The sequence below is a fragment of the Haliotis rubra genome, unplaced genomic scaffold (genome assembly GCF_003918875.1).
Source record: "Haliotis rubra isolate DU_JTF1 unplaced genomic scaffold, ASM391887v1 Scf95, whole genome shotgun sequence".
Lineage (NCBI taxonomy): Eukaryota > Metazoa > Mollusca > Gastropoda > Lepetellida > Haliotidae > Haliotis > Haliotis rubra.
In genome coordinates, this window is record NW_025767690.1 from 2,170,560 (window position 1) to 2,242,648 (window position 72,089).

At 41.5% G+C, this 72,089-nt stretch overlaps 2 protein-coding genes across 2 annotated transcripts; one reads left to right on the top strand and one right to left on the bottom strand.

Annotated features, from left to right (window-relative positions):
* Positions 1-6,252: 6,252 nt before the first annotated feature.
* On the bottom strand, positions 6,253-22,505 carry LOC124264899 (solute carrier family 28 member 3-like). The gene is made up of 12 exons (XM_046699681.1): positions 22,325-22,505; positions 18,055-18,306; positions 17,679-17,846; positions 16,362-16,506; positions 15,005-15,196; positions 14,420-14,581; positions 12,605-12,730; positions 11,940-12,070; positions 9,414-9,582; positions 8,285-8,542; positions 7,282-7,462; positions 6,253-6,563 (listed from the first exon to the last, which is right to left on the bottom strand). Exons 2-12 carry the CDS (start codon positions 18,288-18,290, stop codon positions 6,532-6,534), a joined length of 1,800 nt encoding a protein of 599 aa, XP_046555637.1. The 5' UTR covers positions 18,291-18,306; positions 22,325-22,505; the 3' UTR covers positions 6,253-6,531.
* Positions 22,506-27,029: 4,524 nt separating this feature from the next.
* LOC124264928 (G-protein coupled receptor 54-like) lies at positions 27,030-45,541 on the top strand. Its single transcript, XM_046699709.1, has 5 exons — positions 27,030-27,377; positions 28,834-28,969; positions 32,775-33,007; positions 40,136-40,609; positions 44,801-45,541. Exons 1-5 carry the CDS (start codon positions 27,030-27,032, stop codon positions 45,221-45,223), a joined length of 1,614 nt encoding a protein of 537 aa, XP_046555665.1. The 3' UTR covers positions 45,224-45,541.
* The last annotated feature ends 26,548 nt before the right edge of the window (positions 45,542-72,089 follow it).

A 72,089-nucleotide genomic window follows, 5' to 3' on the forward strand; every position in this document is an offset into this window, starting at 1 on the left:
TGTGGGGAATCGAACCCGGGGTCTTTGGCGTAACGAGTTAACACTTTAATCACTAGGCTATAACAGCGACCTATCCCCAGAAGTGCTTCATGAGCGGTAAAGAAACCCTGCATTACTCCCAGTTCCTACTGCATCCAGGTGTTATCGTGTGGTGGTTGCACGTCCTTACCGGGGTGCTCAGTGCATGCTTCTTTAGGGGCCGGAGGGGAGGGATGCAGGCGAGGGTCACCGAAATTATCTCAGGGGGAATAATGATACATAATGCACATATTGGAGATGGTCTTGGATTGAACGTATGTGAGGTGAGGTGCAATTTAGTTTAACGTCGTGCTTGAGGTCATTGTTGTCAATACATTAGAGCATCGAACACTCCAGCAGCAGCAGCAGCACCACCACCATCGCCAACACGAACCATCACCAGCACCCCACCGCAACACCACCAGCATCACCACTACCACCAAGACCAACACCAACAACACCGACTCCATCCACAACACCAACAACACTAACTCCATGGATGCCAACACCAACAACTCTTACTCCAACACCAACACCAACTCCATCAACTCCACCCATGCCAACATCACCAACTCTTATTCCAACACCAACACCAACTCCATCAACTCCACCCATGCCAACATCACCAACTCTTATTCCAACACCAACACCAACTCCATCAACTCCACCCATGCAAACATCACCAACTCTTACTCCAACAACAACAACACCAACAACACCTACACCAACAGTAGTATAGTACGGGTCCCCAGAGCCTGGATTTGGTTGAGGGAGGTTGAGGGAAGGTTAAGGGAAATTCATTGGCTGATCCAAGTCACGTGGTCATAGCTGATGCACAGGTAAATGTAGGCAGGACGTCACAGGTCAGGACAGGTCAATGAAAGCTGTGTGTGTTTTAATGCAATCTTGTAGAAAACCCTTTTTGACACGAAACAAAAGCAAAGTGTCATAAATAGAGCTAAGTATAGCGTGCTGCCCTGAATAGACAGACAGTACCTGTCAGCCCAGTTTGAATTGAGCGCGCTTGACAACTCACGTGACCCTATATTCAAATAGCCCGCGCTAGGCAGAGCGTGCTACCTGTTTTGATGAATACAGGGTGTGTGTTGAAAGTACATCATACCACAATAGAGACGGGTTTTATCAACATTATATATGCCGGGTAAGGTAGGAAAAATGTACGTCTAGCTGGATCAAATCCATCCTGTACGGTCTACAAGTTGTACACCAAGAAAGTTAGACAAGCTGTTTGGAGAGAGATAGAAGACATGTAGAGGCAAGCGACGTATGTCATGTTTACGATCTTCATCCTAATTGCAGAGATAGCAATATTAACGTGGACATTTTAAAGGCGAGGAAAATGTTTCACTGGAAAAATATGTCGAAGTAGGTTTATTCATATCTAGTGTGTAGCAGATAGACTAAGCGACCGGCCATAACAATGTCAACATACCGGCCTAACAATGTCAACATACCGACCTCGCCTACCGGTAAAGCTTCCCATTCATAAATTGTGTGACCAGTGTACAATATTTATTATAGGTTAGGGAAGATGTGTTCTACATTACTATTTTTAAAGGGAGTTATTTCAGAGAGGTCATGGGTATTCCCCTCACTAAACCTTTGTTTTGTTGTGTGTGTGTGTGCGTGTGTGTGTATATATATATTAAATGTAACCGGTATTTAATACATTTGAATGAATTGTGGTATTGTAGGAATGTATGTGCGTGTAGAGTTTATACATATATCTGAACATGAATGTATGACACCTTTCAATAGATCAATTACGGTTCTAACCACGACATGAAACATTACTATGAGTGTGGCTAGAAGTTCTTATTTATAAACACATCATAAGTAACAGATTTCTGATGAATGAACTCGCCCGCACACATGTCTAGGATCAACATATCTCTGGGTATTTTCAGACTATCGAAATGTAAACAGTTACACATTGATAACAGGAGGGTGTAGCGTTTGTGCGGAATGCACCCATCCTTGTAAAGGTAAATCCATGTAAAATACGCGTTTAAACTCACAATTTAAATGATGGCATTACTGTTTAGATGTATTGGTATGAATGGGGAGGTTCGTAGATCGGTGAAGTGTGTATCGATGTCTGTCTAGGGACTACACATATTATCATCGAGGTATATAAAGATTAAATTCTATGCAAAAAACAACAAAACAAGAAATTCATTCATATCATTTATTGATTCAACTCAATCGGTTCAATACAAAGCTGCGATATACAAACGGACAATAGGATTCACTCATGCTTTTTATCATGCACCGTTAACATTATTTAAAACAGAAATGGCGTCTAATTCTGGAAGCAGTAGACGCCTTTTGTCTGGCATCAGACATGTATGTTAATGTAATTTCTTTTGGTGCTTCCTGTAGGTTACTGAGAGAGGTATCAAGGTCATAGAGGAACCTGGATGTTATTCCTCTTGCCTGAGTGTGAATCAGCTTGGCCAGACATTAAAGCGAAGAATTGTTTGAATACACAATGCTATTTAGAAAGTGCTCAAAGCAAACACATGTTTTTTAGGGATTACACTTAACATACTCTATTACTTTCTTAGGGTGTGGGGGCGGTGGGGTAGTCTAGTGGTTAAAGCGTTGGCTCGTCACGCCGAAGACCCGGGTTCGAATCCCCACATGGGTAATATGAGTGAAGCCAAATTTCTGGTGTCCCCCGCCGTGATATTGCTGGAATATTGGTAAAAGCGGCGTAAAACCAAACTCAGTCAGTCTTAGGGTGTGGGTTCGAATGCCGGATGGGACTCAACTCAAAGTGTAATCCCAAATATAACATTCTAAATGACATTGTGTATTCATACCCGTACCAATTTACACTTATCAGAGGGGTACACAAAGTCCGTGATCTAGACTGCCAGTTGTCCGACTTACATTTTTGTCGAAGCCACGATGGCTGAGCGGGTGAGACGGCTGACTTTGTGTGCTGACGATTGGGCGTCTCACTAAGGGTGTGGGTTCGAATCCCGGATGAATCTGTACTTTACTGAGAAAGTGTAATCCCAAATAGAGCATGTGTTACATTGATCACTTTCTAAATGGCATTGTGTATTTAAACAATTCTTGGCTTTAATGTTGCGTGTGTTGCAAGAATTGTTTGGCGGACATTTTCAAACAAATAACTGGCCTTCATCAACCAATGCTTGTCGTAGAGGCGACTAACGGGGATTGGTTGATTGGGGTTGGCAACGTGGTTGACACATGTCATCGTATCCCAGTTGCGTTGATACATGTCCATCCTGTTGATCACTGGATCTCGGGATAAGCGCACACACACACACCTCATGAGAGGAGTTTATTGTCAAGATGTGTATGTAACGTGACGGGTATTATCGTCATAACATACATGCACACATGACTTGATGTGAGTTAACGGTCGGGATAAGACCTTACGAAACAGATGTTACCGTCTGGATTAACGAGACAGGTGTTTGAAATAAATGCATATCTCACTGGTAGTATGTGCAAGTACGCTTTAAGGCAAACATTATACAGTTGCTGTGGTTATAGCATGGTTGGTTGGTTGGTTGGTTGTTTAACGCCGCACTCGGCAATATTCCAGCTTACCACACGCATGGGTTACTGAAGATCAATTCTGACCCGGATCTTCATGGGTAGGTAATACATATATAATGCAGTCACATTACCAAATCATTGAAATAAATACTAATTTCAGTCAGTATGGTAATCATGCATTTACCTATGATCGACCACTGAGGAAAGTATGATAATTCTAAACCCGATCATGCAGGATTTCAAGAATATTTAAACCCGTGCCATCAATTACAACAGTTACAAGTAATTCAGACGTTATAAATATATAAAAATTATGGTTATCTTTCCACACCTTCTTCATGTTTGTTCATAGTCTCCCGAAAGGGTCTTTTATTTCATGACATGTGAAAGAAAGGCAAATTTGGCGGCCAAACTACACGTACATTTCAAACGATGGTCATATGGTCCTCAGATGATGCATTCATTTCCTCAGGTGGTTAAAGTTTGGAAATAATGTTCTTTCGTGTGGTGAGCGTCCGCCAGGAACGTGTAGAAGATTTTCTGCAACCAGTGAACCGTACGCCATGCCATCAAATTTCGGTTTTCTCCGACCCTGTCACTCTCTACCCAGAGTTCCATGCGGCCAGCCACCATAGAACCTCTGCCACAGACCAGAAAGATGTGACAGTTTGTCACATCTTACACAGTCCATTCAATATAATGTACATATTTCTTAACTCTTATATGTTTGATGAGTCTACACATCTAATTAAACATCTTTGTTACAATGGTTTGGTTTCACTGAGAAAATATCCTTAAACTAACACTATCTCGATTGGCGTAGCGATCCTTTGTTTACATGGGTTGTACGGTAACCACGTGCTGTCATCGGATCCGACGGAGAGCAAACGATCCAGCCCCTTTGATATATAAATATGTATTGTCATATACCTGACTATCGTAGAAGATTATTTATGTAACAACGTAAAACATTATAAAGACGGCGCCGAATGGCTTGCGTTGGGCCAGTCTCTTCTTATTTACGAATATGCGCGTTTGTTTACAAGATAAAAAGTACCGTCGTGTGATATGCAAATTAGCCCGTGGCAGTGATAATAAGCTAAGTCATCACTGGGCCGGAGTGTTCGACCCTGTACCACACCAGATGTTCCTTCCTGTTCCTCTCTGTGAGGAAGGAATGTCGGAACGGACGATGAGCCTTGAACAGAGCATCAGCCCGCAGCCTCTTTCTAATATTACTGATCAAGACTCAGGCACTAACCCTCCATTGCCGGAGCAGTATAAGGACGCAGTCATCATGGTCATTGGTCTTCCTCGGTCTTCCATGTCTTGGACGATCCTTTTTTTCTAGGTGGCCACGTGCTTGATCAGAAGTCGAGCAGTACTTCGGCATCGGTCATCTTGCGAAGCGAATAAGGACTCAGTCATCATGGTCATTGGCCTTCTTCGATTTTCGCTGTCTTAGACGATCCGTTTCCTCACGGGTGGCCACGTGCTTCATCCCCTACAATGTGTGACGCCCATTTCTGGTGATATTGCTGAAATATTGCTAAAAGCGGTGTTAAATCATACTCACTCACTCAGTTCTGGAGATAACAAAATGTCGACTTAAGTACTCATGGGAACCATCTGGATTTGGGGAGCGTTGCAAACACCCAGTCGCTTGCTAGCAATGTACAGTGATTCGCCTTACAACAACTTCAGCCCCTCACCGTTGCACCAGTCTCCGGTGGCTTCGTTTTCAAACCACGAAAATTTGAGTTTGTCAGTGGAACAAAAACTTCATGACTGGATAAGCAGGAAAGTGGGCAAAGGCAACTTTCATCCCAGCATCCTCAATCAATTTAAGATCTTCATAGGGGGCGGTGGGGTAGCCTAGTGGTTAAAGCGTTCGCTCGTCACGCCGAAGGCCCAGTTCGATTCTCCACATGGGTACAATGTGTGAAGCCCATTTCTGGTGTCCCCCGCCGTGATATTGCTGGAATATTGCTAAAAGCGGCGTAAAACTATACTCACTCAGTCTTCAGAGACGTCATCAACAGGAAAACATTGATCGGCTCGTCATCGCGCCACCATTTTGCATGAGTTACAAAGCGTTTCAAACTGCACGGGATGAGCGCTTGCTTGAGGCACGCAACGCACCACCAGTTTGTTAGTATCGATACTTATAGATATTATATAAAAATATAATTAATATAAAAATGGTGACCTTGCACTTTTGAAATAAAGTATTATTATTAATTAAAAAATACTTTATTTCAAAAGTGCAAGGTCAAACTGTGCAGTTACGGACAACGGGCGTTTTCCCATTCAGCAGCTTATCAGTGGAACATTCTGCCTCAAGAATTACGAACTTCTGCAACCTATTCTTCCTTCCGGACATCTCTCAAGACTGACTTGTTCCGTCAAGCATTTGCCTGAACACTCCTTTTCCTTCTTAGCGCTGTGAGCAAGATATTCATCCTGGAATGGCGCTATATAAGTGGACTATTATTATTATTATTATTTTTAATATTGATGATAGCAAAAGTAAGTATACAGAAGACTAAAACAACAATCGTTTACAAGGGTGAAAATATTCGCCGAAACCAATCTTAAGGTTCAAAACACAAGATTGGTACCTTTTAAATACATCACCATGGAATAACCATTCTAAGCACCATCAAACATGTGTACATTCCTTCTTGTAGCCGGCAGTTTCTTATTTGAACATACATAAAAAAGCATATAACCTGTCATAATAAATTGTAGTTTGGCAGTCAATGGGTTGTCTGGTCAAAGTCCTGGAGTGCGTCGTTAAACAACAAATATTGACGCACAATGATATGACAACGCCGTAACAAGATACCACTCGCCCATAAACGAAAACACCCTAGACTGCCAAGAATGACGTTACCGTTAAAGTGAGCATAGTGAATGAGAGAGGAAAAGGATGGATGGTCATTGCATCAAAGGTCACTGCTGATTCTGCCCGGTGTACATCAAACCTGGATCGAAAATGATGGTCAAATTAAAGATATGTTACTGAAAAACGTGTTTACATTATCAAAGCAGCAAAATGACACCATGAGCAACACATTTCTCTTAATGTCATAACTATTTAAGAAGCTGTTGGTCCCTGCCTGGCGCTCGGCATTAATGGGTACAACAAGGACTGGTCGGCTTGGAGTCAGTATAATGTGTCTAAGTGGGGTATTCATGCTTCACTGCGGCATGGTATCTCAGTTGTCTAGCACTATAAAACCAGTTTAAGTCTGGGCTAGTACAAGCAGCGGCACATACATATACACACGCATGCACGTTGTCATATGAGCGAAATATTCTCAAGCACGACGTTAAACCCAATTTCACCTCACCTCAACCCACTTAAGAAGCTGCGCGTAAAGATCTGGGTTAGAATTGATCTTCAGTAACCCATGCTTGTCGTAAGAGGCGACTAACGGGATCGGGTGGTCAGGCTGACTTGGTTGACACATGTCATCGGTTCCCATATAACTGGCACATTGCTAACAAACATACAAATGTTACAGATGTGTTGTTTGTACGAATCGTTATGCCCTGGCCTAAACAATCAGATGGACGTTAACGATTTTTTCAAAAGTACTGCAATTATATAGCAACGTGTACACGTTGTATCTATGTATGTATATAAATAAAGAAAGTTCTAAAGTCGTTTTGGTTTGTGAAAAAGATTACCATACAAACCTGCAATTGAGCCGGTCATGAACGAGGCTAGGTTTCCAGCGATAAGAGCTCGAATGACGAGTCTTACGATATCCTGTTTCCTTTCTGGTGCCATAGGAACCAGTGTCCCCAATGTAATACCAATAGCGGTGACGGTGGAGAACCCACAGAGAGCGTAGGTGGCTATAACTTCAGTTCGCTCCTGGAGAGAAAGTTATCTTTTTCAAAAATACTTTTAAAAAAGTTATCTTTTTTTCAAAAGATACTTTAACAGAAAGTGTTAGCCGTCAAAAGTTCCAGACTGACACTTCATCCATAAATGGAACAAAAACCAGTTATTACAGTTAATGAAGATCAAGCTGACAATTCACGCATGACAGTTCACCCATAAGTGGAGCTCTTACTCTTTTCACAACAACCAGTTATTACAGCCAAGGGAGATCAAGCTTGCAATTCACCCATGACAGTTCATCCATAAAAGGAACTAAACTTATCCAGAAATGGATAAGAAACATGTTCCATACCTTATTTTAATGCCAATATCGGAACCGGGCTATCATTTGATTTCACTTTGATTCAACAAAACTAGCAAATCCATGGGCACTCGAGAGGATTGAGATGTTCGCATATCCTAAACGGCAAGAGTGCGACACTATCTGAGAACATGTGTTCGTATATGAAACGTGTTATATGTTGGATTACGTACTCCCAGTAAAATACGGGTTCTAGTGCACTCTCCGACTCAGGCACCTAGTTGTCCGAATACAATATGAGCGATCTAACCCACTCAGCCACCGTGACTTCCGCAAACTGGAAGAGTGGCAACTGGTTGTCTAGAAACGTACACACTGACAACATATGACAGATCTCTCTCTCTCTCTCTCTCTCTCTCTCTCTCTCTCTCTCTCTCTCTCTCTCTCTCTCTCTCTCTCTCTCTCTCTCTCTCTCTCTCTCTCTCTCTCTCTCTCTCTCTCTCTCTCTCTCTCTCTCTCTTCACACATACACACACAAACATTTTACTAACTTCCAAGACGCCACCAAGGAGCGTCTGATTGGTCGCCTCGAGTATGACATCGCCACCCTGCCAGTGCCAAGTATCGTTATGTGTGCCCACATAGTCAAGAAGCTGGAGACGGTTGCCTCTCAGTATCCCGAGTTCAGCGAAACTGATGGTACTGGTGCCAAAAATCTTCATACCCAACAGTTCCCCCATCTTCCCACAATCTTGGCTGGCCAGGCCCATCATGTAGGTGATGGGGTAGAATGCATAGGAACAAACTAGCTGAAATGATATTATTTATAAAGCTGAAATGTAATCCATATTGTTGAGTAATTTCACAAGCGAGAAAACCTTTTCCTTCATCATTAAAAATGTCACAGTAGTATCTATTGTACAAATGCTCAAAACCAACATTGACCCAAGAACTGAAGGTGTTTCACCAGTGTGCAGAACTAATGACAAATCATGATGATTCAAACGCTGATGACATTGTCATTGCAAGCAAACGTGGTGGCCGGTTTGGACGTCGAGGTCGGAGACATCAAAGACACAACCGCCTCTTTATGTGGCCAATCAGATCGCCGGAAGAAATAAAGTCCGGCGCTGACGACCTAGTTCTGTATACTTCCGGCAAAGCAACTCAGTCTTTGGCGATTTACAAAAAACCCAAATACATCCCCACGGAAAGCGTAAGTATATGCTTCCTACACCCATCGGAATATGGACAAAAGGTTTTGATACCCGTGAAACCTTAAATGCAACATTTTCCTTGATGTCTGCGTATAGTCCGGTTTTCGACCCGCAGGGGCCTATGATTATATCGGATAGTAGAACAAAGTCACATGTAAATAAAGATTATGCAAAGCTATGTCTTTTTATGAATACAAATCGTTCAACTATACCATTAAAAAGAAGGGTATATTGGATTTACAAGACTGATAAAATGCAAATGATGAAACCAAGGAGGAAACAGATGATGATGAAGAGAAATTCAGGGAAAATATGACAATTTATTCCATTCCTTTGGAAATGTTTCATCTGTATGGATATATATTACTTTTTCTCATATGCATTGGCATTGGCTAGTGGTATGCTCGAAAAATGGAATATCCCCTACTTTTTTTTTAATGGTACGTGTTAAATATATATTCACCCCAAACGTGAAGCCATGGACTCCAGCCTGGTTTCCGAACCACTCCAGGGTCTGGTCAACGAACTCCAGCACAGCGACGAAGGCAATCATGCTTGCGATGATGTTGGCGATGATTTTGACGGACTCGACGGCGCCGGCTGACAGTGCAGAGAGGACGTTGCGATGTTGCCTGGAAGGCAAGTTTTCACTTTTTAATGTCGATGTTAATAAACAAAAAAGTCTTTAATTGTTAAAAAACAGAATCCTATGTACGATTCCGAGTATATCATAATTAGAAAAAACACCATTTGTTTATGAGTGAGTGGGTATGGTTTTACGCCGCTTTTAGCAATATTCCAGTAATATCACGGCGGGAGACATCGGAAATGGGTTTCACACATTGTACCCACGTGAGGAATCGAGCCCGGGTCTTCGGCGTGACGAGCTGACGCTTTAACCACTAGGCTCCCCCACCGCCCCATTCGTTTATGAATCACTATCAAATTGTTTGTTTGTTTAACACCGTAGTGTATTCCAGCTAATGGCCACGGTCTGTATATACTCGAATCTGGACCAGACAATCCAGTGATAAAGATCACGACCATCAATTGAGATGGGATGACACGCGACATCCGGGTGACTAGCCGATCCCGTTAGTCACCTCGTATGACAAGTGTGGGCTACTGAAGACCAATTTTAATTCCGTTCTATCTTGATTATCTACAGCAACAGACTTTATTGTGTGTAAAGGCAAAATAGTGATGGAAATATGAATGGATGATTATCGAAGCATTTGTGAGAGCGGTATATCTGTCCACCCACCAGTTGCATTATAAACATATACCCCTTGCACAAACGACTCTGATTTTATCAGAGTAAGACAGATGTATTTTGTCGCATATATTTGTAAATAAACGTAAGTGGTAGGGGTGAATACATAGATGAGAGATGGTATCATTTCAAGAACCAGGTGATCATCAAAGGCTGCAGATGGAGCAAAGGCTTTAAAACCAGTACATTTGAAGTTCTATGAACGCTCTATACATGTATTAGTGTACCAGTGTACCTCAGTGTACCTCGCAGTCTAGGTATGCCATCGGCTGTAGCAATGCTTGCAGGGAGCAAATTAGGGCAAGGCGACAGACAAATATGCTTTTCCATTGGGTGAGTGAGTATGGTTTTACGCCGATTTTAGCAAAATTCTAGCAATATTGGGGGACACCAGAAATGGGTTTCACATATTGTACCCATGTGGGGAATCAAACCCGGGTCTTCGGCGTGGCGAGCGAACGCTTTAACCACAAGGCTACCCCACAGCCCCTACTTTCCATTGTGAAGACGTGGGGAAATTATAGTAAAACGATGGCATGGACAATCTGAATGAGGACAGCTCTCCCAGATATTCAGTTAAGCTTTAAGTGTGGGTATATAAGAGCATGTCAAGCAGCTCTGTTTATATTTATGTACATATAACTGGCAAATCTCACATTCAAAAGAGCATCAAACACAGGGTCAGTGAATGGGATCGAATGCACAAGGGATTGTGAGGCTAGTTTATGAGAGCCGTGTAAAGTATATTCTGCAAATATGACGTGCGTTAAGTGAATTACAAACAAGAAATATTGTCCTAACATCACAAACAAAACAAACATAAACCGGTAATGTTATCTGTGTGCACGAACGCAAACTTGACCAAACTATTTTTAGCCAGATCTCCTTTACTGAGCGACGTGTTGTGAAACGAATACGAGGTGGTCATACAATGCTGCCTTCAACGAGTCGCCCAGCTGATGAGGGCAGTAACAGTCTGACAAGGATGGCAGTTATGCATTCAATAACTAAGGCGGTTTTGTCCATTGCCATCTCACTTTGCACCACAAACTCTTAATTTTTTGAATGTCCTCGCTCATCCGACTGACACCAAAGCATTCACGTCCCAATTACTCAACCAATTCACTCAGGTATCGACTGTCTCAATCATTTAGCCATATTAGCCATATCCTAATTATCTCGATCAACTCACTCTGTCCCAAATGTCTCTGTCACTCAAGCAACTCACTCAGGTATCAACTGTCTCAAAGATTTAGCCATATTACCCATGTCCCAATTATCTCAACGACTCAATCAACTGTCCCAAATGTCTCTATCACTCTAGCAGCTCACTCAGGTATCAACTGCCTCAATTATTTAGCCATATTACCCATGTCCCAATTACCTCAATCAACTCACCCTGTCTAAAATATCTCTATCACACAAGCAACTCACTCAGGTATCAACTGTCTCATTCACTCAACCAACTTAATCAGGTTTCAGGTGTCTCAATCATTTAGCCATATCACCCATGTCCCTGTTAACTAAATGACTCAATCAACTCACTCTGTCCCAACTATCTCTATCATACAACCAACTCAATGAACTTTCAGGTGTCTCTACCACTCAAGTACTTGCCAGCTGTCTCTATCTTCCAACCAACTCAATCAGGTTCCAGGTGTCTCATTCACTCAAGTCCTAACTACGAAGTCCATATCAGTCAACATATAGACTCACTCTAGCCCTAGATCCATTTTCACTCCATCTCTGAAGTAGGACTTCTTGGTTTCTGGACACATGAGTTTGGTGATGGCGAGAGAAGCTGGTGCAGACATCACGGCAGCGGACAACAGATGGTTGGCGGGAACCTACATGAAGCAGACGTGCATTTACAAGACAAATATTTTTAGTCTTGCGACATTTATCGCTTTCCTCATTCACTGGTGTCTCTAGTAAACAAATGTAGCAACTAGATTCAATTTAATACAAGCTACAAAATGTTTTGCCTATTCATAAGGTAATCCCTTCTTAGTCCATTTTCCGAGTTTAATTGTATCAAAATAAGTTCACGAATCACTATCACTAAGCTGGTTGGTTTGTTGCATAGCGCCGCACTCAGGAATACTCATGCTAAATGGCAGCGAATATCACGAAGTGATGATTCAGGGTTTTCACAAAAGAAGAATGTATCCTATGTCATGGGTAGACTTCGAAATAAATACATGCAAAGGAAAGTCAAGTATCTATGTGAATAAATAGGTCTACGAGAAGTCAAAACACGGAATTGCAAAGTGGACATACTATCTTTCACAAATTCTGATATGGAAAGAAAAGACATGTCATATGGTACATACTATCGAAGACAAATAAAAGTGTTTTTCGTGAGATAAACTGATACTCACTCCGAGTGCGATGTATGATCCTAAGATCCCACCACTGACGCTGGCGAAACCACACGTCATGATGGCGTGAAGTTCTGATTCCGTTAGATGCTTCAAATATGGTCGGACCAAGAGAGGCACTTCAGCCTAAAAGGTACAGTTAGAATACAAAGACGTGAAATGTCAAAGTGAGGCATGAATATGTCCCTTGGAGTACTAGACAGGATACTATTCATGATTTCAACCTCCTTCAGAGCATGAAATGCTCTTTTGTTCCTTTTCCCTGGGTTTACGTAAATATTAATACAGTACTTCAGATTAAGTTGTTAAGGAGAATAGTCGTGCCATAGATGGACGCTTTTACACTGAAAGAAATATATGCTATGAATCACACGTTTTGTGCTACACACACACACACACACACACACACACACACATACATATATATATATATATATATACTGCATTGTGAACATTAAACTTGAACCAGAAAATATGCACATGACCATTAATGAAACACCACCTACCTTTATTATATGATAAATACAGAAACGCTACATATTAATGGATGTCTTTTGAAGAGAAAATTCCGCAAAATGGTAACTGTAACATATTTTACCCTGATTAAGACTGAATGTAAAATTTGGTAACAATTCCCTTCCACTCGGAGACGAGTACACAAAATTGTGGATCTTAACAGTGAGGGAGGGCAAGGTCACCATGACTGCGCCACCAATCTGATTGTCACACAGTTCTAAAATTATAGGGGGCGTTTGGGTAGCCTAATGGTTAAAGCGATCGCTCGTCACACCGAAGACCCGGGTTCGATTTCCCACATGGGTACATTGTGTCAAGTCCATTTCTGGTGTCCCCCGTCGAGATATTACTGGAATATTGCTAAAAGCGGCGTAAAACCATACTCACTCACTCACTCACTAAAGTTATAATTATTGTTGTGATTGTATGACCCATCACTGGCGACCACTTCAATAGCTGGTGTAGCCACCCCTTGCACGGAGAACATCTTCAGGTCCATTCTTCATAATCAAGCATTGAATTCTCAGCATCAGAAACCTTTACTCCTCATGGACAGCCAGCATCAGTTCCCGCAGATTTTGAAAAGGGGGATCTCTTGCTTGATGTTGGCGTCCAGGATAAAATGTTCGATGAGGTTCATATCAGGGTTGCTAGGGGACCATGGCAATGTTTCGATGGCGTTTGTTCTAGAAATATCCGATGACGGCTCGAGAACGTTTTCATCCAGTAATAATGGACGACTGGAAAGTTGTGAAAATGTCGCATGGGGACAGTAGCCTGTGCTTCAAGGTGTCCATTCGGTGTGCCAGGTAACAATGAGATCCAAATTTCAGCACACAGCATCACTGAGCCGCCACCAAAGGATTCAGCTGCATGTATCGTCTCCAGAGGATATGCTTGCTTCAACGTCAGACCCCACGCCAGGTCTTCTTAAGCGGGTTTCTCGGAGCCTGCACCACGCCAGGCGTGGTCGTCGGATCGGACGTCTACCCACAGACCAGCAATTCAGGTGGTGCTTAATTAATTCTCATGTGTACACATAAAGTGAGAGGGTTTTTTACGACTTTTAAAACAGTACTCCATTTGCATAAAAGCTTGAGCGATTAATGTATAGCAAATTTACATGCGATTCTTACAAGCTGAAAACTTTCGACATACGTTTGTTTTAAACGAAATTGGAATGAACGCTCACCTGGGATTCAAAACAATTAGCATGGGTCGCCAAATAGTAGATTTGGTTTGGTTCTATGACTGACTGCCTGTAAACTATACACGTAAGAAGTAATGCATTTCCCCTACCAGCCCTATGAAGATATTCGCAGAGGACACCACAGACTCGATTGGCCCACAGTCTAGACAGAAGGACAGGACCGATCCCAGTTTCTTCATGACCAGCTGGAGTACTCCTATGTGGTACAACACGTTTATCATGGCGTTGAAGAACAACACCCCTGGCATCACCTACAACAACAATATGGAGTTAAACGGCAGTATCACATGAAATATCAACACATATTTCACGGCGGTCTGTATAGTAATCTGTTCTCAACCAGACAATCGAATGATTACCATCATGAACAATTCGCAGTTTGGATACAATGAAAAGCATAGACCAAGTCAGCGAGCCTCTGACCATCAGATCCTATTAGTCGAGAAGCATTGCGGAACACTATTTGTAACTATTTCTGACTATTTCTCTTTTTTCATCATTGGAAATAATTTATCCACCAACATTCTTTTGAAACTCTCCTATTTCGACAATGGAGACTGTGGCCTGCATTAGTACATACTGTGTATATCCTACAGGTTTAATGTATGCAGTGTATGGACCTTGACGTTACAGAATATAGTATAGTGATGCAAAGGTGCGATTAGTCTACTCACAGCAAAAGCTATCCTGTGTTCCTCGAAGGACTTCCCGAACACAAACTGTGCTCCAGCGTCAGCGTGATCTATAAATTCCTCTACGCGTTCTCCAATCCACTCAAACACCCCATAACCCCAAGACGTCCGCAGAATTAGCAAGGCAAACACAAACTGCACCGCAATGCCCCAGAACACCGGGTGCCAGTTCACCTGAAAAGTTTACATTGACTTTGTTAACTAAAAATATGTTTTGTCCCTCTGAGGCGATTGTAGTTACAGAATAAAGCATGGGTTGATGTAGAGGGAACTGGTCATTATATGTTTAGAATTGTTACATTCAAATAGGTTTGCAAATGGTATCATCAAAACGTTTTCCATACATCTGGGAAATCTCTGCATGAAGCAGAGCTGATCGTATGATTACCACTGCATCTCCAGCAAGTGTTTATGAACCACTATAAACAATTACTAGTCTGCGTAATGGTGACTGCCCAGGCACGTCTATTGTCCACCCTCGAGAATAACAAGGGAGCAAATAGTCAAAATAGGGAAAAGCGGAGGACATAATTTGTTTAAATGGTGCTTGCGAGTTGGAAATATAAACTCGGGGGACCTAAAAGCAACGCAATAAGTATGCAACCACAGTTTCATCTCCCATCTACCACCGTTTAAGATGAGACAGTGTAACCAGCCAACAAATATCAAGTAGTAGGCATGATATGGTTTGGGATCTTACAAGGACAGTTGCTTATCGTCTTCCTAACTCAATGTCATTTTGAGTTTATTGTAATAAATTGGTCAAAGCAAACGACCACGTATGCCGCCATTATGCACAACGCTGACTTGCACAAGACGCTAACTGATTGAGCTGTGTTGTTGAGTAACATGAATCAAGATTTCCACCATTACCAAATATTTATAGGACTTAGTCATCTGGGCGAATCTAATTTTCAACAGAGGCATCAAGGAACAAATCGATGTGTCTTCTGTACAGTCTTGAAATAGGCTTGTTTGAAGGTATGCTCATGGAAAGAGTAACATGTAGCTCTGCCACAACCCCATTGAATATCAGCCAGATCTTTGAAACGTTCGAACATGAGCGCAACAGATTCCAAAGAAGAACCCGGATCAAGGGCGTTTCCACGTGGTGTGGAGCAGTTGTCTGGCTCCAGGTGGTCACATCCGTTAATAACATTCACATTAATTAACATTGGAGTAGATATAAGAGCAGGTGCTCTTAAAGGCAAATTATATGTAATTCAATCCCTATCTTCGTTTCTTCTCCTTAAGAAGAGTATTGCTCCGTTCATGTCACATCCATTGCTAAAGAACACATGGTAGGAACTACACCATGTTGTAGATCGTTACTACTTACCTTGGCCGGACTGGTAGAGAAGACAAATCCAAAAACCACGAGGACGCCCACCCCCAGTAGTGACTGGATATTTTGGGGGTTGTACCTGACCACGTCCAGGCCAATGTACAGAGCCACAGCGCCACTCACCAGTAGGTACAGGCTCCTATGAACGGAGTGAGAGCTTGGGGTTATGGCGTGTGCTGAGAGTAAAGGGACTTCTGTGAACTGATATGGCTAAAGATGCTGGATTTTACAGACATTCAAAAGGGTGCAAGAGGTTTGCTCGATTAGGGTCGACTATTTGTCTCACAAACAAGCAGACATTCTTGGAAAACAAGCAGACGTTCTTAGAAACAGACTGTGTTGAACCTGTGGACAGAAGTTGACCAATGTAATTTCTTGCATCAATAAATATGTTATATTTAAATATACACCCGTGCATTAATTAAGCACCACCCTATTTTGAAAATAAGATGTGACGCTACAGAAAAGTTAGGGTATAGCCATCAATTTAATCAACCTGTAGTTAAACAAGTTTTATCCACTGACAGTATTACAAATACCATAACCTTTTCTATTCTTTATGAAAGAATAAGTTGATGAAAATGTGATGGGACTGAATTTTTACCCAAAATAACTATTCCTCTCCTGCTCAAACTGTACAATTGAATTAAGTTTTGACTGAAAATAACAATTCTGTTATATACCAAGATGACATCTTCACATCAAGTAAGCTTTAATTATGCATAATCAGGACGAACCCGAATGTCTAAGATTTAGACCTTTTTCCAACCATTCAGATTGCTAATTGACAAAAACTGAAAAAGGCCACATTAATAAGATTTTGGAATAAATATTTTATGATTTTGAGTTTATTGTAATGAATAAACACTTCTCCTTGCCGGACACTGATAATTACAGCTAGAATATGTTTGTTTTGTTTGTAAAGCAACTTTTACTGCATTATTAAATTTTCCTTTCTTTTAGTTTGACTGTAACTTTTCCTAAATCTTAGTTTACAAACTTTCATCCCTTCACAATAAATAACGAATTTATAGGCCACACAACAATATATTATTACTTTCACTTTTCAAAATAAGGTAACTTGTTTTAGGACAGAAAAACACCTGTTTTAAATACAGGCAATTATCCTAATTAAAATACATGGTAATTTCAATTATGTTTTCGTTTTTGAAATGTTAAATGCTTGCTCTATCAAATTATAAATGTTGTTTTTTTGGAAAGAGTTTAGAATTTCATTTGAGTCAAATTAATTAGTAAAAATAATGGGTGGTGCTTATTTTATGCGAAGATGTATATATTTGATATTAATACCTTCTGATCCATCGTCGCACTGAGAGAGCCTTTTTACTCCCTCCCCAAACGGATGTGCATCTTTCAAGGCTTGGGAGCTTGCAGAAACGTTTGATTGTTCCGTTTAAAAGGTAGAGAACTGCAAATACTGTTCCAACGAGTAGGCGAATAGACCCCTCGTCTCCAAATCTGTGTTGTATCAACAACTGATTCAAGAATTCTGTGGAAATCTCAATGTACTTTTCATGTATTAGCAACAATATCCACCTAAAAACTCTACCTTTGTGTTTATACACTACCGGTTTGATTCATTTGAACCTGATCATTATGGTCCTTTGTTATTGGGTGGAATATTGTTAAGTGTTTGGAAACAAGAACGCAACAAACCAAAACTTACTTGTGGTACATACAATAACCGACGTAGGCCAGGTAAAGCAGAAACAGCAGACCCTTGACACCAGCGGCCACTTTAACCTTGTGCTGCTCATAGAATCCATTGACTGAATTCTGAAGACGCGTGATTGCAGAAGTCCAGCAGTTATCTTCGAAGTCCAGGTTGTCATCAGCTTCAGTTTTAATCTCAACATCCTTCACAGACGCGACGTCACTTTCGGGATCACGTGAGTCCGTCATGCTGGAAGGTGTGCACCTGAGTGAAATGCGTTACAGGGTGTGGTTTAATGCCGTGTGTACAGTATTTTTTATAATATATAAATACATAAAGTGGCAAATCATTTCAGTTTGTTTTACTGGAAGCTGAGACAACTGTACGATACTGTTTATATCATAAGTTTATATCAAATGGTCATGTTGATGTAGTCATTGAAGTAGACTAGGTAAATGCAAGTTTCGTCACTGATGCGTTAATTTTTTAAATGTCCTTCGTATGTCCAGCACATGATATTTTGAGGACCCGCCGAAGTCGCTGAATGTTGTTACCCCCAGCAACCAACGTTTGGGAACTGGAGGTGTATAGCCCCATTTATAGTTTCCATACAAAGAATATGTTCGATCGAAAACATGAAACTTTGTGAGTGAGTGAGTGAGTGAGTGAGTATGGATTAAGCCGCTGTTAGCAATATTCCAGCAATATCACGGCGGGGGACTCACATTGGGCTTCACACAGTGTACTCTTGTGGGGAATCGAACAGGGTCTTCGGCGTGACGAGCGGACGCTTTAACCACTAATCTACCCCACTGCCCAATAAAACTTTAGGAGTAATGGGAAAAAGATTGGGATGAGGGATGGGGGTTCACAGGCCCACTTATTCTTAGTCAGGTGGGTATTTTCTTTCATCTCCTGCGTGTCCTATTCCATGTTCCAGATGTATGTTATCAATGAGACCCGTGAAGATCCGGGGTAGTATAGGTCTTCAGCAACCCATGAGGAAGTCCAACATTTCACACTGTCTTAATACTGAGTGAGTGGTTTAGTTTTACGCCGCTTTTAGCAATATTCCAGCAATACCACGTCGGGGGTGCCCATGTGGGGAATAGAACCCGTGTCCTCGGCGTGAAGAGCGAAGGCCTTAACCACTAGGCTACCCCACCGCCCCTTTTGTCTTAATAGGTTCAGGTGCCTCCATTGTTTGTAACTGGACCTGAATCTCTGCAAATAGAGATGTAACTGTGTTTAGTCATAAATGAAACCATGGATAAAGTTTCTCTCGGGGGCTACTGGTGCACAAAGCTGACATGTTTTGTCTGTGTATCATCAATGCTGGTGGCAAGGCAGTTAAACATGTTAAATACAACGTTTATAATCATTGCCAATAACGATCAATGAATATTTATATAAAATTAGCGTTTTATCAGTAGTGATAATGTGTTCATATTTATTAGAATAAACTACCGCCTTTCAAAGATGATCATTTTGTTCATTTTCCTCTACTGTAGAAATACAAACGGTCTAAACCTCACCTTTCTCCCAGATGCTATGTACTGTGGGTACTCAGATTCCTGCGGATTCCTCTGTGCATTACATTTGTGATGAATATGGGAAAGCATTCTTCACTTGGATTATATATTATGGAGTTCCCAGAGGAAAGCTTTTCCTTTTCAGTGTAGTGGTGATTATATACTTCTCATCGAAAGTTTAGACTCACTAGTGTAAATATAGCCACTTACTTCAGGCAACTGTTCTAAACTAAATTTGTCAAAATATGCCATACTGTTTAAAGGTACTGTTTACACACGAACTGATGTATTGCAAAGAAATTCGTAACGTTGGAAAAGATTATTGTCATGAGTTCAGTAATTGATGAAAATTGGCGAATTCTTTACAAAACTTTACACCAAAACGCAGCTGTTCACATGCACAATATTTGCACATGCTTTTCAGCAATTTGATGCATGATCCTCGTGCAGTTCAGCTGCATAACGTTTGCTGTTGGTCCCCCCAAATTAGTGGAGAAAGTGTATATATACATAACATACAATGAGTGTTGTAAGTGAGTCTAAAGTATATATAAAAGTCAGGTTATCTAAGACATTGTCAGTGGGAACAAGTACAAACGTATATGCAGGACAACCCCGTTAACGTGACTGAAAATCAGACTGAAAATTATTTCCTTCGGGACATTGACTCAACATTAAAACATGGATTTGTAATATCATATATTTACTTAATATGTGAAATCAGTGTAGTGGTGCTCACCCACATCAGCTAGTCACTACGACCTATTGGAGTCGTGTGAGCAGGAATAAATACACACTTTTTATGTAGAACAGCAAGACTTTTATTGACCTGCATTAGCTTATGGTGTGTTATGAGTATTCGTAGATGAAATATATTGAACTTGTCCCACATCGGTAATATATCACAATTACTTGGACCCGTGAAGATCCGGGTTAGAATTGGTCTTCAGCATCCCATGCTAGTCGCAAGAGGCGACTAACGGGACCGGGTGGTCAGGCTCGCTGACTTGGCTGGCACATTTCATCGTATTCCAGTTGCACTAACTAAATGAAGTCGACATCAGAGAGCAGCTTTACAAGTTTGAAACTGGCGATCGCGATTTCAATTCCTCACGACGCTTTGACGAATATGAATTCGAAACTTGATAACAGAACATAAGAACAGTCTGGAATAGCTGATGGTCGACATTGTGAGGCAGTAGTTGAAACGAGAGATAGACAATCACTCTGACTGACTATTTGCATAACTATCGTTAACTATACCCTTTGTTTTCGTAAGCGCCGACTAATGGGGTTTGGTGGTGAGACTCGCTGAATCGGTTGACACATGCCATGGTAACTGAACTGCGTAGATCGATGCTCATGATGTTGATCACTGGATTGTCTGGTCCAGACACGATTATTTACAGACCGCCGTCAATAGCTGCACTATTGTGGCGTCAAACAACAAACTAACAAGCTTGATTGGTAGGACAAAATGTCCTTCTGACATGGCCTGCAGTGGATGTCCTCGGATGTACAAGTAGCGGTAGCGAGACCTTATTATTGTACAGGGATCGTGAGAGGCATCAAGTAACACTGTAGTTTGCATAACGTCTGTGCAAATACCCTTGGTGACAGTCGTTATGGAATACATACAATAGGATGGACATGACATTCAATGAGGCGACGGCGTGTGAGTGCATCAGAAACTGCTAGATCCACTTGTCGTTTGTTAACTACATGTTCTGCTTGTGGCGACGAGATACGTGTCACCTCCATGATAAGTCTATGTTCTCAGTGATCCAACACTCGTAAAGGACGTGTTTGTTATTCTGTTGCAGTAGAGGATGCAAACTCCACCCCGTACCCCATGCTTTACTTTACCCAACCCAGTCCCCGCCCTTCCGCTGAATCCTGAAAACACCTATAGTCCGCCAACCTTACTTTTGGAACACGTTTTTTCCCTTGTGAAAATGTTGCTTTCGTCAGAAACTTAAAAATCGTTAATAGTTGACACAAATTTTAGACATTCAACACTCAATTAGGTCGCCAGGTATCATTATTAATTGAGCCAATTAAAGTTGGATACCTTCTGCTAGGTTGATTGACTATACACTTTTCTCTCTGAATGTCATTTGCTCCGTGCTGAAAGACGAGTACAACTGATCTTTTCCACACACAGATTGGCCTCACCAAAATTATTATGAATGCTTATGTGTTATAAAATCCGGCGTAAGGTGTGCTCAGTTAAAGCTTTATGAGAAGCAAATATGTTTGAACAGTTCCTACAAATATAACTTGACGAAAAGACTGACTTCATCTGGAGAGGTTGCATTTTGTGTTTTGAAATATGCATCATGTACACAATATATCATTCGGACACATCATTGACACATCTATGGTTGTCAAAGATTTAGCTTTCAATAAGTTCTATTTAAAATTGTCTAGTCAGTGAAACCTATACCTGCATTCAAATGACTGATTGTTTACATTGTTCGCAGTTTCGTTTTTGAAGTTTCGAAAGAGTGTGTTTTAAACTATTTCTGACAAATTGCACAGATTACACAGGAATGTAAATGCATTGAACCATTGTTAAACTAATGCTGGTATATTCAGGATCTTCTTAGTGTGCATAATTGTCTGTTTTCATGCCCCAAGTGGAACATACATTTTTACAAAATATCAGGAGATGAAGGTCAGTAAGTATAAGATAGTAATGCATGAAAGGTTAAATGAAATACTTATGAAAATTAAAACGTAAAGCTCACCTCAACAACTTTCAGCAGCTATCAGCAATAAGGCCAACACAAGCAATCAGCCTGACGTGTTACCACGGTCAGTGTTCTCGGGGCTATGCACAGTTTCGTGGTCTGTTAACCTACATTTTATTCAGCCTTGCGTACTGGGTATCAACTCGTGATGTGCGGGTAGACGGGGTGTTGACATAATGGCTGCTCATTGTTCCCCACGGGAGTGAAATCATAAATCCAGGTCGTACCGTGACGTGTCATATATCTCTAAACACCAGTATATATGCATCATATGATATTATTTGGTTGGTTGTTGTTTAACGCTGCACTCAGCAATATTCCAGACATATGGCGGCGCTCTCTACATCGAGTCTGGACCAGACAATCCAGTGATCAACAGCATGAGCAGCGATATACGCAAGTGGGATACGATGACGTGTGTCAACCAAGTCAGCGAGCCTGACCGATCCCGTTTGTCGCCTCTTACGACAAGCATGGGTTACTGAAGATCAATTCTAACCCGGATCTTCACGTGTCAAATATGTTATGAAAGGGGGATATTTACATATTGAAATATATACCATTTACCTTGGTAACTGTAATAGGCATAGGTATAATTTGTTTATTGTGTTCCATAAACACAAGGTCATTGTGAAGTCTGATTCGTATTTACCGGTCTGCTTTGGCAAAGATTGTTCTTGGAAGTGGAAAGGGTTTTGTCGCTTTTCTTCAAATTCATTATGCCACGTACCACAAATATTGTCATAGTTTATTTATGGTTCATCGTATGGGCCGCTGAAGCACCACAGTACACAACGTCAATGCAGTCGGGACTATCCTCGGGAACAAAGATATATCAAACGAAGACTCCAAGAACATAGTTGTACTGTGACGGATATGTAAACCCGTCATGTGTTTTTCGTACTAGAATACACGGGTTTTGCTCGGTTAAGTTAGTTACTTTTCCGTTTTTTATGATGTAAAGGAAGAAAACTCCAGTTTTGTATGTGAATTGTGAGTTTGGCGCAGTGTAACACTCACTCCGAATAAAGAAGAATGTTTAACTCCTCAAAACGCGTTGAGGTTTATGATACAGCAACACAGCTGTCAAAGTACAAATTCATTTGCATAATTGCAGTATGTGAACCGCAGTTTACTAGAACTAAATATTAAATTTTCTTGACATGGGAAAACGTGGAAACTACACGATTGCGAGTAATCGGTATCCATAACGTAAACATTAACCGTGCGGTTATTAGTCGACTTGAGACTCGAACCACCCGGGTCTTTGGCGTAACGAGTTAACACTTTAATCACAATTTCTGCGGTCCCATACCGTCAGGGTATTCAATATCCCGAATTTTCCTCCAAGAGTATCTGAAAGAAATAGGGATCAACGGAGAGAATCCTTCAGAAATCAATGTGTTTTCTACGCTCAAATGATGTTGTCCATTTAGAAACTTGTAATTGCAGTGAGGGAGGAAAATTGCACATAAACAGCAAACAAACAAAATCAAAATATGTAGATATTAATGAACGCAGGACATACTTTTACGATGGGATTTTTGTCGGTAGTCTGCAAAAGACATTATCAATCCAATCAAGTCAAAAGTTTATTTTAGTGGGAACAAAGTACAATACTTGTATTCTCTGCAAAAAATGTCCTATGACCTTATACTTCACGCGCTCCCACTTACAACCACTTGATATACTCAACACGAAACTGTGTGATGCGCGTTCCTGTTAGACTGTGTGTGTGTGCATGCATTCCAATGTACGTGCGATTGGTTATCATGTGACCCGCTGCAAGTGATTGTAATGTTTGATGCTTTAAAATGAAAGGTTTCAAGTCGGTCGTGAAGACCATGTCAAAATAACCTACATCAACCGGAATAATAAAAATAATTCCTCTCCCCTCTCCCCAACAATAATGTTAGTGTCAAGTTTCTGATTTTGTTGAGTATATGTAATACGATTCACAAACTCGCTCATGATGTGGTTGGAATCGTACAATGAGCGATTCGCTTTTGACAAAATAATAAAAGTGCATTTCTAAGGCGCAATTTCCAAACATAAGGATGGTCAAAGCGCACAGTCTGGTCAATATTAACGGTCAGGGAAAGTTTGGTGGAAGAGGAAAGTCTTTAGTAGGGATTTGAAAGATGACATGGTTTGAGAGTCTTTGAGTTCTTGGGGCAGATTATTCCACTCAGTAGCTGAGGCATATGCAAATGATCTCTGGCCATAGCGGACAGTGTTTGTATTGGGGATAAGAAGGAGAGACTTGGTCTGGGATCTGAGAGTTCGAGCAGGCTGGTAGATCTGAAGAAGGTTGCGGATGTAGACTGAATCTTGTCCGGATATACATTGGAAGGTGAGGGACAGGAGCTTGAACTTGATGTGGAAGTGAACTGGAAGCCGATGAAGAGATTTGATTTAGTGAATGCAGCTCTGCCGTGTTTGCTTGTCACGTTAAGCACGGTAGTAACGAACAAACAATAAACAAACAAACAAATGCAGTGTTGCAATGAGCCTGCATGGTATGCACGTGTTTGGTAGAAGCAACTCGGCAGCAAAGACTATGAAACAAAATAATTTCTGCAAATTACTATTTTATCTGTGAGAGGACACCGCAATGACCATACCCTTAGACGTTAACATATATTACCTCATTGTACCCTTTCTCCCTCTCGGGATTTTGGGGTAAAAATTGTATTATCCTGAACGCGACGTTGAACTCTGTTCAGCCTTACTTATTTCATCTGCTCAATTATTTCACTACTGCAGAGAGAAAGTCACAAACATGTTATCGTTATTGCCCATGTACCTAGCACGTGCTAGACTGTTAGAGGTGATTGCCATGGCAATACACCGTGTGAGAAGCCTCTGGTTAAATTGTGAAGCCCTACAAGTTAATGAATCAGAGGACTATACAGGGGAACCTCTCACATTGGGTTAAACAGCACAGAGCACAAAAGGCAACCGATGTGCACGGAGTGTGTGGATAATAAACACTGTGCCGCATAGTTTTACTTCATCCTTTTGTGTTAAGCTAAGCTACCACTAATTGCTACATTCTGCTGTCACAAGGAACAGTGACAGGTATATCTTCATCCTTCTGTGACAAGGGACTGTTACAGGTATATCTTCATCCTTCTGTGACAGGTATATCTTCATCCTTCTGTGGCAAGGGACTGTGACAGGTATATCTTCATCCTTCTGTGACAAGGAACAGTGACAGGTATATCTTCATCCTTCTGTGGCAAGGGACTGTTACAGGTATATCTTCATCCTTCTGTGGCAAGGGACTGTGACAGGTATATCTTCATCCTTCTGTCACAAGGAACAGTGACAGGTATATCTTCATCCTTCTGTGACAAGTGACTGTGACGGTGATACCTGCATCCTGCTGTGACAAGGGACTGTGCCCGGAATATCTGTGCACTGCTGTGACAAGGGACTGTGTGACAGTGATACCTGACACCCTGCTGTGACAAGGGACTGTGACGGTGATACCTGCATCCTGCTGAGAAAAGGGGCTGTGTGACAGTGATACCTGCATCCTGCTGTGACAAGGGACTGTGTGACAGTGATACCTGCATCCTCCTGCGACAAGGGAATTGTGTGACAGTGATACCTGCATCCTCCTGTGACAAGTGACTGTGACAGTGATACCTGCATCCTCCTGTGACAAGTGACTGTGACGGTGATACCTTCATCCTCCTGTGACAAGTGACTGTGACAGTGATACCTGCATCCTCCTGTGACAAGTGACTGTGACGGTGATACCTGCATCCTCCTGTGACAAGTGACTGTGACAGTGATACCTGCATCCTCCTGTGACAAGTTACTGTGACGTTGATACCTGCATCCTCCTGTGACAAGGGACTGTGACAGGTATATCTTCATCTTGCTGTGACAAGGGACCGTGACAGTGATACCTGCATCGTGCTATTATAAGGGTCCGTGCCAGTTATATCTGTATCCTGTTGTGACAAACAGCCCAGACAGTACTCCCACGTCGGCAAAGGTATGAGGTTATATTTTCTTTAATGCACATCAATTTATAGAATCTCTCTGCGGCGGACCGTATATATATGTTCGGAGACCTTAAATATATAAGAGGGTGAGTGAGGTCATTTTTAAGTTCGCTGGGAACAATTGTTTACTGTTGGTCTGACTTGGGAACAAAGCCCGAAGTGACTCAGGTCTGAGATATCTACCAGGCGTGTGCAACCCGTTAGCTCGGGAATCCATTCCTTGAAACACAATCACGTTTCTGGCACACTAGTAGGGGCTGGTTGGTTGGTTGGTTTGTTGTTTAACGCCACACTCAGCAATATTCCAGCTGCATGGAGGCGGTCTGTAAATAACCGGGTCTGGACAAGACATCCAGTGATCAACATCATGAGCATAGATCTACGCAACTGGGATACGATGACATGTGTCAACCAAGTCAGCGAACCTGACCATCCCAAATGTGACACATGGTGCCACTAGTTCCTATTCTACTAATTACGTAATTCTGAAATTACAGTGCATGCTTACTCGGCCAATGTTAACTATAAATGTTTCAATTACGTTCCGTTGCACAAGCGTGCATGGCCTAACTGACGGCGTCCCTGGTCTTGTTGAGAGACGTGCGCCCGGCGATGGGAAGGTCGGGGTTTTGATCCACCGCAGCGTCATGCTTTCACTTGTGTTTCTTTATTTTAGGGACAGCATGGAGACGACCTCGGTGTCTTTTTACGACATCACCGCGAACGTGTCCGTCACCTCTGCCAACGTGACCTTCACCGAAGATTCCTCTATGGTTACCGCCCTCCACGTCATGCTCATCACGGTCATCTGGGGTATCATCATCGCCGTCGGTTCCCTAGGCAACCTGATCGTCATATATGTCATGTGTTGCCATGGCGACAGATCGGCGACAAGTTATTTTGTAATCAACCTCGCAATTGCGGACTTTGCGTTCATGACGATCGTGGTTTCGCTCACAACGTCGATGTACGGATCTCTGGACTGGCTGTACGGGAACGACGTGTGCAAGCTGACCCAGTACATGATACATGTGAGTTGAGGGATAAACTCGAACCTCGTTAATACGAGCATCGTAGTCACGAAATATGATAACCTGAGTTCAGTGCTACATTTGAACGTCATTATGGATACACAATGTTACATGTAGCTTGTAAATACGAATCTCGTTAGTGACAAAATGCATGGGTACATCTGAATCGAGGGCAAAACTTGAACCTTGTAAATACGAATCTCGTTAGTGACAAATGCATGGGTACATCTGAGTTGAGGGCTAAACTTGAACCTTGTAAATACGAATCTCGTTAGTGACAAAATGCATGAATACATCGGAGTTGAGGGCTAAACTAGTACTTGAACCTTGTAAATGCGAATCTTGACCACTTGATCATTCTTCAATACAAATTTCCACGACCAAACACATGACATAAGTGATGATCATTAGCCAGTTCAATCATGATTAACGGAATAATTGAGGTTAGAAAGGGACTTTTGTGGACTCACTAACACAAGAAAGAAACTATATATATTGTATCCATGTCTACATGAATATCAGAAAAGAAGTATGTACCTTAAATCATGAACAACCTTATCAACAGCATGTTGTTGAATCAAGTTCTAGACTGCCGTGTTGTGGTGTGTCATCATGTAGCATATAATGTTAGGAAATACATGATGTAAGATGCTAGAGCTCTTCGTCAAAAAATGTAATTAGCATTCCAGTGGTTGATATGTTGCATGAAGGTTCGGGTTAGAATTTGTCTTCACTAATAACCCATGATTGTCGTAAGAGGCGACTAACGGGATCGGGTGGTCAGGCTCGCTGAGTTGGTTGACACATGTCATCGTATCCCTATTGCGTTGATCGATGTTCATGGTTTTGATCACTGGATGGTCTGGTCCAGACTCGAGTATTTACAGACCACCGCCATATTAAACCACCACCATTACAGACCACCACCGTTAAACAACAAACTAACCAACCAACTTACTAAAATGCCACCGACAGTTCTGCCAAGTATATATGTGCATAGGTACTGTATGAAACGATCAGATATTCCATAAGCAATCACTCACTTCAGCTGAAAGTAAACACCCAAATCTACGCCTTATCAATACGGTTCCAAGCTGAAAATACAAACCTAAGGTACAAAACAGAAGCGTTGCAATTCGTATCAATTCAACACCATCGAACATCCATTTCTTGCACGTTACATTTTAGCATCATGCATTACTGCCTATTGCATTTTGCCTTCCCGTGCGTTGTGATGACAATCGAGAAAAGCATCAACCTGGTTCCCGGAGTCTGCTGCACTAACGCTTCAAAGCGTTATCGAGGCAGACTCCGGGAACCATGCTGGGATACCATTGATTCATAAAGTGTATTTTCCATGAGTGAAACGTCGATTCAATATTTTCAGACAAAATAGTTTTTCATCACTGATTACATATTGTAAGACAGTTATATTGTTTCCTCTAATGACCTTCAGGTGAACCTGCTGGCTACGTGTCTTACACTGACCGCCATGACCGTCGACCGCTACTTTGCCATCGTCCATCCCATACGATCCCTGAGGTCAAGGACGCCGAAAGTACCCATCTTCATCAACATCGGAATCTGGTTAGGTAGGTAGCGTACCAGAATATTACCGGAGCATGGGTAGCCCAGTGGTTATATATGCCACTCGTCATGCCGAAAACCCGGGTTTAATTCCCCTCACAGGTACAACGTGTAAAGCACGTTCTTGACCTCTATCATGTTATTGTTTTGAAAACTGCCAAAAGCAAAACACTACTCACACGAAGAAAATATCACTCTGACGCCTGATAAGCTTGTCACTTGTGTGCCTACCCACCAAGAACCATTATCGAGTAAATTCGTTGGTTCGAATCCGATACTAATGGATCATCTTTAATAACGAACCATACAACCTTCTGGATAACAACTTCTTGATTATGGGCGGAGTGACGTTTCGGTGTAGATACTTACACTGTTATCAAGCTAAATCTTAAACAAGAAGTCATTCGAAAAGTGTGTGCTTCGTTATTAAATCACTAACCTCACAAAAATGCCATTCAAACAAACATACTCTTAAAAAGAGTAGGGGAACTTCATTTTCAGTTTACGATTGAAAAAACGGGAGATGTATCGGAGTCAGTCAATGTTGATATGATATTATTGAATGTTTTGAGAGTGCATCCCCACTTGCACTTCCTTATGACCATAGTTGTTTGTATAGTAATCGCTCTTGAAAGATGATTGGTGTATGACGTAAAATGTGCATGTATACGATTTTCATTTTTAAACAAAAAAACCAGCTAGAAGCAAACACTAACACCTGTGTGATGCAAGATGATTGTTAAAATTAATGGTCTACAGTGATTTATCGATCTTCTTGAAAACCGTCAAAATGACACCCAATACACAAGTATCGGGCTACTGCGTTAGGTACGTGTGTCTCATGGGTTGTGTTTAAGGTGGTGATAAAGAGAAATGGTGGTGTGTTCATAAGATGTCTGTTTGAAACGTTTGTTAACGCTTATACTTATTATCAAAATTGAAAGTTCAGGTTCCCTTACTTTTAGTTTAAACTTCATCATCATCATCATTTGGATGTCTAGTACCTGTGTATTTCGATGAACAAGTAACATCGCATGTGTCATACAGAGACTCTCATGTGAGTTAGTGGGTGAGTTAAGTTTTACGTCGCTTTTAGCAATATTCTAGCAATATCACGGTGGGGGACACCAGAATTGGGGTTCACACATTGTACCCAGGAGTGAGTGAGGTGAGGTGAAAATGGGTTTTACATCGTGCTTGAGAATATTTCGCTCATATGACGACGTGCATGCGTGTGTGTGTGTATGTGCGGCTGCTTGTACTAGCCCAGACTGAAGCTGGTTTTATAGTGCTAGCCCACTGAGATACCATGCCGCAGTGAAGCATGAATACCCCACTCAGACACATTATACTGACTCCGAGCCGACCAGTCCTTGTTGTACCCATTAATGCCGAGCGCCAGGCAGGGACGAACAAGTACCATATTTTAACGTCTTTTGGTATGACGCGGTCGGGGATCGAACCCGCGACCTTCCGCGGGAGTGAGTGAGTTGAGTGAGTTGAGTTTTATGCCACACTCAGCAATATTCCAGCTATATGGCGGTTGTACCCAGGAGAGGAATCGAATCCGGGTTTTCGGCGTGACGAGCGAACACTTCAACGTCTATGCTACCCTACCGCCCCAACGCCCCTTAAAGAGGCATTAAACCAAAGCTTTTCACTTTAACTACCATACAACATGAAGCGGCCATAAAATACCTTTTTCATTTGTCCACTGCACAACTTGAATGGCATAAAAAGTATAATGAAAAAATGCCCTCGGTAACAGAAGAAAACACATTAGTTTCAAAACCTTTTCTTACAATAGTCAGGCATTAGTGAGGATGAAACCTATGACGCTGAATTTATAAGCGTTTAGCATATTTTAGTGACATAATAATGACATTTCTTTATTCCAATTATCACATTCTTTAACAAAAATATTACATCTCCTCCCATGTGGATTACACCCCGACTGATTAAATTGAAAAATATATTTTCACAAACGTAGACACTTATACCAAATTCATCCACCGAGCATCGTCAAACACAGTGTCAACTGAAATTGGTCTCAGGGGCCTGACTCAAAGTGTGTCTCAACTTTAAATATTCTAAGTCAATCTGTGGAAAAAGCACGAAAGTAGGGATTATATCTGTAATAAATTCACAGCCACGTGTAAAACTACTCTCTAGGGTTTATGGTACACAAAGCGAAACACTTTCTTACGTAAAACTTCCGCGAAGTAAGGATTGTTTTGTATCCCCTGTTAGCCAGACCTTGACTGGTATTCTGTCCCGTGACTTGGCAGCTGGTTTCATTGCCTAACGTGTTTTATGCGTGTATTTTGAGCGTTTATAATATTACGCGTTTTTTTCAGAGTAATACTTGAGGTGGGAAATAGGATTTGTATTGGGTGTGTGTCTGATTGTATTATTTCGGACAAATGACAGTTTAATAGTGCTGTCCCAGCGAGACCCCATGCCGCTGTTTTACATGGACACCATACTAGGTGACGTTAGACTGGTTCTGAGTGAGTGAGTGAGTGAGTGAGTGAGTGAGTGAGTGAGTGAGTGAGTGAGTGAGTGAGTGAGTGAGTGAGTGAGTGAGTGAGTGAGTGAGTGAGTGAGTGAGTGAGTGAGTGAGTGAGTGAGTGAGTGAGTGAGTGAGTGAGTGAGTCTCAACACAATTACTTCCACATTCACACTGAAAGGACCGTGATGTAATGTGCTAACCACCGAGGTAGGTTTGGTATCACAAGATGGCGAGTTTAATGGGAACTACATTCCAAATCAACTTTCGATGAAATATAACACACATATTCCGGGGTAAGCGAGTAAGAAAGAATATATCGGTTTAAAAACTGTGAATAACGATGTCTGGCCAGTCTGAGAATACGATATACGGTGAAGGTGAGGTGAAATTGGGTTTAACGTCGTGCTTGAGAATATTTCGCTCATGTGACGACGTGCATGCGTGTGTATGTGTATGTGCGGCTGCTTGTACTAGCCCAGACTGAAGCTGGTTTTATAGTGACAGCCCACTGAGATACCATGCCGCAGTGAAACATGAATACCCCACTCAGACACATTATACTGATTCCGAGTCGACCAGTCCTTGTTGTACCCATTAATGCCGAGCGCCAGGCAGGGACCAACAAGTACCATATTTTAACGTCTTTTTGGTATGACGCGGTCGGGGATCGAACCCGCGACCTTCCGCTCTCCGGGCGGACGCTCTAACCACTACGCCAGGGAGGCGGTCTGAATACGATATACATTGTACAGCTATAGTGCGCATTTTCTGCAGTGGATCGACCTTTCTTCCCGAAGACCCGGGTTCGAATCTTTTGACATGACGATCCGGGTAAGAATTGGTCTTCAGTAACCCATGCTTGTCGTAAGAGGCGACTAACGGGATCGGGTGGTCAGGCTCGCTGACTCGGTTGGCGCATGTCATCGTATCCCTATTGTGTAGATCGATGCTCATGGTGTTGATCACTGGATTGTCTAGTCCAGACTCGATTATTTACAGACCGCCGCCATATAGCTGGAATATTGCTGAGTGTGGCGTTAAGCAACAAACGAACAAAATAAATAGTCATATTGTTTGCAAGGCAACAACCAACCAGCCACTCATCAACACAGGTTCACGTTGCGTTAATTATTGACTGTGATTTGTTTTGATGAACTTCTCTCTGAAAGTAGTGTAAACCGATACCTGTACTAGGTCTAAATTCAGCATATTTAGCACTGTACGCCCACATCTGATAAGACAAAATATCCCCTTATGCGTGTTTGTGTGCTATAATAGAACCATATTGTTATTTCCAGCTTCGTTTTCGCTGAGCACTCCCTACATCCTCTACTACCGCGTCGTCACCGACTACTACCGCGGCCCCCGTGTCTACTGCAAGGCGGAATGGCCCGACCCACGCTGGCAGAGGGGTGTCACCGTGGCGGTTGTCATGGCAACCTACGTCCTCCCGCTCACCGTCATCATCCTCTGCTACACCCTCATCCTAAAACATCTGTGGAAGAACAAGGTCACCACTCGGCGAGACAACGTGAGTGAACACGCCTCCATCTTCATCCATATTTATTGTTGAATGATTCTGTTGTCAGTTCCGATTATTGACTTGGGGACAAATAACGCAGCTGTATTATACGACGAGATTTGCTATGCAGAGATGTATCCTTTAGGCGTGCCGATTGTTTCGTAATTCGTTCGAATCTCATATCCGGGGTGATGGGGTAGCCAAGTGGTTAAAGCGTTCGCTCATCACGTCGAAGACCCGGGTTCGATCCCCACATTGGTACTATGTGTGAAGTCCATTTCTGGTGTCCCCGCTGTGATATTGCTGCAATATTGCTAAAAGCGGCGTAAAACTAAACTCACTCACATAAATTTGTTCCGGGAGTAATCAAGGACAGCAACTGCCATATTGAATAAATCCTCGTCTAAAATCGAGACTTTAAACGGTTTTAAACACAGCTTGATAAATGAGTGTATCCTGACTTTCACGTCATAGTAGACTATTGTGAAAGATGGATGACGTCATAAGCACAGAATGCTACACTGAATTATTAGATTGGTGTAAAAGGGAAATCTAAGGTTTGACCATCCAGTGGCTTAGTACAATAGAACACCGTTCCAAAGAACAAGGTGATACCACCAATAAGTATACGAACTTTTAAAATCATCTGATTTCTTTACCTGTGAAGATCCGGGTTAGAATTCATCTTCAGCAACCCATTCATGTCGGTAGGGGGATCGGGTGGTCAGGCTCGCTGACTTGGTTGACACATGTCATCGTATCCCAATTGCGTAGATCGATGTTCCTGCTATTGATCACTGGATTGTCTGGTCCAGACTCGATTATTTACATACCATATATCTGGAATATTGCTGTTTGCGGCGTAACACTATACTCACTCACTCACTCTGATTTCTTTACTTTAAACTGTTATGTTAAATTCACGCAGTAGGAACATTCTGTGTTATTGAAGAAAGGCCCTATGGAAACCAATATGACGAACAAATTTCGACATAAACATATTCTTTTGACCATATTTTACAGCCTGCTTATCATGTCACAACATCGTGATATATCTTGTGTCCACGACGATGATCCTCCTGTGGCTCATGCCTTAACTAATGTCACGGTAAACTTTCTTGTGAGAAGAGAATGTTTATTTGATATGATTTCGTGGAGATTAATTTCATGATAGAATGTAACTCTAATCCCAAGACGCCCATCGCGCACAGCATGTGATCCGTCCTGGACAGTAGAAAGTCACAAACATTCCATCCACCAAACCGACCACACACACACACACGCACGCACGAACGCACGCACGCACGCACGCACGCACACAAAAAACACGTACATGTCTTTATGATTACGTTGCCTCGAATCTCCGAGAGTAAACAGATTATTGAAAAGTATTTCAACAATTCTACGAAGGTATCGTATGTTCTGTATTCTTCGGGACGGTGGGGTAGCCTAGTGGTTAAAGCGTTCGTTCGTCACGCCGAAGACATGGGTTCGATTCCCCACATGGGTGAAGCCCATTTCTGGTGTCCCCCGCCGTGATATTGCTAGAATATTGCTAAAAGCGGCGTAAAACTAAATTCACTTATTCTTCGAGTGCTGCGTATGGTGCTCTGTTCCATGGCTAAAACAAATGACACGATCTCATCCCTGACACAACCCTAGATTCCTTTCACCCGACAGGAAAATAAAAGCAACAAATCTCCGCCACCGAATACATGCATCTTGTATACAGTGTGATAATGAAACGTCTCAAACTGTAATCCCGCCATAACTCCCAGATGCCACATGAGAACAGCGCATTCGCCAACTTCACTGTCTCACACCAATCGTCACCACTCGCCCCTTTCCGTAAACACCGAGAAGACTCTCTCTTTGGCTGGTCCCGGAATATAACGCGTGGTCACGAATGGCGTAACCCCAAATAAAAACAACAAAATCATAGCTTCCACAGTCATAACAAACGTCTGCTAAAGGTAGAGTGTATTGTGCTATTCCAACTATGAACATATACACCCGTGAAGATCCGGGTTAGAACTGATATTCACGAACCCATGCTTACCGTAAGAGGCGACTAACGGGATCGGGTAGTCAGGTTCGCTGACTTGGTTCACACATATCATCGACTGCACAGATCGATATGAGCATGTGTTGGTGAATCACTAGCATATAGTCACAGCACCAAGACAGACGCAAGAACAACGCAATCGACCATGAGTGAGTGAGTGAGTTTAGTTTTACGCCGCACTCAGCAATATTTAGACCTAGTACAGGTATCGGTTTACACTACTTTCAGAGAGAAGTTCATCAAAACAAATCACAGTCAATAATGAACCTGTGTTGATGAGTGGCTGGTTGGTTGTTGGCATGCAAACAATATGACTATTTATTTTGTACGTTTGTTGCTTAACGCCACACTCAGCAATATTCCAGCTATATGGCGGCGGTCTGTAAATAATCGAGTCTGGACCAGACAATCCAGTGATGAACAGCATGAGCATCGATCTGCGCAATTGGGAACCGATGACATGTGTCAACCAACTCAGCGAGCCTGACCACCCGATCCCGTTAGTAGCCTTTACGACAAGCATAGTCGCCTTTTGTGGCAAGCGTGGGTTGCTGAAGACCTATTCTACCCCGGATCTTCACGGGCCGCAATCGACCATGAGTGAGTGAGTTTAGTTTTACGCCGCTTTGAGCAATATTCCAGCAATATTACAGCGGGGGACACAAGAAATAGGCTTTCACACATTGCAGCCATGTGGGGTCCTTATCCCCTGTGTGGTACATAGAAAGTGTTAAACATTTTCGAGCAGGAAGCGTGTGTGTGATGATTTCTGAAAAGGAAAAAAACAAACGCAAAACCAACAGATTTGTATGTTTGTGGAGTCAACACCATTATCGACCCGTGAAGGTCCGGGTTAGAATACTGATCTTCAGTAATCCATGCTTGTCGTAAGAGGCGACTAACGGGATCGGATGGTCAGACTCGCTGACTTGGTGACTCGATGCTCCGTTGATCACTGGATTGTCTGGTCCAGACTCGATTATTTACAGACCGCCGCCATATAGTTGGAATATTGCTGAGTGTGGCGTAAAACTAAACTTACTCTCTCACTCACTTGACACTATTATCACAGCTGTGTTTTAGCTATACATACATATGTACATATATGTTTGTAGTGTTTCCATGACGTTTTGATAACGGTTGTCACTATTTTTATCAAATCCAATTTTCAAGTGTATACCTTTTTGTGTCTGTCACTTAACGATCCCTGCCTTAAAATAACGACATTACAAATGTCATCTGCAGACACTGCAAAGACTAGTAGAATGGATATATTGTATTACCGTAGAGAAAGACACAACCATATGAAAACATGATAGAACCACTCCATATTATTTCTGTGGAGGATTTTGTGTTTCATAAACAAACCTTTGCCTAACTTAGCAATGAAAGTGAACGTGAGTTATAGTATAACACACCATTGTTATTTAACACCACAAGTCTTAAAAAGGGTGGGGGTTTGATTTCGATTAAAAGTGAAACGTTTTTTGGGACTGTTTTTATAGTTCAGACATAAAACGCAAAGGTATATTGGGCTGTTTTTTAAGGTTAAGACATAACATACAATGTGGGGAATAGGTGCAACTGTACTGAGAGGAGTTCCTCATAAATTCTGTTATATATAATAGTGTTATAAAGAAATGGAGAAAACAAATCTTATATAGGTCACGTTGATTGAGGGCTGGACTTGTAACGCTTTCGTTACGCTATGGTAGAAATCAATATGACTCTTTAACTGTCCTAGTCGTGATCAGCGGTAAAGAAACCCTGCATTACTCCCAGGTCCTATTGCATCCGGCTGTTATCGTGTGGTGGTTGCACGTCCTTACCAGGATGTTGCACGTCCTTACCGCACGGGGAGGGATGCAGGTGAGGGTCACCGAAATTATCTCGGGGGGAATAATGATACATAATGCACATATTGGGATGGTCATGGACTAAACGTATGTTGGGAGTGGGGTGATTCGACATTGTGATGGGCATTAGGGAAAGGTCATTTTTGCATCACAATTACTACAAAGACCAACATCAAGACCAACAACACCCACAACACAGACAACACCAACTCCATCAACTCCAACCACGTCAACACCACCAATTCTTACTCCAACACCACCAACAACAAAACCACCACCAAGACCAACACCACCACCACTACCTCCAGCTACACCAACACCAACATCAACATCAACAACTACACCTACACCAACACCTACACCAACACAAACACCAACATCAACAACTACACCTACACAAACACCTACACCAACACCAACACCAGCACCTACACCAACACCAACATCAACACCATCACCAACACCAACACCTACACCAACACCAACACCAACACCTACACAAACAGTAACAGCAACACCTACACCAACACCTACACAAACACAAACAGCAACACCAACACCTACACCAACACCTACACCAACACCAACACCAACACCAACACCAACACCAACACCTACACCTACACCTACACCAACACCAACACCAACACCAACACCAACACACCAACACCAACACACCAACACCAACACCACACACCAACACCACACACCACCTACACCCACACCTACACACCAACACCAACACCTACACCATACACCTACACCAGCACCACCAACACCAACACCTACACCAACACCTACACCAACACCAACACCAACACCTACACCAACACCAACACCAACACCTACACCAACACCACACAACACCAACACCCACACCACACTCCACCACACCACACCTACACCTACACCTACACCTACACCAACACCACACCAACACCAACACCAACACCAACACCAACACCAACACCTACACCAACACCAACACCAACACCAACACCAACACCAAACACCTACACCACACAACACACAACAACACCTACACCTACACCCCACACCAACACCTACACCTACACCTACACCTACACCTACACCAACACCACACACCAACACCACTATCAACACCAACACTCTACACCAACACTCACACTCAAACACTCTACACCAACACCTACACACAACACCAATACAATACTCTACACTACTTACACTAACACCTACACCAACACTTACACCAACACCTACACACTAACATACACCAACACCTAACACTCCACACATTCTACACCTAAATACTAACAACACCACAATACTAACCAACACCACCCAACACCAACACTAACACCAACATCAACACTCAACACCTACACTCCACACTCAACACTAACACCTACACCTACACAACACCAACACCTACACCTACACCTACACCTAACACCTACACCAACACTCAAACACTAACACTAACACCTACACTCACACTCTACACTTACCTACACTCTAACACACACCCACTTACACCTACACACCAACACCAACACCAACACCAAACACTAACACTACACACTCTACACCTACACCTACACCACACTCCTACACCAACACTCTACACCAACACCTACACTAACACCAACACCTACACTCTACACCCTACACCCACACCCACACAAACACCTCTACACCAACACCAACACCAACACTAACAACACCTACACCAACACCAACACCAACACTAAACACACTACACTCTACATCTACACTTACACATAACACACCAACACTCCACACCTACTCAACTTACACCCTACACCAACACCAACACCTACACCTACACTCTACACCTACACCAACACACCAACACCAACACAAATAATTAACAACACTTACACTCTACACCAACACCAACACTCTTACACCTACACCTGGCTACACACAACAACCTACTCTACACCTACACCTACACTGTATTACACCAACACCAACACAACACAACACCAACACCAACACCTACACCTACACTTACCACACTCTACACTCTACACCAACACCAACACTCTAACACTCCTACACCAACACCAACACCTACACAACACCTACACCAACACACCAACACCAACACTCTACACCAACACCAACACCAACACTCTACACCTACACCTACACCTACACAAACACCAACACCAACACCAACACCAACACCAACACCAACACCTACACAACACAAACACTTACACCAACACTCTACACTCTACACCAACACCAACATCTACACCAACACCAACACCTAACTACCTACACCAACACCTACACCAACAACACTAACACCAACACCTACACCAACACCAAACACCTTACACCAACACCAACACCAACACCACACCACCTACACACCTACACCTACACCTACACCTACACTCTACACAAACACCAACACTACACCAACACCAACACCTACACCAACACCCACAACCTACACCTACACCTACACCTACACCTACACCCACACAACACCTACACCAACTCCTACACCAACACCTACACTAACGCAACACCTACACCAACTCCTACACCAACACCTACACTAACACAACACCTACAACAACACCTACACCAACACCTACACAAACATCAACACCTACACCAACACCTACACCTACACCTACAACTACAACTACAACTCCACAATTACACCTACACCTACACCTACACCAACACCTACACCAACACCTACACCTACAACAACACCAACACCTACACCAACACCTACACCTACACCAACACCTACACCAACACCAACACCAAGAACAACAACACCAACACCTACACCAACACCAACACCTACACCTACACCAACACCCACACCCACACCAACACCTACACCTACACCAACACCAACACCTACACCTACACCTACACCTACACCTACACCTACACCTACACCTACACCAACATCAACATCTACACCAACACAACAACAGCACCAACACCAACAGCACCAATACCCCCCACCCCAACCCAAACAACACCAACACTAACAACAAAACGGCTTTCGATACCATCGATCACTGTATCCTCTTCAGGCGGCTAGAGACCAGCGTTGGACTCACAGGAACGGCACTGCAGTGGGTAAAATCGTATCTTTCTTCTCGGACAGAGTCAGTAAAGATTGGTGACAAAATCTCAATACCATCATTGGTTCGCTATGGAGTGCCACAGGGTTCTGTTCTGGGACCCCTCCTCTTCAGCTTGTACATTTTACCAATTGGAGACATCGTGAGAAGTCATTCCCTAAAATTCCATCTCTACGCTGACGATAATCAGTTGTATATTTCCATCAAACCATCAGAAGTTTCACAAGGAGTTCATAAGATCGAACGCTGCATAATGGATATCCGGGAATGGATGGCTGTCAACTATTTGAAGTTGAACGACAGCAAGACTCAGTTCCTTGCCATAGGCTCACGGCAACAGCTGCAGAAGATGCCACCTGGAATCACGCTCAAGATAGGAACTGAGGATGTGAAGACCTCAAACTCAGCCAGAAGTCTGGGAATCATCTTCCAGTCCAACATGTCCCTAGATGAATATGTCAAGTCCCTCTGCAAGTCATGTTTCTTTCACATCTACAACATCGGCAAGATCCGCAACTTCCTAGACACCGAGACAACAAAGCTCCTAATGCAAACACTTGTAATCTCAAAGCTGGACTATTGCAACTCACTCTTTTGCAACACGGCATCTTCAACATTTTCTAAATTGCAGAAAATTCAAAACGCAGCAGCTCGTGTGGTCTCTCGAACCCATCGTCATGACCATATATCGCCAGTTCTGAAATCCCTTTACTGTCTTCCAGTAAAGTACAGGATCTACTTCAAGATTCTGCTACTGACTCATAACTGCCTCTACGATGACCAGTCCTGTGACTACCTTCGCCAGCTTGTACATCTGCATGTACCCACCAGAGCTCTTAGATCAAAAGATACGTTAAGACTAACACAGCCAAGCACTAAAACATCAATGGGTGATAGAGCCTTTTCTGTAGCAGCACCAGCTCTGTGGAACAATCTTCCAGTCACCCTCAGACGAACTGAGTCACATTCACAATTCAAGAACTTGCTCAAAACCTACTTCTTCAAGATGGCTTCTGATTAGAACTCTTTTCACACTTATTGTGTTTTTAACGATGTTATGCAGCGCCGTTGAGCATCTAGGATGGAAACTAGGCGCTATACAAGCCAATTATTATTATTATTATTAAAACAACACCTACACCAACACCTACACCAACACAACATCAACACAACACCTACACCAACATAAACACCTACACCAACATCAACACCTACACCAACACAACACCTACACCTACACCAACACAACACCTACACCAACATCAACACCTACACCAACATCAACACCTACACCAACACCAACAACAAGAACAACAACAACAACACCTACACCTACACCTACACCTACACCTACACCTACACCAACACCTACACCAACATCAACACCTACACCAACATCACACCACACCTATATCAACACCTACACCAACACTAACTACAACATCTACACCTGCACCAACACCTACACCAACACCAACAACAAGAAGAACAACAACATCAACACCAACACCAACATCAACACCTACACCAACACCAACACCAACTCCAACAACATCAACACCAACACCAACATCAACACCAACACCAACTCCTACATCAACACCAACAACAACAACACTGACATATATGAACTGTTCCTGATAGTGTTATTAACTCACGTTGCCTTCTTGTCACGCTTGGTACTCTTGACCAACAAGAAATCAAGACTTCTTTCCGTGTGTGTATGTGTTCACACAGATGGGCTGTATTGATTTACGACTCTTCATATAGCCTTCTGGTATAGCTGTATTTGCTCGGCAAACTATGCTCGAATTATGTGTGATTTGGATGGTCATTAGAGATGCTTAGTGGCGTGATGACCACTATTGTTGTCAATGAAACTGTATTGAAGCAGGAAACACTGGCCATAGATCTGACATACGTAGGAAGTCCAAGTATCCTTGAGGGTCGAATAGCCGTTGCTTCTGTTGCATTCAATTACTGGTGAATGAGTGAGTGAGTTTAGTTTTACGCCGCACTCAGCATTATTCCAGCTATATGGCGGCGGTCTGTAAATAATCGAGAGAGAGAGAGAGAGAGAGAGAGAGAGAGAGAGAGAGAGAGAGAGAGAGAGAGAGAGAGAGAGAGAGAGAGAGAGAGAGAGAGAGAGAGAGAGAGAGAGAGAGAGAGGAGGGAGGGAGAGAGACACAGAGCGACCGAGAGAGAAAAAGAGAGACAGACAGAGAAAGGGAGAAAGAGAGTGTATGTGTGAGAGAGAGAAAGAGAGCGAGACAGTGTGTGTGAGAGAGAAAGAGACAACACAAACACACACACCACATAAAATTATATGTAATAGAAATATAGAAGTCTCATGCCCTGACATTTACACATACTTTTCCTAGATTTGATTGGCATGGAACTAAGTAACGTTACAGACACCCCCCATACTTTAATACTGAAATCGAACAGCAGATCCCGGTAGGACCTCCTTGTCCCACATAAGCTGGGTAGAAAAGAACTTAGTCCAGAGTGTCTGGTCAATAGATGAAGCTGATGAAGCAACAACATCCAGGACGAGACACAAAGTACTCCCTCCGTGGCAGTATCTCCGTAATGGCGGAAAGTTACATTAAACGCCCATTAGTAAAAGAACAACCTTAATAGCTTTTTACACCCCCAGGATCAATGGAATCTCCTGTCGATATCAATTAGGATATCACACTTCCTTTATGGAGGAAGTTGTATTTCTTCTTTTTGGAAATACCTACTTCCACTCAATTACATCGGGGATTAACAAGCATTGTTAGACGGGATTTCAAGCTGGATTTCAATTGCAGTGTTTCACTGAAAGAGAGCATAAGTCAAACTTTGGTTAGCGTGAGGGTCCCCCTCAAATGTCGCGGATAGTGTGTGGGATCTGCTATCATCACGGAAGCAGCTCTTTAGGAAGAGAGGAACATATTTCGTTTGAAGCTAGATGTATTCCGATTCAAACAGATCAATTTGTTTTTCATGTTTCGGTTGAGAGATGGCATTGGGGTAGGGTACTGGAAGAGGATGAAAGCTTGATGGCCATACTTTCCCCGAAAATATTTCCGACATATTGCCTGGGGACTTCTCCTAAGAGCGCTTACGAGACGCTGTTTTCATATGCTGAACTCGTTTGGAAAAGAAAGTGTGACGAAAATAATTAAAGAATTTTAAAGACAGTTATATGCAGTTAAACACCGTTGTATCGAACTTTGATCAGACGAACCTATGTTGTCTCGAAGTAGAAGCTTGTTTACCTCGTACTCTTTCTACAGTTGTGTATTTTATCGGATGTGTCGAACCTCGGACAACTCGAAGTATTTAGTATTTCCGTAGGTACCGTCAACATCTCTCTCTCTCTCTCTGAGTACGTTTTGACACGCATGGTTATCTGGAATTCATCTGATACAATGCAAATAACTTGTTTGTGAAAATTGAATAAAAGAATTCCAATGTTTTCATTGCCTTTGGGGATAATAAGGATATGGTGGATGCTGAGATGTTAGGAGTTCACTGTCTCAGACCAGGAAATGAAATGTGGTGATACAGTTTGTTATTTGATAATCCGGAAGCTTGAGGGAACATATTTTTAAAGGTCACAAATTTCACAGAAGCGTCAGTTACCTTGATTAGAAGTCCAGATATATCACGACATTAACTGGGGACAAGTTGACATGCCTGAAGGGGCGGTGGGGTAGCCTAGTGGTAAAAGCGTCCGCTCGTCACGCGAAGGCCCGGGTTCGATTCCCAACATGGGTACATTGTGTAAAGCCCATTTCTGGTGCCCCCCGCCGTGATATTGCTGGAATATTGCTAAAAGCAGCGTAAAACCATACTCACTCACTCACTCACATGCCTGAAGGCTAGCGACTTTCTATAACCCATAAACATGTTTATTATTCGATGAGGATATTGGAGATACAGTGACAGGGAACAATATCGAAAATATGGTGGGATGTGTGTGTGTTTGTGAGTGTGTGTTTGTGAGTGTGAGTGTGTTGTGAGTGTGGAGTGTGTGTGTGTGTGAGTGTGTGTGTGTGTGTGTGTGTGTGTGTGTGTGTGTGTGTGTGTGTGTGTGTGTGTGTGTGTGTGTGTGTGTGTGTGTGTGTGTGTGTGTGTGTGTGTGATTAGGTAATGGTGATATGGAGCATGTCATTGACATGTCTTCTCAAGGAGTTGATAGGTTTCCGAAAAGTCAGCCGATTAAGCCAAAGTCTCTTTTTCAGTATCGATGGAAAAACAAGAGCAATATCAAAGTTCCTAGCTGGAAATGTCAGGTTTGGGTGTGAAGGTATTTGTGCACCAAACCCTCAATTTCGATTTGAAATCGAAGTGCGTTTCAAGTACATTAATATCCTGAAAGGTCGCTTCCGAATGGTCCGTTTGGTTTTTACGAAAAATGACAACTGAAGATCCAGGTTAGAATTGCTTTTCAGCAACTAATGTTTGTCGTGGGAGTCAATAAACGGGATCGGTTGTCAGGCTTGTTGACATGGTTGAAGGAAGTAATCGTGTCACATCTGTGTAGATCTATATTCAGGAAGCTCCCGGTCTTATATATTTATGTCATATAGCTGGTACATTGCTGAGAGACGTTATCAACAACAAACAACTCCCACAATTTTTAGAGACAGTGTAAACATGTCAACATGATCCCTTGCCTTCATTTTCCAGAACTTCACAACCGGAACCATTACAAGATGGAAAGATGCATGTATTTCCTTCCATTTTTTTCTTGCAGGATCCACAGCCAGCGGTTAGCGAGGGGACTTCCGGTAACACTACGCATGACCGACGCCGTCGTAAGGTCGCCAAGATGGTGGCCATAGTGGTCATTCTGTTCGCATCACTCTGGCTTCCCATTCACGCCTTCAGCCTTGCCTACCACTTCCATCCCAAATTCCCGAAGACTCAAGTCCTCTACAACATCAAGCTCATTGCACATACTCTGTCCTTCTTCAACTCCTGCGTGAACCCCTTCGTCTATGCCTTCATGGGCGACGGATTTCGACGTGCGTTCCGGAAGTCCTTCCCATCATGCACTAGGCACAACCGTATCATACCTTGGGCAGCGACCGAAGCTGGTCATTCGGCCATGAACGATACCCGTATGACGGAAACCTTTAGAAGCCGCTCAAATACCCAAAAGAGCTCAAAAGCCTGATCTGGATGAACAGTAATATGCTAATTGAGAGGGCTGTCAACGTCCCATGAATTTGCTTTGTATTGCCCGGATGAAACTCTTTTGAGAGTTTTGTAATTCACTTTGACGTGCAAAATGGCCGCCATAGAATCATGTTTTAGTGAAAAGTCCCCCATTAATCTTAGCTTACGTCCGCATTTCCCATCACTCCATCCCTTACCCATCCATTACACATTCGTCTACAATTTATATCCAACTGACAATAACCGTGGGTATTTGTATTCTCCCCACTTAACAGAAGCTACCAAGTTATGACCTGAGTAAAGTTTCCTTTTTAGAAAAAATAATATGACCGTATTTTTTTAAAGGAAACAAAACCCCTGGATCATGATAATATTTGAGGTGACCGTTGAAGGTGAAGATGGCGACTAATCTGATAACCAGCTTGTCCATATTCCCAGAGACATTCGGTCACATTTTCGAAAGGTTATGATCAGCCAAGACTGCGCTTTGAATATGAAAGGATTAGGGTAATGACAAGAGATGAACATAAATGCTGCGTTACTAAAATATCTAATAAATATGAGTTACTTCACATACGAAACTGTCACATGTAGAAACAGCACTTACGACGTTTCAGAATGAACAGATCGGTAGCCTGTTTTTGTGGGAATATGCCATTTTCGTGCATTTCCTTTATGTAATAATGATATGAATACTAGACTGCATTGAAGCAAAGAAAAAAATACATTGTAACTGGCGATAAAATTTAAAATCAAGTTAGCATCTTTTGAATTCTTTTCTTACGACGCAGGGGATCTAACGCCAAACCTGCCACCCCTTGCCTCACGATACCTGTGAGGTGGTTACAACCAGTTAACCAGTCTGAAAAGAAGGTAAGGACTAACCTATTAAGTTTTGAAACGTAGAAAAATGAATTACATCAAATATTCAACTTTTAAATTCTTCATAATACAGGTTTGTTACGCCTTAGGTGTACGGCTGACCAAAAGGGAGCCATCTTAAGATATTTTATTCCCTTTGCAGCTAACACGACGCCTTGAACACGACTATTATTCGGGAGTGTTCGATGTATGAGCATTCTGAAAAGGTATCTTGTCCACATCGTTATAATTAATATTAAAGGTCGGACTTCATAACTCCGACCGCCTACGTGGCGCAATGGGAAGAGATTATGTACGGGTAACGGGAGGTTTGTGGTCGAAGCCCGACCTTGTCATTTCAGAAGACGTTTAAAGGTGGCAGTTGTTGTGATAATGTGTGCTCATAATCATGTCATTGTCACCAGTACTGTGTCTCACTGGGGTATACATGTTTCCACTACGGCATGATTCCTGAGTACCACAACTCCACCTTATCTTGTAGGATAGCCTGGTGGTTGTCAGTAGGTGTTCAGTCGTGACGCCGCAGATCGGGGCTCGACTACCCACGTGGGTATAATGTGTGAAGCCTATTTCTGGTGTCCGCGCGTGATATTGCTGGAATATTGCTAAAAGAGGCGTACAATTAAACGTACTCACTCCCTCTCTCTCTCTCTCTCTCTCTCTCTCTCTCTCTCTCTCTCTCTCTCTCTCTCTCTCTCTTTCTCACGCACACATTTTTCACGCTTTCACACAAATCTTTCATGTGGCGTAAACACACAAACGTATGCAAACACGTATAGCATCAATAATTGTTCACGCTTCATGCGACTTAAACTGTAAATCCCCTTTCATTCCCCTTCCCCTCCTCCCTTCCTGTCCCCCTCTCTCAGGACAAACAGTATCGTTTGATCCAAACATTCTACTAACCAGTAAACGACAGATCAAATAAATGTCATTTTGCCCTTTCGGGTTTTACGCTGTTCATCCAAAGGCGAGGCAATAAATACCTATTGGCATTACTAGGGCCATCTGAGTCTAATCAGATCCGCATTGAGACTCGTTATCCCTAGTAATTAGATACATTACCAAACACTTCTCTGTTTTGACGTTTCCTGCGTTGAACGGTCTGGGTAAGTACTTGAAATGATCGAAGGGAAAATGCTTATTCGATTAGATCAATCGGAATGCGATTTAACCATGCGGGTGGTATGGATCTAAGAGTTCAAATGAACCAGTAGATTTTATTAGGCGGAAAATAACGTCAAATCAGACGCTAGAAATGTGACAAATTGTGCAGGAATAATTTCAAAGGAATTTTGTTTTCTCCTATTTTCGTACTGCGAATACAAGGGCAGCTCAATGTAGTGTGTTTGTGTCGCCTTGTAAGCAGAGACTTGGTCACAAGGTAAAGGGAGAGCCAAAATCAGCGCCCTGACGTGCAAACATACAACGTCAGCAAGTGGACTGTGTGTTTTCACAGGGAATGCTTTCAGAATTGTTTCTGTTTCTGTTGTGTGACAGCATACATATATTGTCCAGTTGTAAAATTGTTTTGTCTTTGCAAATAAATACATTAATGGATGGTTTTACATAAATATCGAAATGACTGATTATTCACAATACATCTATGTAACAAGTTCAGTATTTTGTCTGGAAAACCGTATCACATATTGCATGTGTATATTAAGTCTCAAGCAACGGGGGCAGTGGCGTAGCATTGGCACGCTGAAGACGTGGGTTCGATTTTTAACATGGGTACAATGTGTGAAGGCGATTCTGGTGTCCCCCGTCGTGATTTCGATGGAATATTGCTAAAAGCGTAAAACTAAACTCAATCACTCGAGCAAAGAAAAATATACAATCATGTTTGATGGTGGTAAAAAACGAAAACCAACAAGCAATGGTGATGAATTGAATATTAGTAGCATAATTATAATGTTTTTTGGACGGAAGTGGTTCAGCGACTGGTTTCAGTGAAGTAACTGTTTGAGTAGGTTTGCTGTTATGTTATGGTCAAATATCATGTTTGTGTATGTACTTTCCTTTGGCTGCTAGGTTATAATGACAAACGCTATTACTCCAAACTGACAAATACTTTGTTTTTGATATCATATGACAGGATGTGAGGCTTCGGAATATTTACATGTGCAGTGTCGATTCTGTGATCCTTTAGATGGTCTTCATTGTCTTTGGATTGTTTTCCCGTGAAAAGACATCTGATTTGTATTTCCTGTTGCGGATTTTGTTTGCTCAGCAATATTTCAGCAATATGACAGCGGTCTGTAAATAATCCAGTCTGGACCAGACAATCCATTGATTGACATCAAGAGCATCGAACTCCGCAAGTGGGAAACGATGAAAGCCAAGTCACCGAGCCTGACCCCCGATCCCGTTAGTAGCCTCATGCGAAAAGTATGGGTTGCTGAAGACCAATTCTAATCCGGATCTTCACGGAGCCACGCTTGTAGCAGTGCTGTCCAACATTGTCTCTGTAACAGTGATATCATATACCCCTTTAACAATGACATCGTACATAACATGTTACAATGATGTCGTACATTACATTAATATTATGTAATACACACGTATAATTATGTTATATACATGTCTGTGCCTGGGATCTTGTTCAGTATCTGACTGTAACAGTTCATCATTATGGTACAAGTCTGTGAAAGTGAATTTAACAGAACATGCGTATAACGGTGTCAGCACATTGTTACTTTTTGTGACACTGACGTGAATTTAGTAAATTAATGTATAATCATGTGTTTCTGCGCGTTGGTTATTGTTTATTGTGTACACATTCGTGTTACAATGGCTGTAACCCTAACATTGAAATCATATAATACACATATGTACCAATGATATCACATATGTGTCTGTGACTGTGATATCGTTCAGTAAATCATTGTAACAGTTCATCGTAATGGTACACGGCTGTAAATGTGAATTTAATATTACATGCTTGTAACGATAACGTTGTAACGTTGTCATGTCATTGTTCCTGTTTGTGACAGTCACATGTATTTGATAAAACATAATGACATTGTGTAATCATGTGTTTCTGCCCTTGGTTATTGTTTATTGTGTAAAACTTTCGTGTTCAACTGAATTATCGACTCGGGCAGAAACTTGTCAACCACACGACCGTATTATATTGGTTCTAGACCTGGAACTATATACGATGGCGTTGAGGAATCCAATCACACAAAACATCGCCATACAGTTTGTTCTGTATTCCTTCCCTAAAAATAACTGTGTAAAAGCAAATAAAAGCGTCCACCGTCCGACTTTATTTTTTTTCATATGCCGAAAAGACGTCAGGTTGGACTTTCCATGACCTGTGGGACAGCTATTTCGATAAAATGCGTTTTATCATGCACCGTTAACATTATTTAAAACAGAAATGGCGTCTAATTCTGGAAGCAGTAGACGCCTTTTGTCTGGCATCAGACATATATGTTAATGTAATTTCTTTTGGTGCTTCCTGTAGGTTACTGAGAGAGGTCTCAAGGTCATAGAGGAGCCTAGAAGTTATTCCTCTTGCCTGAGTGTGAGTCAGCTTGGCCAGACATTAAAGCGAAGAATTGTTTGAACACACAATGCTATTTAGAAAGTGCTCAAAGGTAACATGCATTTTGGGGATTACACTTTACATACTCTATTACTTTCTGAGGGTGTGGGTTCGAATGCCGGATGGGACTCAACTCAAAGTGTAATCCCAAATATAGTATGTGTTACATTTGAGCACTTTCTAAATGGCATTGTGTATTCATAGCTTCCGGCCGTGGAAGCCATGCCAAATTACACTTATCAGAGAAATACACAACGTCCGTGATCTAGACTGCCAGTTGTCCAACTTCTAATTTTGTGGAAGCAACGGTGGATGAGTGGGTTAGACGGCTGACTTTGTGTGCTGACGTTTAGGCGTCTGACTCTGAGGGTGTGGGTTCGAATCCCGGATGAATCTGTACTTTACTGAGAAAGTGTAATCCCAAATAGAGCATGTGTTTCATTGATCACTTTCTAAACGGCATTGTGTATTTAAACAATTCTTGGCTTTAATGTATCGCGTGGTGCAAGAATTGTTTGGTGGACATTTTCAAACAAATAACTGGCCTTCATCAACCCGAATGCCTATTTGTTACCGAAACGGATTCCACTGATGGTAAAGGACAAACTAGTGATAAAATTATGACTGGTTCACGGAAAATCAGGTCTTCACGAAATGAATAAGCATGCCATACCCCACCGTCAGCACCCACGTCGTCACTACTTACAACAACGTCGTTAGTGGTATAAATGAACATGATTGCTAAGAAGGAAGAGTCTGGAAATGTTATTGCATTCTACTGCCCACCTCACCACTCCCGGAAAAAAACTCTCAAACCAGTTTTTGCATACTCCGCACTTGATTATGTCACGCACAAGATCATGACCGCATTTGAAGTTAAGTCAGTTGATCTCAAATTACAAACCAGTCTCAATCAAATTTGAATTTTTACTTTGGGAATATTTAAGCGATTTTTTTAATCGATAGAACTCGCAATACTGTTTGGTCTTCAAGTCAAAAAAGACGAAACTGGGCATGCGGTTTATATTGGAGCAGGAGATAATCGTGTTGAGACTGCATCCGTTTGTATTTGCATATCAGCTCATTGCCAGCCCGAGTATATATAACAGAGGCTGGCAGCCATGCTGTGTAAACCTTCAAGGGTCTTGGAATCCATACGTCGATAGTAGGACAAAGATATTCTTGTTTATATGCTGGTTTGTGTTGGGGCCATGTCGTGTTGAGCACGTGCTAGGAATAGCCATGGAATGACCATGGGCGCGGTTATTTGCAAATGACCTATCGCTTGTCACATGATCATATAGCGTGGGCGATGGCAGGACCTGGGTAGTTTAAAAACAATGCTAAAATTAGTTATTGATATGTTTTAAAACAATTTTAGAAATGCAATAGAAAAACAATACAATTTGTATTAACATAAATGACTGGAATGAGTGAGTGAGTGAGTAAGGCTTTACGCTGCGTTCAGCAATATTTCAGCAATATCGGGACAGTGGACGCCAGAAATGAGCTTCACACATTGTACCCATGTGGGAGTCGAGTGAACACTTGAACCACTAGGCTACCCCTTCCCCTTGCCCCCTCCGCACAACCACGCTTTTTGTACCCCCAGGATCAATTAAAGCTCTTGTCGATATCAATTCGGGTATCATACGGAGGAAGTCTTTCTTTTGGCAAATACGTACTTCCACTCAGTTACATCGGGGATTAACAAGCATTGTTTGACGGGATTTCAAGCTGGATTTCAATTGCAGTGTTTCACTGAAAGAGAGCATAAGTCAAACTTTGGTTAGCGTGAGGGTCCCCCTCAAATGTCGCGGATAGTGTGTGGGATCTGCTATCGTCATGGAAGCAGCTCTTTAGGAAGACTAGGAAAATATTTCGTTTGAAGCTAGATGTATTCCAATTCAAACAGATCAATTTGTTTTTCATGTTTCGGTTGAGAGTTGGCTTTGGGATAGGGTACTGGAAAAGGATGAGAGGTTGATGGTCATACTTATATTTTTTGGCGGACAACTCGAAGCATTTCCGTAGGTCCCGTCAACATCAATGGTATTTGGCTCCCACCCTCCCTCCCCCTCTCCCTCTCCCCTCCTCTTGAATTCATCTGAATATATTTGCTGCTCATGTACCTGAAGAAATGACCTGTGTATGAAATTTGAATTAAACAATTCCATTGTTTTCATTGCCTTTGGGGATAATAAGGATATTGTGGATGCTGAAATGTTAGGAGTTCACTGTCTCAGACCAGGAAATGAAATGTGGTGATACAGTTTGTTATTTGATAATCTGGAAGCTTTCTGGAACATATTTTTAAAGGTCACAAAGTTATAGAAGTGTCAGTTTCCTTGATTAGAAGTCCAGATACATCACAACATTCACTGGGGACAAGGTCACAGGCCTGAAGGCTAATACTTTCTTTAAACCAATGAGCAATATTTTTTATTCGATAAGAATTTTGGAGATATGGTGAGAGGGAACAATATGGAAAATAAAGTCGGGGTCATTAGGTAATGATGGTAACAAGCATGCCATGTTTTCTCGAAGAATTCATAGATTCATGAAAAGTCAGTCGATTAAGCCACAGTCTCCTTTTCATTATCGGGGGAAAACATGTCCCATGTCAAAGTTCCTAGCTGGAAAAATCAGATGTGGGAGTAAATGTATTTGAGAACCAAATTCTCAATTTCGGCGTGGAAATCGAAGTGCGTTTCACGTACTATACACATTAATATCTTGTAAGGTCGCTTTCACGTGGTCCGTTTTTTTCTCGAAATATGACAATCATTTAACATTTAAGGAATCAATGATCAAACATTCAGCAGTCTCCGGGAAGATCCAGGTTAGAATTGCTTTTCAGCAACTAATGTTTGTTGAAAGAGGCAACAAACGGGATCGGTTGTCAGGCTTGTTGACTGTTTTGAAGGATGTTATCGTATCCCATCTGTATAGATCTATATTCAGGGCGTCATGATGTCATGTGTTATATATATATGTCACATAGGAATATTAGTGAGAGACACTGTAAACAACAAACAAATCCAATAATTTTAGAGACAGTGTAAACATATCAACATGATACCTTGACTTCATTTTCCAGAAATGCGCTTTCAAAGATGCGCTTTGAATTAAGAAAGGATTAGGGTAATAACAAGAGAAGAACATAAATGCTGCGTTACTAAAATATCTAATAAATATGTGTTACTTCACATACAAAAGCTGCCACATATAGAAACAGCATGACGTTTCTGAATGAACAGATCGGTAGCCTGTTTTTGTGGGAATATGCCATTTTTGTGTACTTCCTTTATGTAATAATGATTCAAATACTAGATTGCATTGAAGCAAAGAAAAATACATTGCAACTGATGACAAAATTTACATCAAGTTAGCATCTTTTGAATTCTTTTCTTACCACGCAGGGGATCGAACCTCAAACCTTCCACTCTCATTGCCTCGCGATACCACTGGGTGGCTTACATATTACAACCAGTTGACCGGTTTGAAAAGAAGGTAAGGGCTAACCTAATGCGTTTTCAAACTGTTAGCATGAAGTTTTGAAACCTAGAAAATATTAATTACATCAATTGTTTAACTTTTAAATTCTTCCTGATACAATTTTGTTATGCCTTTGGTGTATGGCAGGGTAAAAGGGAACCATCTTGAAATATCATATTCTTTGGTAGCTAACACGACCCCAAAATAGTATCGTCCTACCCTTGAACACGCTTGCTTGACAACGATACACAAATCTGTATGGAAACGTCGCATCACCCAAGTAAGGAGTTGTTCATCCATAAACAACTTCTTTATTCGGGTGATGCGACGTTTCGCTACAGATATTTGTACTTGCTTGACAGCGATACAAGAATCTGTATCGAAATTTCGCATCACCCAAATAATGTTCATCCATAAGGTTTGTCCTTACTGTGAAAATGTTTTGCACTCACAATCACGATCGCTGTCTCAGATTCACAAGTACTGTGTCTTACTTGGGTATACATTTTTCCACATTTTCCACAGTCCCCGGCCCCACCTTCTCATGTGGGCAGTAGGGTAGCTTATGGTTAAAGGGTTCGCCCGAGACCCGGGTTCGATTCCCCACATGGGTACAATGTGTGAAGCCTATTTCGGGATATTGCTGGAATATTGATAAAAGAGGCGTAAACCTAAACTCACTGACCCCTTCTCTCTCTCTCTGAACACTAACACACGAACACACACACGCACACACCTTTTTGCACGCTCTCACGCACATCCTTCACGTGACGTAAACACACAAACATAAGCAAACACATATAGCATCAATAATTGTTCACGCTTCATGCAACCCCCTTTCATTCCGCTCCTCACTCCCTGTCCCCCCTCTCTCAGGACAAACAGTATCGTTTGATCCAAACATTCTATTAACCAGTAAACGACAGATCAAATAAATGTCATTTTGCCCTTTCGGGTTTTACGCTGTTCATCCAAAGGCGAGGCAATAAATACCTATTGGCATTACTAGGGCCATCTGAGTCTAATCAGATCCGCATTGAGACTCGTTATCCCTAGTAATTAGATACATTACCAAACACTTCTCAGTTTTAACGTTTCCTGCGTTGAACGGTCTGGGTAAGTACTCGAAATGATCGAATGGAAAATGCTTATTCGATTAGATCAATCGGAATGCGATTTAACCATGCGGGTGGTATGGATCTAAGAGTTCAAATGAACCAGTAGATTTTATTAGGCGGAAAATAACGTCAAATCAGACGCTAGAAATGTGACAAATTGTGCAGGAATAATTTCAAAGGAATTTTGTTTTCTCCTAATTTCGTAGCGCGAGTACAAGGGCAGCTCAATGTTGTGTGTTTGTGTCGCCTTGTAAGCAGAGACTTGGTCACAAGGTGAAGGGAGAGCCAAAAACAGCGCCCTGACGTGCAAACATACAACGTCAGCAAGTGGACTGTGTGTTTTCACAGGGAATGCTTTCAGTTTCTGTTGTGTGACAGCATACATATATTGTCCAGTTGTAAAATTGTTTTTTCTTTGCAAATAAATACATTAATGGATGATTTTACATAAATATCGAAATTACTGATTATTCACAATAAATCTATTTAACAAGTTCAGTATTTTGTCTGGAAAACCGTATCACATATTGCATGTGTATATTAAGTCTCAAGCAACGGGGGCAGTGGCATAGCATTGTCACGCACGCTGAAGACCCGGGTTCGATTTTTAACATGGGTACAATGTGTGAAGGCGATTCTGGTGTCCTCGCGTGATTCTGATGGAATATTGCTAAAAGCGTAAAACTAAACTCAATCACTCGAGCAAAGGAAAATATACAATCATGTTTGATGGTGGTTAAAAACGAAAACCAACAAGCAATGGTGATGCATTGAATATTAGCAGCTTAGATGTTTTTTGGACAGAAGTGGTTCAGCGACTGGTTTCAGTGAAGAAACTGTTTGAGTAAGATTGTTATTATGTTATGGTCAAATATAATGTTTTGTGTATGTACTTTCCTTTGGCTGCTAGGTTATAATGACAAACGCTATTACTTCAAACTGACAAATACTTTGTTTTTGATATCATATGACAGGATGTGAGGCTTCGGAATATTTACATGTGCAGTGCCGATTCTGTGATCCTTTAGAATGTTTTCATTGTCTTTGGATTTTTTTCGCGTGAAAAGACATCTGGTTGCTGAAGACCAATTCTAATCCGGATCTTCACGGAGCCACGCTTGTAGCAGTGCTGTCCAACATTGTCTCTGTAACAGTGATACCATATACCCCTTAAACAATGACATCGTACATAACATGTTACAATGATGTCGTACATTACATTAATATTATGTAATACACACGTATAATTATGTTATATACATGTCTGTGCCTGGGATCCTGTTCAGTATCTGACTGTAACAGTTCATCATTATGGTACAAGTCTGTGAAAGTGAATTTAACAGTACATGCGTATAACGGTGTCAGCACATTGTTCCTTTTGGTGACACTGACATGTATTTAGTAAATTAATGTGTAATCATGTGTTTCTGCGCTTTGGTTATTGTTTATTGTGTACACATTCGTGTTACAATGGCTGTAACCCTAACATTGAAATGATATAATACACACGTGTACCAATGATATCACATATGTGTCTATGACAGTGATATCATTCAGTAAATCATTGTAACAGATCAACGTAATGGTACACGTCTGTAAATGTGAATTTAATATTACATGCTTGTAACGTTGTCATGTCATTGTTCCTGTTTGTGACAGTCACATGTATTTGATAAAACATAATGACATTGTGTAATCATGTGTTTTTGCTCGTTGGTTATTGTTTATTGTGTAAAACTTTCGTGTTCAACTGAATTATCGACTCGGGCAGAAACTTGTCAACCACACGACCGTGTTATATTGGTTCTAGACCTGGAATATATACGATGGCGTTGAGGAATCCAATCATACAAAACATCGCCATACAGTTTGTTCTGTATTCCTTCCCTGAAAATAACTGTGTAAAAGCAAATAAAAGCGTCCACCGTCCAACTTTATTTTTTTTCATATGCCGAAAAGACGTCTGGTTGGACTTTCCATGAGCTGTGGGACTTCTATTTCGATAAAATGCGTTTTATCATGCACCGTTAACATTATTTAAAACAGAAATGGCGTCTAATTCTGGAAGCAGTAGACGCCTTTTGTCTGGCATCAGACATATATGTTAATGTAATTTCTTTTGGTGTTTCCTGTAGGTTACTGAGAGAGGTCTCAAGGTCATAGAGGAACCTAGATGTTATTCCTCTTGCCTGAGTGTGAGTCAGCTTGGCCAGACATTAAAGCGAAGAATTGTTTGAACACACAATGCTATTTAGAAAGTGCTCAAAGGTAACATGCATTTTGGGGATTACACTTTACATACTCTATTACTTTCTGATGGTGTTGGTTCGAATGCCGGATGGGACTCAACTCAAAGTGTAATCCCAAATATAGTCTGTGTTACATTTGAGCACTTTCTAAATGGCATTGTGTATTCATAGCTTCCGGCCGTGGGAGCCGTGCCAAATTACACTTATCAGAGAAATACACAAAGTCCGTGATCTAGACTGCCAGTTGTCCAACTTTTAATTTTGTGGAAGCCACGGTGGATGAGTGGGTTAGACGGCTGACTTTGTGTGCTGACGATTAGGCGTCTGACTCTGAGGGTGTGGGTTGAATCTCGGATGAATCTGTACTTTACTGAGAAAGTGTAATCCCAAATAGAGCATGTGTTACATGTGATCACTTTCTAAACGGCATTGTGTATTTAAACAATTCTTGGCTTTAATGTATCATGTGTTGCAAGAATTGTTTGGTGGACATTTTCAAACAAATAACTGGCCTTCATCAACCCGAATGTCTATTATTTACCGAAACGGATTCCACTGATGGCAAAGGACAAACTTCCACTGGGCGTTAAGGACAAACTAGTGATAAAAATTATGACTGGTTCACGGAAAATCAGGTCTTCACGAAATCAATAAGCATGCCATACCCCAACGTCAGCCACCACGTCGCCACTACTTACAACAACGTCGTTAGCGGTATAAATGAACATGATTGCTAAGAAGAAAGAGTCTGGAAACGTTATTGCATTCTACTGCCCACCTCACCACTCTCAAACCAGTTTTTGCATACTCCGCACTTGATTATGTCACGCACAAGATCATGACCGCATTTGAAGTTAAGTCAGTTGATCTCAAATTACAAACCAGTCTCAATCAAATTTGAATTTTTACTTTGGGAATATTTAAGCGATTTTTTTAATCGATAGAACTCGCAATACTGTTTGGTCTTCAAGTCAAAAAGACGACACTGGGCATGCGGTTTATATTGGAGCAGGAGATAATCGTGTTGAGACTGCATCCGTTTGTATTTGCATATCAGCTCATTGCCAGCCCGAGTATATATAACAGAGGCTGGCAGCCATGCTGTGTAAACCTCCAAGGGTCTTGGAATCCATACGTCGATAGTAGGACAAAGATATTCTTGTTTATATGCTGGTTTGTGTTGGGGCCATGTCGTGTTGAGCACGTGCTAGGAATAGCCATGGAATGACCATGGGCGCGGTTATTGGCAAATGACCTATCGCTTGTCACATGATCATATAGCGTGGGCGATGGCAGGACCTGGGTAGTTTAAAAACAATGCTAAAATTAGTTATTGATATGTTTTAAAACAATTTTAGAAATGCAATAAAAAAACAATATACAATTTGTATTAACATAAATGACTGGAATGAGTGAGTGAGTGAGTAAGGCTTTACGCTGCGTTCAGTGGACACCAGAAATCGGCTTCACACATTGTACCCATGTGGGGAGTCGAGTGAACACTTGAACCACTAGGCTACCCCTTTCCCTTGCCCCCTCCGCACAACCACGCTTTTTGTACCCCCAGGATCAATTAAATCTCTTGTCGAAATCAATTCGGGTATCATACGGAGGAAGTTTTTCTTTTGGCAAATACCTACTTCCACTCAATTACATCGGGGATTAACAAGCATTGTTTGACGGGATTTCAAGCTGTTGGATTTCAATTGCAGTGTTTCACTGAACGAGAACATAAGTCAAACTTGGGTTAGGGGGAGGGTCCCCCTCAAATGTTGCGGATAGTGTGTGGGATCTGCTGTCGTCATGGAAGCAGCTCTTTAGGAAGACTAGGAAAATATTTCGTTTGAAGCTAGATGTATTCCGATTCAGACAGATCAATTTGTTTTTCATGTTTCGGTTGAGAGTTGGCTTTGGGATAGGGTACTGGAAAAGGATGAGAGGTTGATGCTCATACTTTTCCCGAAAACATTTCCAACAGGCTTCCTAGGGACATCTCCCTAGAGAACTAACTAGACACTATCTTCATATCGTGAATAACTGATACACGATGAAATGGACTTTGGCCAGGCGAAGCTACTGTTGCCTCGAAGTAGAAGCTTGGTCACTTTGTAATCTTCTATATTCGTATATTTTTTGGCGGATAACTCGAAGCATTTCCGTAGGTCCCGTCAACATCACAGGTGTTTGACTCCCTCCCTCTCTCCCCCTCTCTCTCCGTCCTCTCCCTCTTTCTCTCCCCACTCTCTCCCCTCCTCTTGAATTCATCTGAATATATTTGCTGCTTATGTACCTGAAGAAATGACCTGTGTATGAAATTTGAATTAAACAATTCCATTGTTTTCATTGCCTTTGGGGATAATAAGGATATGGTGGATGCTGAGATGTTAGGAGTTCACTGTCTCAGACCAGGAAATGAAATGTGGTGATACAGTTTGTTATTTGATAATCTGGAAGCTTGCGGGAACATATTTTTAAAGGTCACAATGTTATAGAAGCGTCAGTTTCCTTGATTAGAAGTCCAGATACATCACGACATTCACTGGGGACAAGGTCACATGCCTGAAGGCTAAAACTTTCTAAAGCCATGGGCAATTTTTTTTATTCGATAAGGATTTTAGGAGATATGGTGAGAGGGACCAATATGGAAAATAAAGTCGGGGTCATTAGGTAATGATGGTAACAAGCATGCCATGTTTTCTCAAAGAGTTTATAGATTTACAAAAAGTCAGTCGATTAAGCCACAGTCTCCTTTTCATTATTGGGGGGGAAACATGTCCCGTGTCAAAGTTCCTAGCTGGAAAAATCAGATGTGGGAGTAAATGTATTTGAGCACCAAATTCTCAATTTCGGCGTGGAAATCGAAGTGCGTTTCACGTACTATACACATTAATATCTTGTAAGGTCGCTTCCACGTGGTCCGTTTTTTTCTCGAAATATGACAATCATTTAACATTTAAGGAATCAATGAGCAAACATTCAGCAGTCTCCGGGAGGATCCAGGTTAGAATTGCTTTTCAGCAACTAAAGTTTGTTGAAAGAGGCAACAAACGGGATCGGTTGTCAGGCTTGTTGACTGTTTTGAAGGATGTTATCGTATCCCATCTGTATAGATCTATATTCAGGGCGTCATGATGTCATGTGTTATATATGTCACATAGGAATATTAGTGAGAGACGCTGTAAACAACAAACAAATCCAATAATCCAGTAAACATATCAACATGATTCCTTGACTTCATTTTCCAGAAATGCGCTTTCAAAGATGCGCTTTGAATTAAGAAAGGATTAGGGTAATGACAAGAGATGAACATAAATGCTGCGTAACTACAATATCTAATAAATATGTGTTACTTCACATACGAAAGCTGCCACATGTAGAAACATCACTTACGACGTTTCTGAATGAACAGATCGGTAGCCTGTTTTTGTGGGAATATGCCATTTTTGTGTACTTCCTTTCCGTAATAATGATGCAAATACTAGATTGCATTGAAGCAAAGAAAAATACATTGTAACTGACGATAAAATTTACATCAAGTTAGCATCTTTTGAATTCTTTTCGTACAACGCAGGGGATCGAACCTCAAACCTTCCACTCTCATTGCCTCGCGATACCACTGGGTGGCTTACATATTACAACCAGTTGACCGGTTTGAAAAGAAGGTAAGGGCTAACCTAATGCGTTTTCAAACTGTTAGCATGAAGTTTTGAAACCTAGAAAATATTAATTACATCAATTGTTTAACTTTTAAATTCTTCCTGATACAATTTTGTTATGCCTTTGGTGTATGGCAGGGTAAAAGGGAGCCATCTTGAAATATCATATTCTTTGGAAGCTAACACGACCCCAAAATAGTATCGTCCTACCCTTGAACACGCTTGCTTGACAACGATACAAAAATCTGTATCGAAACGTCGCATCACCCAAGTAAAGAAGTTGTTCATCCATAAACAACTTCTTTATTCGGGTGATGCGACGTTACAATACAGATATTTGTACTTGCTTGACAGCGATACAAGAATCTGTATCGAAATTTCGCATCACCCAAATAATGTTCATCCATGAAGTTTGTCCTTACTGTGAACATGTTTTGCACTCACAATCACGATCGTTGTCTCAGATTCACAAGTACTGTGTCTTACTTTGGTATACATTTTTCCACATTTTCCACAGTCCCCGGCCCCACCTTCTCATGTGGGCAGTAGGGTAGCTTATGGTTAAAGGGTTCGCCCGAGACCCGGGTTCGATTCCCCACATGGGTACAATGTGTGAAGCCTATTTCTGGATATTGCTGGAATATTGATAAAAGAGGCGTAAACCTAAACTCACTGACCCCTTCTCTCTCTCTCTCTGAACACATACATACGCACACACACACGGACACACCTTTTTACATGCTTTCACACACATCCTTCACGCGGCGTAAACACACAAACATAAGCAAACACATATAGCATCAATAATTGTTCACGCTTCATGCAACCTCCTTTCATTCCCCTTCCCCTCCTCACTCCCTGTCCCCCCTCTCTCAGGACAAACAGTATCGTTTGATCCAAACATTCTACTAACCAGTAAACGACAGATCAAATAAATGTCATTTTGCCCTTTCGGGTTTTACGCTGTTCATCCAAAGGCGAGGCAATAAATACCTATTGGCATTACTAGGGCCATCTGAGTCTAATCAGATCCGCATTGAGACTCGTTATTACTAGTAATCAGATACATTACCAAACACTTCTCTGTTTTGACGTTTCCTGCGTTGAACGGTCTGGGTAAGTATTCGAAATGATCGAAGGGAAAATGCTTATTCGATTAGATCAATCGGAATGCGATTTAACCATGCTGGTGGTATGGATCTAAGAGTTCAAATGAACCAGTAGATTTTATTAGGCGGAAAATAACGTCAAATCAGACACTAGAAATGTGACAAATTGTGCAAGAATAATTTCAAAGGAATTTTGTTTTCTCCTATTTTCGTAGCGCGAGTACAAGGACAGCTCAATGTAGTGTGTTTGTGTCGCCTTGTAAGCAGAGACTTGGTCACAAGTTCGATGGAGAGCCAAAAACAGCGCCCTGACGTGAAAACATACAACGTCAGCAAGTGGACTGTGTGTTTTCACAGGGAATGCTTTCAGTTTCTGTTGTGTGACAGCATACATATATTGTCCAGTTGTAAAATTATTTTTTTTGCAAATAAATACATTAATGGATGATTTTACATAAATATCGAAATTACTGATTATTCACAATAAATCTATTTAACAGTATTTCAGTATTTTGTCTGGAAAACTGTATGACATATTGCATGTGTATATTAAGTCTCAAGCAACGGGGGCAGTGGGGTAGCATTGTCACGCTGAAGACGCGGGTTCGATTTCTAACATGGGTACAACGTGTGAAGGCGATTCTGGTGTCCCCCGTCGTGATTTTGATGGAATATTGCAAAAAAAAGCCTAAAACTAAACTTACTCACTCAAATCAATAGTTTTAACTTCAAAGTAAATGTTGCAAAAGTGTCTTTTAGACTTCAGTAAGTATGCCACAATGTACTGAAATACTCAATCCAAAGACTTCATCATCATACCTCTGAAGATCCGGGTTACAATTGGTCATCAGTAGCCCACGCTGTGATCCTTTAATTAGATTGTCTTCATTGTCTTTGGATTTTTCACATATGTGTCTGTGACTGTGATATCGTTCAGTAAATCATTGTAACAGATCATCATGATGGTACACGGCTGTAAATGTGAATTTATTAGTACATGCTTGTAACGTTAACGTTGTAACATTGTCATGTCATTGTTCCTTTTGGTGACACTGACGTGTATTTAGTAAAAATAATGTGTAATCATGTGTTTCTGCGCGTTGGTTATTGTTTATTGTGTACACATTCGTGTTACGATGGCTGTAACCCTAACATTGAAATCATATGCTACACACATGTACCAATGATATCACATATGTGGCTGTGACTGTGATATCGTTCAGTAAATCATTGTAACAGATCAACGTAATGGTACACGGCTGTAAATGTGAATTTAATAGTACATGCTTGTAACGTTAACGTTGTAACGTTGTCATGTCATTGTTCCTGTTTGTGACAGTGACATGTATTTCATAAAACACAATGACATTGTGTAATCATGTGTTTCTGCTCGTTGGTTATTGTTTATTGTGTAAAACTTTCGTGTTCAACTGAATTATCGACACGGGCAGAAACTTGTCAACCACACGACCGTATGATATTGTTTCTGGACCTGGAACTATATACGATGGCGTTGAGGAATCCAATCATACAAAATATCGCCATACAGTTTGTTCTGTATTCCTTCCCTGAAAATAACTGTGTAAAAGCAAATAAAAGCGTCCACCGTCCGACTTCATTTTTTTTCATATGCCGAAAAGACGTCTGGCTGGACTTTCCATGAGCTGTGGGACAGCTATTTCGATAAAATGTGTTTTATCATGCACCGTTATCATTATTTAAAACAGAAATGGCGTCTAATTCTGGAAGCAGTAGACGCCTTTTGTCTGGCATCAGACATATATGTTAATGTAATTTCTTTTGGTGTTTCCTGTAGGTTACTGAGAGAAGTCTCAAGGTCATAGAGGAGCCTAGATGTTATTCCTCTTGCCTGAGTGTGAGTCAGTTTGGCCAGACATTAAAGCGAAGAATTGTTTGAACACACAATGCTATTTAGAAAGTGCTCAAAGGTAACATGCATTTTGGGATTACACTTAACATACTCTATTACTTTCTGAAGGTGTGGGTTCGAAAGCCGGATGGGACTCAACTCAAAGTGTAATCCCAAATATAGTCTGTGTTACATTTGAGCACTTTCTAAATGGCATTGTGTATTCATAGCTTCCGGCCGTGGGAGCCGTGCCAAATTACACTTATCAGAGAAATACACAAAGTCCGTGATCTAGACTGCCAGTTGTCCAACTTCTAATTTTGTGGAAGCAACGGTGGATGAGTGGGTTAGACGGCTGACTTTGTGTGCTGACGATTAGGCGTCTGACTCTGAGGGTGTGGGTTCGAATCTCGGATGAATCTGTACTTTACTGAGAAAGTGTAATCCCAAATAGAGCATGTGTTAAATATGATCACTTTCTAAATGGCATTGTGTATTTAAACAATTCTTGGCTTTATGTATCGTGTGTTGCAAGAATTGTTTGGTGGACATTTTCAAACAAATAACTGGCCTTCATCAACCCGAATGCCTATTTTTAACCGAAACGGATTCCACTGATGGTAAAGGACAAACTTCCACTGGGCGTTAAGGACAAACTAGTGATAAAAATGATGACTTGTTCACGGAAAATCAGGTCTTCACGAAATCAATAAGCATGCCATACCCCACCGCCAGCACCCACGTCGTCACTACTTACAACAACTTCGTTAGCGGTATAAATGAACATGATTGCTAAGAAGAAAGAGTCTGGAAACGTTATTGCATTCTACTGCCCACCTCACCACTCCCGGAAAAATACTCTCAAACCAGTTTTTGCATACTCCGCACTTGATTATGTCACGCACAAGATCATGACATCATTTGAAGTTAAGTCAGTTGATCTCAAATTACAAACCAGTCTCAATCAAATTTGAATTTTTACTTTGGGAATATTTAAGCGATTTTTTTAATCGATAGAACTCGCAATACTGTTTGGTCTTCAAGTAAAAAAGACGAAACTGGGCATGCGGTTTATATTGGAGCAGGAGATAATCGTGTTGAGACTGCATCCGTTTGTATTTGCATATCAGCTCATTGCCAGCCCGAGTATATATAACAGAGGCTGGCAGCCATGCTGTGTAAACCTTCAAGGGTCTTGGAATCCATACGTCGATAGTAGGACAAAGATATTCTTGTTTATATGCTGGTTTGTGTTGGGGCCATGTCGTGTTGAGCACGTGCTAGGAATAGCCATGGAATGACCATGGGCGCGGTTATTGGCAAATGACCTATCACTTGTCACATGATCATATAGCGTGGGCGATGGCAGGACCTGGGTAGTTTAAAAACAATGCTAAAATTAGATATTGATATGTTTTGAAACAATTTTAGAAATGCAATAGAAAAACAATACAATTTGTATTAACATAAATGACTGGAATGAGTGAGTGAGTGAGTGAGTGAGTAAGGCTTTACGCTGCGTTCGGCAATATTTCAGCAATATCGGGACAGTGGACACCAGAAATGAGCTTCACACATTGTACCCATGTGGGAGTCGAGTGAACACTTGAACCACTAGGCTACCCCTTCCCCTTGCCCCCTCCGCCCAACCCCGCTTTTTGTACCCCCAGGATCAATTAAAGCTCTTGTCGATATCAATTAGGGTATCATACGGAGGAAGTTTTTCTTTTGGCAAATACCTACTTCCACTCAATTACATCGGGGATTAACAAGCATTGTTTGACGGGATTTCAAGTAACTGTTGGATTTCAATTGCTAACTTTGGTTAGCGGGAGGGTCCCCCTCAAATGTTGCGGATAGTGTGTGGGATCTGCTGTCGTCATGGAAGCAGCTCTTTAGGAAGACTAGGAAAATATTTCGTTTGAAGCTAGATGTATTCCGATTCAAACAGATCAATTTGTTTTTCATGTTTTGGTTGAGAGTTGGCTTTGGGATAGGGTACTGGAAGAGGATGAAAGGTTGATGGCCATACTTTTCCCGAAAACATTTCCAACAAGTTTCCTAGGGACATCTCCTTAGAGAACTAACTAGACACTATCTTCATATCGTGAATAACTGATACACGATGAAATGAACTTTGGCCAGGCGAAGTTACTGTTGCCTCGAAGTAGAAGCTTGGTCACTTTGTAATCTTCTATATTCGTATATTTTTGGCGGACAACTCGAAGCATTTCCGTAGGTCCCGTCAACATCAATGGTGTTTGACTCCCACCCTCTCTCCCCCTCTCTCTCCCTCTTTCTCTCCCCCCTCTCTCCCCTCCTTTTGAATTCATCTGAATATATTTGCTGCTTATGTACCTGAAGAAATGACCTGTGTATGAAATTTGAATTAAACAATTCCATTGTTTTCATTGCCTTTGGGGATAATAAAAGTATGGTGGATGCGGAAATGCTATGAGTCCACTGTCTCAGACCAGGAAATGAAATGTGGTGATACAGTTTGTTATTTGATAATCTGGAAGCTTGCGGGAACATATTTTTAAAGGTCACAATGTTATAGAAGCGTCAGTTTCCTTGATTAGAAGTCCAGATACATCACGACATTCACTGGGGACAAGGTCACATGCCTGAAGGCTAAAACTTTCTTTAAACCAATGAGCAATTTTTTTATTCGGTAAGGATTTTGGAGATATGGTGAGAGGGAACAATATGGAAAATGTTGGGGTCATTAGGTAATGATGGTAACAAGCACGCCATGTTTTCTCAAAGAGTTTATAGATTTACAAAAAGTCAGTCGATTAAGCCACAGTCTCCTTTTCATTATCGGGGGAAAATATGTCCCGTGTCAAAGTTCCTAGCTGGAAAAATCAGATGTGGGAGTAAATGTATTTGAGCACCAAATTCTCAATTTCGGCGTGGAAATCGAAGTGCGTTTCACGTACTATACACATTAATATCTTGTAAGGTCGCTTCCACGTGGTCCGTTTTTTTCTCGAAATATGACAATCATTTAACATTTAAGGAATCAATGAGCAAACATTCAGCAGTCTCCGGGAAGATCCAGGTTAGAATTGCTTTTCAGCAACTAACGTTTTTGAAAGAGGCAACAAACGGGATCGGTTGTCAGGCTTGTTGACTGTCTTGAAGGATGTTATCGTATCCCACCTGTATAGATCTATATTCAGGGCGTCATGATGTCATGTGTTATATATATATGTCACATAGGAATATTAGTGAGAGACGCTGTAAACAACAAACAAATCCAATAATTTTAGAGACAGTGTAAACATATCAACATGATACCTTGACTTCATTTTCCAGAAATGCGCTTTCAAAGATGCGCTTTGAATTAAGAAAGGATTAGGGTAATGACAAGAGAAGAACATAAATGCTGCGTTACTAAAATATCTAATAAATATGTGTTACTTCACATACAAAAGCTGCCACATATAGAAACAGCATGACGTTTCTGAATGAACAGATCGGTAGCCTGTTTTTGTGGGAATATTCCATTTTTGGTGTACTTCCTTTATGTAATAATGATTCAAATACTAGATTGCATTGAAGCAAAGAAAAATACATTGTAACTGACGACAAAATTTACATCAAGTTAGCATCTTTTGAATTCTTTTCTTACCACGCAGGGGATCGAACCTCAAACCTTCCACTCTCATTGCCTCGTTTACATATTACAACCAGTTGACCGGTTTGAAAAGAAGGTAAGGGCTAACCTAATGCGTTTTCAAACTGTTAGCATGAAGTTTTGAAACCTAGAAAATATTAATTACATCAATTGTTTAACTTTTAAATTCTTCATGATACAATTTTGTTATGCCTTTGGTGTATGGCAGGGTAAAAGGGAGCCATCTTGAAATATCATATTCTTTGGTAGCTAACACGACCCCAAAATAGTATCGTCCTACCCTTGAACACGCTTGCTTGACAACGATACAAAAATCTGTATCGAAACGTCGCATCACCCAAGTAAAGAAGTTGTTCATCCATAAACAACTTCTTTATTCGGGTGATGCGACGTTTCGATACAGATAGTTGTACTTGCTTGACAGCGATACAAGAATCTGTATCGAAATTTCGCATCACCCAAATAATATTCATCCATAAGGTTTGTCCTTACTGTGAACATGTTTTGCACTCACAATCACGATCGTTGTCTCAGATTCACAAGTACTGTGTCTTACTGGGGTGTACATTTTTCCACATTTTCCACAGTCCCCGGCCCCACCTTCTCATGTGGGCAGTAGGGTAGCTTATGGTTAAAGGGTTCGCCCGAGACCTGGGTTCGATACCCCACATGGGTACAATGTGTGAAGCCTATTTCTGGATATTGCTGGAATATTGATAAAAGAGGCGTAAACCTAAACTCACTGACCCCTTCTCTCTCTCTCTGAACACACACATACGCACACACACACGCACACACCTTTCACACACATCCTTCACGTGGCGTAAACACACAAACATATGCAAACACATAATTGTTCACGCTTCATGCAACCCCCTTTCATTCCCCTTCCCCTCCTCTCTTCCTGTACCCCCTCTCTCAGGACAAACAGTATCGTTTGATCCAAGCGTTCTACTAGCCAGTAAACGACAGATCAAATAAATGTCAGTTTGCCCTATCGGGTTTTACGCTGTTCATCCAAAGGCGAGGCAATACATACCTATTGGCATTACTAGGGCCATCTGAGTCTAATCAGATCCGCATTGAGACTCGTTATCCCTAGTAATTAGATACATTACCAAACACTTCTCTTTTTTGACGTTTCCTGCGTGGAACGGTCTGAGTAAGTACTCGAAATGATCGAAGGGAAAATGCTTATTCGATTAGATCAATCGGAATGCGATTTAACCATGCTGGTGGTATGGATCTAAGAGTTCAAATGAACCAGGAGATTTTATTAGGCGGAAAATAACGTCAAATCAGACGCTAGAAATGTGACAAATTGTGCAGGAATAATTTCAAAGCGCGAGTACAAGGGCAGCTCAATGTAGTGTGTTTGTGTCGCCTTGTAAGCAGAGACTTGGTCACAAGGTGAAGGGAGAGCCAAAAACAGCGCCCTGACGTGCAAACATACAACGTCAGCAAGTGGACTGTGTGTTTTCACAGGGAATGCTTTCAGAATTGTTTCTGTTTCTGTAGTGTGACAGCGTACATTGTCATCCAAAACTGTGTTCCACAGGAGATATTGTTTTTGTGAGATCATACGATATCTCCTAGAGTTTTGACAGCAGATTTTGTACAATGCCCTGACAATGCTATGACGTCATGACTGACTGACTGAGTTTAGTTTTACGCCGCTTTTAGCAATATTCCAGCAACATCACGGCGGGGGACACCAGAAATGGGCTTCACACATTGAACCCATGTGGGGATTCGAACCCGGGTCTTCGGCGTGACGAGCCAACGCTTTAACCACTAGGCTACCCCACCGCCCCTATGACGTCATGAACTTGACGACGTCACAATGCTGTGACATCGCTGCACTGCAAGTCTAATGCCAGTACCGTGTTCAGAGGTGCACATTTTTCATTGAAAACTAATGATGATAAATAAAATCTCACCTTCGTGTCTACAGGGCAAGCCTCGGATATTTGTAACTGTATCAACTCGTGTTGATGTAATCAGCAGTGCATACTTCTCACGAGAGGCTACTAAAGGGATCAGGTGGTCGGGTTCGGTGACTTGGCTTGGCTGTCATCGTATGCCACTTGCGGAGATCGATGCTGTTGATGTTAATCAATGGATTGTCTGGTGCAGACTGGATTATTTACATCATATATAGACTGTACAAATCACATGTCTTTTCACGCGAAGAAAATCCAAAGACAATGAAGACAATCTAAAGGATCACAGAATCGCCACTGCACATGTAAATATTCCGAAGCCTCACATCCTGTCTTTTGATATCAAAAACAAAGTATTTGTCAGTTTTAAGTAGGGTTGGGTATTGCCAAAACTTTCGTATTGCGATATATTGTGATATGTGCCACTGTCAGGACTCAGATGTGATTATACAAGAGATCAATTGAAAATGTTTCCAAATTAAAGACTTCGGTCTAAAGTTTTGAACTGTTACTATGAAAAAGTATCTATTTTTATATATATATATGGTTCAAAAGTCATGCATTATATGACCAATAAACATTCTCAAAACAATGAATGTATGATAATATAAAGGAAATACAAAGGTTATTAGTATTTTTACTACATCACGAAACTTACCGATCATGGTCACGGAATTGCCGATCATATCGGGTGAACCGGTTCGCGAAAAGTGTACCGCAATATATCGTATTGTGAATTTCGAAATGCAATTGCAAAATACCGGTTAACCGGTATTATCGCCCATCCCTAGTTTTAAGCAATAGTGTTTATCATTTATAAACTAGCAGACAAAGGAATGTACAATCATACACAAACATTATATTTGACCAAAACATAATAACAAACTAAATCAAACAGGATATATTGCTTTTGTGAGATCATACGATATCTCCTAGAGTTTTGACATAAGATTTTGTACAATGCCCTGACAATGCTATGACGTCATGAACTAGATGACGTCACAATGCTATGACATCGCTGCACTGCAAATCTAATGGCAGCACCGTGTTCAGAGGTGCACATTTTTCATTGAAAACTAATGAATCTCACCCTCGTGTCTACTCAAAGCAGTTTCTTCACTGAAACCAGTCGCTGAACCACTTCTGTCCAAAAAACATATATGCTACCTATATTCAATGCATCACCATTGCTTGTTTGTTTCGTTTTTAACCACCATCAAACATGATTGTATGTTTTCCTTCGCTGGAGTAAGTGAGTGTAGTTTTTCGCCGCTGTTAGCAATATTCCAGCAAAATCACGATGGGGGACAACAGAATTGTCTTCACACGTTGTACCCATGTGGGAAATCGAACCCTTTTTATGACAAACTCTTTTTGTGAATAAACTTTAATATCGATATTTATGTAAAAACATCCATTAATGTATTTATTTGGAAAGAGAAAACAATTTTACAATTGGACAATATATAGAGAATCTTGCCGAGGATATTTTTACTTTTATCAACGTGTGTTGATATAATTGATATCAGTAGACACGAGGGTGAGATTTTCTATTTATCATCAAAAACTCACTCTTCATTAGTTGTCAATGAAAAATGTACATCTCTGAACAGAGTACTGCCATTTAACTTGCAGTGCAGCGATGTCATAGCATTGTGACGTCATCAAGTTCATGACGTCGTAGCATTGCGTGATTTTTTCCGGGTGTGGTGGGGTGGGCAGTAGAATGCAATAACGTCTCCAGCCTGCATTTCTTCCGTATCAATCATGTTCATTTATACCGCTAACGACGCTGTTGTAAGTAGTGGCGACGTGGGTGCTGCCGGTGGGGTATGACATGCTTATTCATTTCGTGAAGACCTGATTTTCCGTGAACCAGTCACAATTTTTCCTTTACTGCCAATGGAATCTGTTTCCGTAAAATAGACATTCGATTTCCTTTGGTCGAGCCGATTAAGATGATGTTATGAAGCATACGACTTTGTAAATAACAACGTTTCCAAAACATGACACGTTTTATAGATGTCAACTTCGTTTTATTCTTTATCCGACGTTTCAGAGCTAATTCTTGATCATTCATCATTCATCTGATGAAGGAGCAAATATTAGCTCTGAGACATCGTACAAAGAATAAAACGAAGTTGTTATCTATAGTCGATTATTATTCACAAAGTCGTATGCTTCATAACATCATCTTAATCGACTCGACAATACAGAGAAACAGAAAAACAATTCAGTTTGTATTAGCAAAGTTGAAAATAATAATGATGCTGCTGATCATGACTGGAATGAGTGAGTGAGTGAGTATGATTTTAATGCCGCTTTTAGCAATATTCCACCAATATTACGGTGGGTGACACCAGAAATGGGCTTCACACATTGTACCCATATGGGGAATCGAACCTGAGACTTCATCGTGACGAGCGAAAGCTTTAACCATTAGGCTACCCCACGCCCCCTGGAATGAGCATGATGACGATGACAAGAGAGTTAATAACAAGTTTACCAAATCCTTGTCATACAATTGTTTTATTAAGTTTCTGCTTTTGAATACCGTGATAAGAAAATATCTAATTAGATGAACATTCGCCTGTGTTTCTCAGGAATATCTTTTTAATCAAGATGCATATGGTTTCATGATGTCAAACATGTTTATGTAGTGTTACGACGGTTGTCTGGGCAACGATACATCCCGTGGGGTCACGATGACACGCAGATGGCTGGATTGTCTAGTCCAGACTTGATTATTTTACAGATCGCCGCCATATAGTTGGAATATTGCTGAGTGCGGCGTAAAACAACAAACAAAGAAAACATACGATGACACGCTGTCATCCCAGTCAATGAGCCTGACAGCTTCATCCATTTGGTCGCCTGACATCATAGCTGGCATTGCCTTTCGGTTGTCCATCAGATTCCTTGTTCCGACACATCCATAGTTTCAATACAATTGGCCAGCGCATGGACAGACCATGATCAGGCACCGACCAACTCGGAAGCCGTTTCATCCATTTGGCCCCCTTGTGCCACCAACATAGCTTGCATTGATTCCTTGACCAGACATCGACCGACACGGAAGTCGTGGATCATGTGTGAATACCTGGGCACACCTGCCTACACGCCATCCATCAAGGTCCTGATCCTGATCACCTGTGGGCTGACAAGATTCGGTCACCGTATTCGCCAACACATTGAGGCTACAAGCTTCAGGAGTTCGGCTGCTTCAGTTACTGTTACTGACATCAGGAACTGTAGCAGAGTGCCAGAGTGTGTTCAGCAACAATAATTATTGTGATTTACGCACGTTTCAAGTAATCGGCTTATAGGTGTTAATGGGTATAGC

Coding starts and splice junctions, on each gene's coding strand:
- LOC124264899 (XM_046699681.1), bottom strand. CDS start 18,290: ATGACGGACTCACGTGATCCCGAAAGTGACGTCGCGTCTGTGAAGGAT. Junction 12,071..12,604: donor GATCATACATCGCACTCGGA/GTGAGTATCAGT, acceptor TGCTTCATGTAG/GTTCCCGCCAACCATCTGTT. Junction 9,583..11,939: donor AAAATGGATCTAGGGCTAGA/GTGAGTCTATAT, acceptor CTTGCCTTCCAG/GCAACATCGCAACGTCCTCT.
- LOC124264928 (XM_046699709.1), top strand. CDS start 27,030: ATGGAGACGACCTCGGTGTCTTTTTACGACATCACCGCGAACGTGTCC. Junction 28,970..32,774: donor CAACATCGGAATCTGGTTAG/GTAGGTAGCGTA, acceptor TGTTATTTCCAG/CTTCGTTTTCGCTGAGCACT. Junction 33,008..40,135: donor TCACCACTCGGCGAGACAAC/GTGAGTGAACAC, acceptor GGAGTGCCACAG/GGTTCTGTTCTGGGACCCCT.